Here is a 70,888-nt window from a genome sequence, read left to right as displayed (position 1 = left end):
CGATACACGGTGGCGGCCACACCACAAATATGGTTGGTGTGGTCTCGCAAGACTCTCGTCCCACTAGATACAAATACAATGGCTCATGCAAGAGCCAAGGGGTATGGATGTGTTTAATCCTCACTCACACAAGTAGGAGAAAACCTAGAGCAAGTGCCACAACGGTCTAACTAACCTAAGCACTTGTGTGATTTGGAGCAATGGAGATGTTGAGGGCCTTTGTCTTTCGACGGTCCTCAAAAACACGTTTAACCATTGGATATCAACATGTTGTCAAGTATTGCAGCAGCCTTCGTCACCAGAACACCTTCGATGCAGAACGATGGAGGGGTGACGCGGCTAGCTTCGTCATAACAACACAAGAAAATGATATAAGGAGAAGGTGTCATCCTGAATGCTGAAAGCAAAAGACAATGTTGCCCTTGTATTTTTTGTAAATCACGTGTGTAATCTTTGTGGGTATAAATGTAATTTGGTATGAAGTTGCATGATTCCTTATAAATAGATAAACAGTGCCCTGCATAAAGTACCTTTTGAAAGGTTGGATAAATATTGTGTGTAATCTTTTCTCTAGAAGCACCTTCGTTCTAACTCACTCTGTAGAGCCGAAGGTACGATTATAAATTTGTCGGTGTTTCGAGACCGGGGGGTCCCTCGGGCCGACGAGTGAGTGTCGCCGCGTGCCCCAGCCCAGATGGGTCGAGCACGAGGGCGAGCGCGAAGGGGGGAAGGAGCGAGGCGGCCGGAGACCGGCGTGAGAGAGGTGGGAATCCCGCGGCCTTCGTGTTCGTCCCGCGCCCAGGTCGGGTGCGCTTGCAGTAGGGGGTTACAAGCGTCCACGCGGGAGAGGGAAGCGAGTGGCCCCAAGAGAGCGCCTGTCTCGTCCTCGTCCCCGCGCGGCCAACCTTTCCTAAGAGGGCCCTGGTCCTTCCTTTTATAGGCGTAAGGAGAGGATCCAGGTGTACAATGGGGGGTGTAGCAGAGTGCTACGTGTCTAGCGGGGGAGTGCTAGCGCCCTAAGTACATGCCGATGTGGCAGCCGGAGAGATTTTGGCACCTAGCTGGTGTGATGTCGTGGCCGTCGGAGGAGCGATGGAGCTTGGCGGAGGGACATCTGTCGGAGCGGTTGGGTCCTTGCTGACGTCCTCTTGCTTCCGTAAGGGGGCTGAGAGCCGCCGTCGTCACAGAGCAGGCGGGGCGCCATCATTGCCTATCTGGCGAAGCTAGCCAGTTGGGACACCGGTCTTGTTCCCTGCGGCCCGAGTCAGCTCGGGGTAGGGTGATGATGGCGCCTCCTGTTGACGTGGCGAGCCTGTGCCCTAGGTTAGGCGATGTGGAGGCTCCTCCGAAGCCGAGGTCGAGTCTGTCTTCCATGGCCGAGGCCGAGTCCGAGCCCCCGGGTCGGGCGAGGCGGAGGTCGTCGGCGGAGGCCAGGGCGGAGTCCGAGCCCTGGGGTCGGGCGAAGCGGAGTTCGTCGTCTTCCGGGGCTGAGCCCGAGTCCGAGCCCTGGGTCGGGCGGAGCGGAGTTCGCCGTCTTCCGGGGCTGAGCCCGAGTCCGAGCCCTAGGTTGGGCGGAGCGGAGTTCGCCGTCTTCCGGGACTTAGCCCGAGTCCGAGCCCTGGGTCGGGCGGAGCGGAGTTCGCCGTCTTCCGGGGCTTAGCCCGAGTCCGAGCCCTGGGTCGGGCGGAGCGGAGTTCGCCGTCTTCCGGGGCTTAGCCTAAGTCCGAGCCCTAGGTCGGGCGGAGCGGAGTTCACCGTCTTCCGGGGCTTAGCCCGAGTCCGAGCCCTGGGTCGGGCGGAGCGGAGTTTCCTATGGTGCCTTTGGCAGGGCCTGACTGCCTGTCAGTCTCACTCTGTCAGGTGACACTGCAGTCGGAGTGGTGCAGGCGGCGCTGTCCTTCTGTTAGGCCGGTCAGTGGAGCGGCGAAGTGACGGCGGTCACTTCGGCTCTGCCGGAGGGCGCGCGTCAGGATAAAGGTGTCAGGCTACCTTTGCATTAAATGCTCCTGCGACTTGGTCGGTCGGTGCGGCGATTTAGTCAGGGTTGCTTCTTAGCGAAGGCAGGGCCTCGGGCGAGCCGGAGATATGTTCGCCGTCGGAAGGGGGGCCTCGGGCGAGACGGAAATTCTCCGGGGTCGGCTGCCCTTGTCCGAGGGTAGGCTCGGGCGAGGCGTGATCGAGTCACTCGAACGGACTGATCCCTGACTTAATCGCACCCATCAGGCCTTAGCAGCTTTATGCTGATGGGGGTTACCAGCTGAGAATTAGGAGTCTTGAGGGTACCCCTAATTTTGGTCCCCGGTAGTAGCCCCCGAGCCTCGAAGGGAGTGTTAGCACTCGCTTGGAGGCTTTCGTCGCACTTTTTTGCAAGGGGACCAGCCTTTCTCGGTTGCATTTTGTTCCGGTGGGTGTGCGCGAGCGCACCCGCCGCGTGTAGCCCCCGAGGCCTCGGAGGAGTGGTTTCACTCCTTCGAGGTCTTAATGCCTTGCGTAATGCTTCGACTGGTCTGGTTGTTCCCTCATGCAAGCTGGCCGTAGCCCGGGTGTACGGTCGGGTCCCAAGTTCTCGGGCTGGTATGTTGACGCTGTCAACGGTTCGGCCGGAGCCGGGTTTGCGAGAGCAGCCCCCGAGCCTCTGCACAGGGCGAGAGGGCGATCAGGGACAGACTCGGCTTTTTTACTTACGCCCCTGCGTCACCTTTCCGCAAGGAGTAGGGGGGAAAGCGCCATGTTGCCCTCGATGGGCGCCGAACATGGTGTCTCCGGTGAGCTGCAAGCGGGTAATCCGAGTGGACGTCCGTGCCCCGTTCGTTAGGGGTCGGCTAGGGGCCCAGAGGCACGCCCAAAAGTACCTGCGGGTGATCTGCCGGACCCGGTCCCCTAGCGACGGGGTCCGAGGGCTCGATGCCTCCCTCTGATGGGATTCCGTTACAAGATCGCTCCCGCTGGTCTCGGAAATGTCCTAGGGTACCTTGGGAGCGCAGCCCGAGCCTCGGTTATGTATCGAACGTACCCATCAGAGGCAGCCCGAGCCTCGGTTATGTCCTAGGGTACCTTGGGAGCGCAGCCCGAGCCTGAGGCGGCTGTGAACCCTTCGGGGGCCAGCCTTCGAACCCCTGATCAGTAATGGGCGTGGAGCCCGAGCAGCCTGAGGCGGCTGTCGAACCCTTCGGGGGGCCAGCCTTCGAACCTCTGATCAGTAGGGAGGCTCGGAGCCTGGTTCCTTCACCGGGAAGGATCCTTTTCGGGGTATCCCCCTTTCCCGGTCCCTGTTGCAAGAGAGAGAGAAAGAGGAAAAAAGGAAAAGGATACGAAATCGAACGACGCGGCGTACCTTTTTTGGCGCGGTTATTTCGGCGAAGGCGAAGCGTCGCCCGCTTCTCCTGCCAGAGGTGCCGCCTGTCCCGCCGCGGAGTTAATGCGACGGGGCGAGTGGTTGGCGGGGCGGCCGTCGCGCGTGCGCGAGCCGTTCGAGGAACGGATCACGGGCGCGTTGTCTTCACGCCGTGAGAGGGGGTTCTCTTGCTGCCCCCGGATGGGACGTGAGCTTGGCTGACGACGTGACCGCTGCTCCCGCCCGCCTGCCACCGTCACTACTGCCGGCCCACTTTTGGCCGCATTGACCGCCGCGCCAGGCTGGCGCTGCTGGGTCGTGCGCTGGGTCGCTTCGAGTCGCGGTATTGATTCCGCAATCGAGGAGGCGCGGTGGTGGCGCAAGTGGCGGTGCAGTTGCATGCATGAAGCGGTTGGCGCGCCGGTTGCGTGACGCGTGGGCCTGGGCCTCCAGGCTGGGCGCGTTGGGAGTCGGAGAAGCGCGTCCACTTGGCGCGGTTGCATGCCGCCTGCATGGCTGCCCGCCTCTTTCGCCCGTTGGTCTGGGCAAAAGTGGAGGGTCACTTGTAACCGCTGGGCGGTCGTGTGTGCCGCGCGCGGCGGTTTGGCTTCTTCTGCTCTGAGCCGGCTTGCATGACACACGGGACGCATCCCCCGCACCGCTGGGGAGGGCCTTGGAGCGTGTTGGAGAAGACTCAGCCCGTGACGGTTGGGGGAGCAAGTAGGGAGAGTTGCCTTTAAAAGGAGGGTGACCCCCTTCGGAAGGCGACCATGTCTTCGCGCTCCCTTATGCATCGTGTCTTTCCACCTTCCAAGCCCCCGGATGGGGGATACCCGCCGTCTTTTCGCCTCATCGTTGGAGGAACACAACTCCGTGGGAGTTGGTACCTTTCAGCCATCGTTCGGCTTCAAGGATTTTCATCATGCAGCCCGGCTGCACCCCTCCGCCGGCGGTCACCCAAGATGGTGACCTCCAGCTTGATGGTGGGGGAAAGCGAGCCGGGCTGCGGCCTCTATGAAAGGGAAATGTGCCCTCGGGTCATTTCTAAGTATTTTGGTGGTTTAGTGACCAACACAAGTGCCTAAGTGTAAAATGGTGGACAAAGTACAAATCAAGGATAAAGGTATGTTTCTCAGACTTAGTACATTGTTTTTGAGACTAATGTATTGTGTCTAAGTGCTGGAAACAGGAAAAGACCAATTGGAAAAGCCTTGGCTCGAGCAGCCAAGACTTTGCTCAGTCTGGGAGCACCGGACTGTCCGGTAGTGCACCGGACAGTGTCCGGTGCGCCAGGCTGGCTCGAGTGAACTGGCCGCTCTCGGGAATTCACCGGCGACGTACGGCTATAATTCACCAGACTGTCCGGTGTGCACCGGACTATCCGGTGAGCCAACTGTCGGTCGGGCCAACGGTCGGCCGCGCGATCTGCGCGGGACACGTGGCCGAGCCAACGGCTAGAAGGGGGCACCGGACTGTCCGGTGTGCACCGGACATGTCCGGTGCGCCAACGGCTCTCTGGCTGCCAACGGTCGGCTGCGCCAATTAAGGAAAGAAATCGTGCACCGGACAGTGTCCGGTGTGCACCGGACTGTCCGGTGCGCCAGTCGACAGAAGACAAGATCAGCCTTCCTAGATTGCTCTCAACGGCTCCTAGCTGCCTTGGGGCTATAAAAGGGACCCCTAGGCGCATGGAGGAGTACACCAAGCATCTCCTAAGCATTCCTAAGCACTAAGACATCGATTCCGCGCCTTTGATTCTTTGCGATAGCGATTAGAGCTCTTGTTGAGTGGTGAACTCATTGAGTTGTGTTGTGAGCTCTCGTTGCGACTTGTGTGCGTGGTGTTGCTGTGATTTCTGTCTTGAGTGCGTTGCTAATCCCTCCCTTGCTCCGTGCTTTTTGTGAATTTCAAGTGTAAGGGCGAGAGGCTCCAAGTTGTGGAGATTCCTCGCAAACGGGATTGAGAAAGAGTAAGCAAAACACCGTGGTATTCAAGTGGGTCTTTGGACCGCTTGAGAGGGGTTGATTGCAACCCTCGTCCGTTGGGACGCCACAACGTGGAGTAGGCAAGCGTTGGTCTTGGCCGAACCACGGGATAACCACCGTGCCATCTCTATGATTGATCTTGCTGGTTATTGTGTTTTGTTGAGATTCCTCTCTAGCCACTTGGCAATTATTGTGCTAACAATTAACCAAGTTTTGTGACTTAAGTTTTAAGTTTCACAGGATCACCTATTCACCCCCCCCCCCCTCTAGGTGTTCTCAATTGGTATCGGAGCCGTTCTCTTCACAAAGGGACTAACCGCCCAAAGAGATGGATCCTAAGGGGAAGGGAATCGTGATCAACGACAAAGAGAAGGAATCCTTCGTCAACGAGCCGAATGACGACAAGCCTACCGACGGAAGGAAGGGAAGAAGAAGAAGACGAGGCGCATCAAGGAGATCGTCTACTACGACGACAGCGATGAGTCTACTTCTTCCAAAAAGGACGATGAGCACAACGACCACGAGAGAAGGAAACCGGTTAATTCGAACTTTTCTTTTGACTACTCTCGTATTCCGCAAAGTTCAAATTCACATTTGCTCTCCATTCCACTCGGCAAGCCTCCACACTTTGATGGGGAGGACTATGGATTTTGGAGCCACAAAATGCGTAGTCACCTATTCTCTCTCCATCCTAGTATATGGGAGATTGTAGAGAGTGGAATGCACTTTGATAGTTCGGATAGTCCCATGTTCATTAATGAGCAAATTCATAAGAATGCACAAGCTACTACTGTTCTTCTAGCTTCATTGTGCAGGGATGAATATCACAAAGTGAGTGGCTTGGATAACGCCAAGCAGATCTGGGACACCCTCAAGATTTCTCATGAGGGGAACGACGTCACCTTGCTCACCAAAATGGAGCTGGTGGAGGGCGAGCTTGGACGGTTCACGATGATAAGGGGCGAGGAGCCAACTCAAACATATAACCGGCTCAAGACCCTTATCAACAAAATAAGGAGCTACGGAAGCACGCGATGGACGAACCACGACGTCGTCCGACTGATGCTAAGGTCTTTTACCGTTCTTGATCCTCATTTGGTGAATAATATTCGTGAGAATCCCAGGTACACCAAAATGTCGCCCGAAGAAGTCCTTGGAAAATTCGTGAGCGGGCGAATGATGATCAAGGAGGCGAGGTACGTGGACGACGCTTTGAATGGTCCGATCAACGAGCCGCAACCCCTTGCTCTCAAGGCAACAAGAAGCAAGGAGGCACTACCTAGCAAGGTGGCACAAATCGAGGCGGCTGGACTTAATGATGAAGAGATGGCCCTCATCATCAAGAGATTCAAGACGACGCTTAAAGGTCGCAAGGGACAGCCAAGCAAGACCAAAGCCAAGGGGAAGCGCTCATGCTTCAAATGCGGTAAGCTTGGTCATTTTATTGCTAACTGTCCCGACAATGATAGTGATCAGGATCAAGGGAACAAGAGGGAGAAGAAGAAAAACTATAAGAAGGCAAAAGGCGAGGCTCATCTTGGCAAGGAGTGGGATTCCGATTGCTCCTCGTCCGACTCCGACAATGAAGGACTCGCCGCCACCGCCTTCAACAAGTCATCCCTCTTCCCCAACGAACGTCACACATGCCTTATGGCAAGGGAGAAGAAGGTATGTACTCGAGACTCTACTTATGCTTCTTCAAGTGAGGATGAATCTAGTGATGAGGATGAAATAGATTATTCATGTCTATTTAAGGGCCTAGATAGAACCAAGGTAGATAAAATTAATGAATTAATTGATGCCTTGAATGATAAGAATAGGCTTCTAGAAAAACAAGAAGATTTGTTGTATGAAGAACATGACAAATTTATAGAAGCACAAAAATCTCATGCTTTAGAAGTTAAGAGAAATGAAATGCTTTCATGTGAATTATCTTCGTGCCATGAGACAATTTCTAGCTTAAGGAGCATTAATGATGATTTGAATGTTAAGTTAGAAATAGCTAGTAAATCAACAACTTGTGTAGAAAATGTTGTTATTTGCAATAGATGTAAAGATTTTGATATTGATGCATGTAGTGAACACATAGCTTCTATTGCAAAGTTAAACGATGAATTGGCTAGTCTTAATGCCCAACTTAAGGCTAGCAAAAGTGATTTTGATAAACTAAAATTTGCTAGGGATGCCTACACGATTGGTAGACACCCCTCAATTAAGGATGGGCTTGGCTTCAAGAGGGAAGCCAAGAACTTAACAAGCCATAAGGCTCCCATCTCCGCCAAGGAGAAAGGGAAGGCCCCTATGGCAAGTAGTACTAAAAAGAACCATGCTTTTATGTACAATGATAGAAGACAGTCTCATAGGAGTTGTAATGCTTTTGATTCACATGCATATGATTCTTATGCCATGTATGCTTCTAGTTCTTCCTATATGCATGATAGATATATGCCTAGGAAAAGTATTCATCATGTGCCTAGAAAGAATTTTGTTCATGCTCCTAGGAAGGTTATGAATGGTCCCTCTACAATTTATCATGCTTTGAATGCTTTCTTTGCTATTTGTAGAAAGGATAGGAAGATAGTTGCTAGGAAATTAGGGGCAAAATGCAAGGGTGATAAAACTTGCATTTGGGTCCCTAAGGAAATTGTGACTAACCTTGTAGGACCCAACAAGAGTTGGGTACCTAAGACCCAAGCCTAAATTTGCCTTGCAGGTTTATGCATCCGGGGGTTCAAGCTGGATTATCGACAGCGGATGCACAAACCATATGACGGGAGAGAAGAAGATGTTCACCTCCTACGTCAAGAATAAGGATTCCCAAGATTCAATCATATTCGGTGATGGGAACCAAGGCAAGGTAAAAGGTTTAGGCAAGATTGCAATATCAAATGAGCATTCTATCTCTAATGTGTTTTTAGTGGAGAGTCTTGGATATAATTTACTATCTGTTAGTCAATTATGTAATATGGGATATAACTGTTTATTTACAAATGTAGATGTGTCTGTCTTTAGAAGATGTGATGGTTCACTAGCTTTTAAGGGTGTACTAGATGGCAAACTTTATTTAGTTGATTTTGCAAAAGAAGAGGCCGGTCTAGATGCATGCTTAATGGCTAAGACTTGCATGGGCTGGTTGTGGCATCGCCGCTTAGCACATGTGGGGATGAAGAACCTCCACAAGCTTCTAAGGGGAGAACACGTGATAGGTCTAACCAATGTTCATTTCGAAAAAGATAGACCTTGTGCAACTTGTCAAGCAGGTAAACAGGTGGGAGGCTCTCATCACACCAAAAATGTGATGACAACATCAAGACCCCTGGAGCTGTTACATATGGACCTCTTCGGACCCGTCGCCTATCTGAGCATAGGAGGAAGTAAGTATGGTCTAGTTATTGTTGATGACTTTTCCCGCTTCACTTGGGTGTTCTTTTTGCAGGATAAGTCTGAAACCCAAGGGACCCTCAAGCGCTTCCTCAGGAGAGCTCAAAATGAGTTTGAGCTCAAGGTGAAGAAGATAAGGAGCGACAACGGGTCCGAATTCAAGAATCTTCAAGTGGAGGAGTTCCTTGAGGAGGAGGGGATCAAGCACGAGTTCTCCGCTCCCTACACACCTCAGCAAAATGGTGTGGTAGAGAGGAAGAACAGGACGCTCATAGATATGGCAAGGACTATGCTTGGAGAGTTCAAGACCCCCGAGTGCTTTTGGTCGGAAGCCGTGAACACGGCTTGCCACGCCATCAACAGGGTCTACCTTCACCGCCTCCTCAAGAAGACTTCATATGAGCTGCTGACTGGTAACAAACCCAATGTATCGTATTTTCGTGTATTTGGGAGTAAATGCTACATTCTAGTGAAGAAGGGTAGGAATTCCAAATTTACTCCCAAAGCCGTAGAAGGGTTTTTATTAGGTTATGATTCAAATACAAAGGCGTATAGGGTCTTCAACAAATCATCGGGTTTGGTTGAAGTCTCTAGCGACGTTGTATTTGATGAGACTAATGGCTCTCCAAGAGAGCAAGTTGTTGATCTTGATGATATAGATGAAGAAGACGTTCCAACAGCCGCGATACGCACCATGGCGATTGGAGATGTACGGCCTCAGGAACAATTGGAGCAAGATCAACCGTCTTCCTCAACTATGGTGCAACCCCCAACCCAAGATGACAAACAGGTACCTCAAGTGGAGGCGCATGATCAAGGGGGAGCACAGGATGTTCAAATTGAAGAGGAAGAAGCACCTCAGGCACCTCCAACCCAAGTTCGAGTGACGATTCAAAGGGATCATCCCGTCGACCAGATATTGGGTGATATTAGCAAGGGAGTAACTACTCGTTCAAGATTAGTTAATTTTTGTGAGCATTACTCTTTTGTCTCTTCTATTGAGCCTTTCAGGGTAGAAGAGGCCTTGCTAGATCCGGACTGGGTGTTGGCCATGCAGGAGGAACTCAACAATTTCAAGCGCAATGAAGTTTGGACACTGGTGCCTCGCCCCAAGCAAAATGTTGTGGGAACCAAGTGGGTGTTCCGCAACAAACAGGACGAGCACGGGGTGGTGACAAGGAACAAGGCTCGGCTTGTGGCAAAAGGTTATGCCCAAGTCGCAGGTTTGGACTTTGAGGAGACTTTTGCTCCTGTGGCTAGGCTAGAGTCAATTCGTATCTTGCTAGCATATGCCGCTCACCATTCTTTCAGGTTGTACCAAATGGATGTGAAGAGCGCTTTCCTCAACGGGCCAATCAAGGAGGAGGTGTACGTGGAGCAACCCCCTGGCTTCGAGGATGAACGGTACCCCGACCACGTGTGTAAGCTCTCTAAGGCGCTCTATGGACTTAAGCAAGCCCCAAGAGCATGGTATGAATGCCTTAGAGACTTTTTAATTGCTAATGCTTTCAAGGTCAGGAAAGCCGATCCAACTCTTTTTACTAAGACTTGCGATGGTGATCTTTTTGTATGCCAAATTTATGTCGATGACATAATATTTGGTTCTACTAATCAAAAGTCTTGTGAAGAGTTTAGCAGGGTGATGACGTAGAAATTCGAGATGTCAATGATGGGCGAGTTGAACTACTTCCTTGGGTTCCAAGTGAAGCAACTCAAGGATGGCACTTTCATCTCCCAAACGAAGTACACGCAAGACTTGCTAAAGCGGTTTGGGATGAAGGATGCCAAGCCCGCAAAGACGCCGATGGGAACTGACGGACACACCGACCTCAACAAAGGAGGTAAGTCCGTTGATCAAAAAGCATACCGGTCCATGATAGGTTCTTTGCTTTATTTATGTGCTAGTAGACCGGATATTATGCTTAGCGTATGCATGTGTGCTAGATTTCAATCCAATCCTAAGGAGTGCCACTTAGTGGCTGTAAAGCGAATTCTTCGATATTTAGTCGCTACGCCTTGTTTCGGGATCTGGTATCCAAAGGGGTCTAACTTTGACTTGATTGGGTACTCAGATTCCGACTATGCTGGATGTAAGGTGGATAGGAAGAGTACATCGGGGACGTGCCAATTCTTAGGAAGGTCCCTGGTGTCATGGAATTCTAAGAAACAAACTTCCGTTGCCCTATCCACCGCTGAGGCCGAGTACGTCGCCGCAGGACAGTGTTGCGCGCAACTACTTTGGATGAGGCAAACCCTCCGGGACTTTGGCTACAATCTGAGCAAAGTCCCACTCCTATGTGATAATGAGAGTGCTATCCGAATAGCGGAAAATCCTGTTGAGCACAGCCGCACAAAGCACATTGACATCCGGCATCACTTTTTGAGAGACCACCAGCAAAAGGGAGATATCGAAGTGTTTCATGTTAGCACCGAGAACCAGCTAGCCGATATCTTCACTAAGCCTTTAGATGAAAAGACCTTTTGCAGGCTACATAGTGAGCTAAATGTCCTAGATTCGTGGAACTTGGATTGAATTGTAGCATACATGTGTTTATGCCTTTGATCATGTTCATTCTGCATTTTGTTGCTTATTGTGGTGCTCAAGTTGTACAAACACTCCCTGGACCTCACAAGTCTTTTTTGCAAGTGATGCACATATTTAGGGGGAGCTGTGCTACAACTTGACCCTTTGAGACTAACCATGTACTTGAGTTTGGTTGATTTAGCCTCAAAGGAGGATTGAAAGGGAAAAGGTGGACTTGGACCATGCAAGACTTTCACTGCACTCCGATAAAAAGAGTAACTTTTCCAAGTTCATCTTTATACTCTTATTGCCTTTGTGTTCTCATTTGATGATTTTTGGTGAGGCAATGGGGTTAAAGGGCCAAGATTGATCCCGTTTTGGTGCTTAATGCCAAAGGGGGAGAAAATAAAGGCCAAAGCAATAGATGGATCAGCTACCACTTGAGAAATTTTGAAAATAGTAGATTAGAGCTTTTGGTTTGCCAAAACTCTTTTATTGTCTCTTATGTCAAAAGTTGGCCTCTTGTGGGGAGAAGTGTTGATTATGGGAAAAAGGGGGAGTTTTTGGAATCCTTGATCAAATTTCTTTGGAAAACCTCTCTTTATGTCTCTACAAGTGGTTTTGACTTAGAGATAGGAATTTGAGTTTGATTTGCAAAAACAAACCAAGTGGTGGCATAGAGTGATCCATATATGTCAAATTCGAATCAAAATAATTTGAGTTCTTATTTGAAGTGATTTTGTACTTGTTCTACTTGCTTTATGTTGTGTTGGCATAAATCACCAAAAAGGGGGAGATTGAAAGGGAAATGTGCCCTCGGGTCATTTCTAAGTATTTTGGTGGTTTAGTGACCAACACAAGTGCCTAAGTGTAAAATGGTGGACAAAGTACAAATCAAGGATAAAGGTATGTTTCTCAGACTTAGTACATTGTTTTTGAGACTAATGTATTGTGTCTAAGTGCTGGAAACAGGAAAAGACCAATTGGAAAAGCCTTGGCTCGAGCAGCCAAGACTTTGCTCAGTCTGGGAGCACCGGACTGTCCGGTGGTGCACCGGACAGTGTCCGGTGCGCCAGGCTGGCTCGAGTGAACTGGCCGCTCTCAGGAATTCACCGGCGACGTATGGCTATAATTCACCGGACTGTCCGGTGAGCCAACTGTCGGCCGGGCCAACGGTCGGCCGCGCGATCTACGCGGGACACGTGGCCGAGCCAACGGCTAGAAGGGGGCACCGGACTGTCCGGTGCGCCAACGGCTCTCTGGCTGCCAACGGTCGGCTGCGCCAATTAAGGAAAGAAATCGTGCACCGGACAGTGTCCGGTGCGCCAGTCGACAGAAGGCAAGATCAGCCTTCCTAGATTGCTCTCAACGGCTCCTAGCTGCCTTGGGGCTATAAAAGGGACCCCTAGGCGCATGGAGGAGTACACCAAGCATCTCCTAAGCATTCCTAAGCACCAAGACATCGATTCCGCGCCTTTGATTCTTTGTGATAGCGATTAGAGCTCTTGTTGAGTGGTGAACTCATTGAGTTGTGTTGTGAGCTCTCGTTGCGACTTGTGTGCGTGGTGTTGCTGTGATTTCTGTCTTGAGTGTGTTGCTAATCCCTCCCTTGCTCCGTGCTTTTTGTGAATTTCAAGTGTAAGGGCGAGAGGCTCCAAGTTGTGGAGATTCCTCGCAAACGGGATTGAGAAAGAGTAAGCAAAACACTGTGGTATTCAAGTGGGTCTTTGGACCGCTTGAGAGGGGTTGATTGCAACCCTCGTCCGTTGGGACGCCACAACGTGGAGTAGGCAAGCGTTGGTCTTGGCCGAACCACGGGATAACCACCGTGCCATCTCTGTGATTGATCTTGCTGGTTATTGTGTTTTGTTGAGATTCCTCTCTAGCCACTTGGCAATTATTGTGCTAACAATTAACCAAGTTTTGTGGCTTAAGTTTTAAGTTTCATAGGATCACCTATTCACCCCCCCCCCCTCTAGGTGTTCTCACTCTGCCCCTCCCTCAGCCTCAAGGATTTTCATCACCAGGGCTAGGGAGGGGAGTGTGCCGAGTTGGGGTCGGCCCCTGCGTGGGCGGTGGCCCGCTCCTTCACTCAGTGATCGGAGGGAACGGCGGTCGTCGTCCGTGGCGCCGGCAGCTGCACCGTGCCTGGCTCTCGGACGCGAGTGGCTTCGGAGCCGCTCGCGGCGTCGACGTCTGCCACGACAACTGGAAGAGGTTCTTCCGTCGGCGAGATAGCCAGGGCCGGCCACGGACCGACCTCCAACTCTACGGCCTTCTGCCCGTCCTTGCCTCACGAGTTTGGGCATGGGCGGGGGCCTCCTGGCAGCAGCATCCGCCCTGAGGTTAGTGCTGCCGCTGTTCGGCCCCCCGGAGCAGAAGTCGTCGTCGTCGCTGCTGCTGGAGCGGGTGACGGCGTGCCGTTCGTCGGTCTTCTGTTGCTCCGCAGGCCCTCCCCTATCGAGTGGGGTTGTTCGTACCTGCGGAGGGGGAACCGGAGTTCCGTTTGTAATGGCACTTTGAATGCCAGTGTTTTTTGTTCATTATGGCTGTCGAGGCCTGAACATGTATGTAATTTTGGCACGGAGCCGTGTTTTTTCCTCATTTTCGAGCACTAAGACTCGCCTGTTGATTATCTGAACCGCTTCACCAAGCATGAGTCGCCCCGTGTCAAGGTGACGAGTGAGGTATCCGTATCCCGGAGGCGTAGGAGTCCCTCGGCTCGGTCGGCCTTGTTGTCTGAGGCTCCTCTAGCTTAGTTAAAGGGACCCCTTGGCCGCTCTTCGACGAGCCGAGGCCAGGGGTAGCGATATCAGTATGAACAGAGGCGGAGTTGGCTCGAAAATGAAACCTGGTTGGCCGGAGCCTAGCCGGGTTGTCCGTTAGCGGGACCGACGCCGGAGTTGACCAGCCGAGGCCTCAGGTCGGGCTGGCGCCCTTGGGAGATGGTTGGCCGAGGCCCCAGAGGTCACCGGCCGAGCCGTCTGCTCGGGCTGGATTCCCGGAGGAGACCCTGGCGGCGATGGCCCGGGCGTGGTGATGACGTCGTCCTTCGGAGTGGAGATCTTCGGACCGTGTCGCCGTCCGAGGCTAGGTCGAACCTCGCCGAAGGTGTCGTCGATGCCGAGGGTGCTGCTGCCCCCTTCCAGCGTCAAGACCCGAGCCTGCAGGATCAGATTGTCTGGTAGCGTGTGCCTTCTGCGGCCGCCGAGGCCAGAATACACACCCTCGCTGTGTTGTAAAGCTGCGTCTCTTTTCCTCTTGTTTCGAGTATCTGGACTTTTTTGTCGGTAACAGGGTTGTTCGTGCGAGCGAGAGTTGCTTCTCGCAGAAGGTGACGAGTGAGGTATCCGTATCCCGGAGGCGTGGGAGTCCCTCGGCTCGGTCGGCCTTGCCGCTTACGCGCACTTTCACCCGTCCATGAGGCTCTGTCACCGACTCAGTCGGGAAGGCTCGAAGCATCGCTTCGGCAGAAGAGCTTCCGAACGTGAAGACTTGTTCGGTCCACGGAATCACTTTATCCGAATGCGAGTTACTTATCGCAGAAGGTGATGAGTGAGGTATCCGTATCCCGGAGGCGTAGGAGTCCCTCGGCTTGGTCAGCCTTGGCTGCTTAAGTGTACTCCGTCGTTTTCAGCATCCACTTTTCGAAGTAGTCAAAAAACACGAAAGATATTCTGGCAGAAGAGATCTTTTTTCGAGGAAAATTTCAACGCAGAGGGGGTTCCCCCCCCTTTTAGCCCCCGAGGGAGGGTCGGGCTTTGCCGAGGCGAGGCCGACCCTTCCTTGATGACTAAACTTTGCGTGGGTGCGAGGTATATGAACAACTTGAAAACATCTTAAGGGTAGAAGCGACGTAGCTGTTGGATGTTCCAAGCGTTGCCGTAGACCTCGCCTTGACTGTTGGCCAGCTTGTACGTTCCGGGCTTCAGAACTTTGGCGATGACGAATGGCCCCTCCCAGGGGGGAGTGAGCTTGTGCCTCCCTCGGGCATCTTGTCGCAGCCGAAGCACCAGGTCGCCCACCTGGAGGTCTCGGGGCCGGACCCCTCGGGCGTGGTAGCGTCGCAGGGACTGCTGGTACCGCGCCGAGTGTAGTAAGGCCTTGTCCCGAGCCTCTTCCAGGTGGTCCAGCGAGTCTTCTCGGCTAGCTTGGTTGCTTTGATCGCTGTAGGCCCTCGTCCTCGGGGAGCCATATTCCAGGTCTGTGGGCAAGACGGCCTCGGCCCCGTAGACTAGGAAGAACAGCGTGAAACCCGTGGCTCGACTCGGCGTCGTCCTCAGGCTCCAGACCACCGAGGGCAGTTCCTTCATCCATTGCTTGCCGAACTTGTTGAGGTCGTTGTAAATCCGAGGCTTGAGCCCTTGTAGAATCATGCTGTTGGCACGCTCTACTTGCCCATTCGACATGGGATGAGCCACGGCGGCCCAGTCCACCCGGATGTGGTGATCCTCGCAGAAGTCCAAGAATTTTCTGCCGGTGAACTGGGTGCCGTTGTCGATGATGATGGAGTTCGGGACCCCGAAGCGATGGATGATGTTGGTGAAGAACGCCACCGCCTGCTCGGACCTGATGCTGTTCAGAGGTCGGACCTCGATCCACTTGGATAATTTGTCGATGGCGACCAGCAGGTGCGTGTAGCCCCCGGGTGCCTTCTGCAAAGGGCCGACGAGGTCCAGACCCCACACGGAAAAAGGCCAGGTGATGGGTATCGTCTGTAGAGCCTGAGCGGGCAGGTGGGTCTGCTTCGCATAGAATTGGCACCCTTCGCAGGTGCGGACAATTCTAGTGGCGTCAGCCACCGCCGTTGGCCAGTAGAAGCCTTGTCGGAAAGCATTCCCGACAAGGGCTCAAGGCGCTGCATGATGGCCGCAAGCCCCCGAGTGTATCTCTCGCAGGAGTTCCTGACCTTCGGTGACGGAGATGCATCGCTGGAGGATGCCTGAGGGGCTGCGGTGGTAGAGCTCCTTCTCATCGCCCAGCAAGACGAACGACTTGGCGCGCCGCGCCACCCGCCGAGCCTCGGCTCGGTCGAGGGGTAGCTCTCCTTGGAGGAGATATTGCAGGTACGGGGTCTGCCAGTTTCGATCAGGCGTGGCCCCGCTTCGCTCCTCCTCGATGCGCAGTGCCTCACCCTCGGAGGCCGAGGGTACCTCGGGCTGAACCGAGGGTGCCTCGGGCCGAGCTAGGGGAGCCTCGGGCTGTGCTGAGGGTACCTCGGGCTAGACCGAGGGTACCTCGGACTGGGCCAAGGGCGCCTCAGGCTCGGGCGTGTCGTCGATCTTGACGGAGGGTTGATGCAGATCCCAGGAGAAGACGTCCGGGGGAACCGTTGTTCGCCCCGAGGCTATTTTAGCCAGCTCGTCCGCAGTCTCGTTGTAGCGCCGAGCGATGTGGTTAAGCTCGAGCCCGTAGAACTTGTCTTCCAGGCGCCGAACCTCATCACAGTAGGCTTCCATCTTCGGGTCACGGCAGTGGGAGTTCTTCATGACTTGGTCGATGACGAGCTGCGAGTCATCGCGGGCGTCAAGGCGCCGGACCCCTAGCTCGATGGCGATCCGCAACCCGTTGACCAGAGCCTCATACTCAGCCACATTGTTGGACGCCGAGAAATGGAGGCGCAGCACATAGCGTAGGTGTTTCCCGAGGGGCGAGATGAAGAGTAGGCCTGCGCCGGCTCCCGTCTTCATCAGCGACCCGTCGAAAAACATGGTCCAGAGCTCCGGTTGGATCGGAGCCGTCGGTAGCTGGGTGTCGACCCATTCGGCCACGAAGTCCGCCAAGACCTGGGACTTGATGGCCTTCCGAGGGGCGAACGAGATTGTCTCGCCCATGATCTCCACCGCCCACTTTGCAATTCTGCCCGAGGCCTCTCGGCACTGGATGATCTCCCCAGGGGGAAGGATGACACCACAGTGACCGGATGAGACTCGAAGTAGTGTCACAACTTTCGCCGTGTCAGAATCATCGCATACAGCAGCTTCTGAACTTGTGGGTAGCGGATCTTGGTTTCGGACAGTACTTCGCTGACGAAGTAAACTAGCCTCTGAACGAGCAATGCATGCCCCTCTTCTTGCCTCTCGACCACAATCGCGGCGCTAACCACCTGAGTGGTCGCGGCGACATAGACCAAGAGGGCTTCTCCGGCAGCTGGAGGCACCAAGATAGGCGCCTTGTGAGGAGCGCCTTTAGGTTCCCGAGAGCTTCCTCGGCCTCAGGGGTCCAAGTGAAGCACTCGGTCTTCCTTAAGAGGCGGTACAGAGGCAGACCTCTTTCGCCGAGGCGTGAGATGAAGCGGCTCAGAGCCACGAGACATCCCATGACCCTCTGTACGCCTTTTAAGTCCTTGATGGGCCCCATACTGGTGATGGCTGCGGTCTTCTCCGGGTTGGCTTCGATGCCCCGCTCAGAGACGATGAACCCCAAGATCATGCCTCGGGGGACCCCAAAGACACACTTCTCGGGATTGAGCTTGACGCCTTTCGCCTTGAGACATCGGAATGTCACTTCAAGATCGGAAAGGAGGTCGGAAGCTTTCCTCGTCTTGACTACGATGTCATCGACGTAGGCCTCGACCGTGCGACCGATGTGTTCGCCGAACACATGGTTCATGCACCGCTGGTACGTCGCGCCCGCATTCCTCAAGCCGAACGGCATGGTAACATGGCAGTACATGCCAAAGGGCGTGATGAAAGAAGTCGCGAGCTGGTCGGACTCTTTCATCCTGATTTGATGATACCCTGAGTAGGCATCGAGGAAAGACAGGGTTTCGCACCCAGCAGTGGAATCCACGATTTGATCGATGCGAGGCAGAGGGTAGGGAACCTTCGGACATGCTTTGTTGAGACCAATGTAGTCTACACACAGCCGCCATTTCCCCCCTTTCTTTCTCACAAGCACTGGGTTGGCAAGCCATTCGGGATGGAATACCTCTTTGATGAACCCTGCTGCCATTAGCTTGTGGATCTCCTCGCCTATCACTCTGCGCTTCTCCTCGTCGAATCGGCGCAGAGGCTGCTTGACGGGTCGGGCTCTGGCCCGAATATCCAGCGAGTGCTCGGCGACATCCCTCGGTATGTCGGGCATGTCCGAGGGACTCCACGCGAAGACGTCGGCGTTTGCGCGGAGAAAGTCGACGAGCACTGCTTCCTATTTGGGGTCGAGCCTGGAGCCGATCCGAATCTGCTTGGAGGCGTCGCCGCTGGGGTCGAGGGGGACGGCCTTGACCGTCTCCACTGGCTCGAAATTGCCGGCATGACGCTTCACGTCTGGCACCTCTTTGGAGAGGCTTTCCAGGTCGGCGATGAGGGCCTCGGACTCGGCGAGGGCCTCGGCGTACTCCACGCACTCCATGTCGCATTCGAATGCGTGCTTGTACGTGGGGCCGATGGTGATGACCCCGTTGGGGCCCGGCATCTTGAGCTTCAGGTAGGTGTAGTTGGGGACGGCCATGAACTTCGCGTAGCATGGCCTTCCCAGTACCGCGTGGTAGGTTCCTCGAAACCCGACCACCTCGAACGTCAGGGTCTCCCTTCGGAAGTTGGAGGGCGTTCCAAAGCAGACGGGAAGGTTGAGTCGTCCGAGGGGCTGGACGCGCTTCCCGGGAATGATCCCGTGGAAGGGCGCAGCGCCTGCTCGGACGGAGGACAGATCGACGCGCAGGAGCCCGAGGGTCTCGGCGTAGATGATGTTGAGGCTGCTGCCTCCGTCCATAAGGACCTTGGTGAGCCTGACGTCGCCGATGACGGGGTCGACGACGAGCGGGTATTTCCCCGGGCTCAGCACGTGGTCGGGGTGGTCAGCTTGGTCGAAGGTGATGGGCTTGTCGGACCAGTCTAGGTAGACTGGCGCCGCCACCCTCACCGAGCAGACCTCCCGGCGCTCTTGCTTGCGATGCCGAGCCGAGGCATTCGCCGCATGCCCACCGTAGATCATGAAGCAATCGCGGACCTCGGGGAACTCTCCTGCTTGGTGATCTTCCTTCTTGTCATCGTCGCGGGCCCTGCCACCCTCCGCGGGTGGCCCGGCCCTGTAGAAGTGGCGCCGAAGCATGACGCACTCCTCAAGGGTGTGCTTGACGGGCCCCTGATGATAGGGGCACGGCTCCTTAAGCATCTTGTCGAAGAGGTTGGCACCTCCGGGGGGCTTCCGAGGGTTCTTGTACTCGGCGGCGGCGACAAGGTCCGCGTCGGCGGCGTCGTGTTTTGCTTGCGACTTCTTCTTGCCTTTCTTCTTGGCGCCGCGCTGAGTAGACGCCTCGGGAGCATCTTCCAATGGGCGACCCTGGGGCTGCTTGTCCTTTCGGAAGATAGCCTCGACTGCCTCCTGGCCAGAGGCGAACTTGGTGGCGATGTCCATCAGCTCGCTCGCCCTGGTGGGGGTCTTGCGACCCAACTTGCTCACCAGGTCGCGGCAGGTGGTGCCGGCAAGGAACGCGCCGATGACATCCGAGTCGGTGATGTTGGGCAGCTCGGTGCGCTGCTTCGAGAATCGCCGGATGTAGTACCGGAGAGACTCTCTCGGCTGCTGCGGGCAGCTTCGGAGGTCCCAGGAATTCCCGGGGCGCACGTACGTGCCCTGGAAATTGCCGGCGAAGGCTTGGACCAGATCATCCCAGTTGGAGATCTGCCCCGGAGGCAGGTGCTCCAACCAGGCGCGAGCGGTGTCAGAGAGGAACAGGGGGAGGTTGCGGATGATGAGGTTGTCGTCGTCCGTTCCACCCAGCTGGCAGGCCAGGCGGTAGTCCGCGAGCCACAGTTCCGGTCTCATCTCCTCCGAGTACTTTGTGATAGTAGTCGGGGGTCGGAACCGGGTCGGGAATGGTGCCCGTCGGATGGCCCGGCTGAAGGCCTGCGAACCGGGCGGTTCGGGCGAGGGACTCCGATCCTCCCCGCTGCCGTAGCGTCCCCCACGCCTGGGGTGATAGCCTCGGCGCACCCTCTCGTCGAGGTGGGCCCGACGGTCGCGATGATGGTGCTCGTTGCCAAGGCAGCTCGGGGCCGCAGGCACGGTGTTGCGCGTGCGCCCGGTGTAGACCGAGGCTTCCCGCATGAATCGGGAAATCGCGGCATGAGGTTCCGAGGGTATCCCTGCCTTCGAGAGGCAGAGCTCTCGGCCCGTTGGACCGCGGCGCCTTCCAGGAGATTTTTGAGCTCCCCTGGATTCGCCGACCCTCGGTGGTGGATGGCTCCGGCATCGCGCGGAGGAGCATCGCTGCTGTAGCCAGGTTCTGGCCGACGCCACTAGATGCGGGCGGTGGCCTGACCCTGGCGTCGTCGGTGACGCGGTGCTGGAAACCCTGGGGCAGGTGACGTATTTCTCCGGCTGGGGGTTGGCCCGCCCATGCCTGCCCGACGTCCCGGCGGATCGGCTCAAGCGCTCCTGCTCCCTCGTCGAACCTGGCCAGCGCCCCGCGGACTTGCTCGAGCTGTGGGTCGTGACCCCCCGCCGGAACGGGGACCACAGCTAGCTCCCGTGGGATGTCAGCGCGAGGCACCGGCCCAGGGAGATCACCGTCCTCCGGCATGCCGAGATGATTGCCTTCGGAGGGACCCCCTAGATCGACGTGGAAACATTCGCGGCTTGGGCCGCAGTCCTCGTCGTCGAGGCTGCGGCTACCGTCGGAACAGTCGGAGAGGCAGAAGTCACATGCGGTCATGAAGTCCCGCATGGCACTAGGGTTGCCAAGTCCAGAGAAATCCCAACAGATGCTGGGGTCATCGTCTTCCTCGGACCCAGAGGGCCCGTAGGTCGAGACGTTCGTCAACCGGTCCCAAGGCGACCGCATGCGAAACCCCAGAGGGTTTGGACTCGCCTCTACGAGAGCGTCCGCCAAAGCGAGGTCGCTAGGCGGGTTGAGGCTGAATCCAAATGACGTAGGATGGGAATCGGTCGGTACCTTTTGGTCGACGAGCGGCGATGAAGTCACGTCGAGGACTGACTGCACCGTCGTCTCAGGTACGAGGGCGACGTCCTGCAAGCTTTTCGCAAGCGCGCTGGCGTCGTCCACTTGCTCGGGTTTGGCGTGTCGCGGGGAGTCGGCGCTCGTCTTCGTCTCAGGCGCGAAGTCTATACCCGGAGCGCCCCTCGTTGGGGCGCTGGGGCCGTCGACTCGCTCGACAGCCGACGAGGCGCGGCCTCCCGCTTGGCCTTGGTTGCCCCGCCTCCTCCTCCGTTGGCGGGGGAGAGGACGGGGTGAGCTCGAATGTTGTTCTTCCGCCACGCGGGGAAGACGTCGTCGATTTTGCCGCCTGTGGGCGGGCTGTCGGCCGCCATTGTCGTTGTCGCACGGCGGTGGAAGGAGTATCATGTCGTAGCTGCCGTCGAGGGACATGAACTCAAGACTCCCGAAACGGAGCACCGTCCCGGGTTGGAGAGGTTGCTGGAGACTGCCCATCTGGAGCTTGATGGGAAGCTGTTCGTCAACACGCAGCAGGCCCCTACCTGGCGCGCCAACTGTCGGCGTTTCGAGACCGGGGGGTCCCTCGGGCCGACGAGTGAGTGTCGCCGCGTGCCCCAGCCCAGATGGGTCGAGCGCGAGGGCGAGCGCGAAGGGGGGAAGGAGCGAGGCGGCCGGAGACCGGCGTGAGAGAGGTGGGAATCCCACGGCCTTCGTGTTCGTCCCGCGCCCAGGTCGGGTGCGCTTGCAGTAGGGGGTTACAAGCGTCCACGCGGGAGAGGGAAGCGAGTGGCCCCAAGAGAGCGCCTGTCTCGTCCTCGTCCTCGCGCGGCCAACCTTTCCTAAGAGGGCCCTGGTCCTTCCTTTTATAGGCGTAAGGAGAGGATCCAGGTGTACAATGGGGGTGTAGCAGAGTGCTACGTGTCTAGCGGGGGAGTGCTAGCGCCCTAAGTACATGCCGATGTGGCAGCCGGAGAAATTTTGGCACCCAGCTGGTGTGATGTCGTGGCCGTCGGAGGAGCGATGGAGCTTGGCGGAGGGACAACTATCGGAGCGGTTGGGTCCTTGCTGAGTCCTCTTGCTTCCGTAAGGGGGCTGAGAGCCGTCGTCGTCACAGAGCAGGCGGGGCGGCATCATTGCCTATCTGGCGGAGCTAGCCAGATGGGACACCGGTCTTGTTCCCTGCGGCCCGAGTCAGCTCGGGGTAGGGTGATGATGGCGCCTCCTGTTGACGTGGCGAGCCTGTGCCCTAGGTTAGGCGATGTGGAGGCTCCTCCGAAGCCGAGGTCGAGTCTGTCTTCCATGGCCGAGGCCGAGTCCGAGCCCCCGGGTCGGGCGAGGCGGATGTCGTCGGCGGAGGCCAGGGCGGAGTCCGAGCCCTGGGGTCGGGCGAAGCGGAGTTCGTCGTCTTCCGGGGCTGAGCCCGAGTCCGAGCCCTGGGTCGGGCGGAGCGGAGTTCGCCGTCTTCCGGGGCTGAGCCCGAGTCCGAGCCCTGGGTCGGGCGGAGCGGAGTTCGCCGTCTTCCGGGACTTAGCCCGAGTCCGAGCCCTGGGCCGGGCGGAGCGGAGTTCGCCGTCTTCCGGAGCTTAGCCCGAGTCCGAGCCCTGGGTCGGGCGGAGCGGAGTTCGCCGTCTTCCGGGGCTTAGCCCGAGTCCGAGCCCTGGGTCGGGCGGAGCGGAGTTCACCGTCTTCCGGGGCTTAGCCCGAGTCCGAGCCCTGGGTCGGGCGGAGCGGAGTTTCCTATGGTGCCTTTGGCAGGGCCTGACTGCCTGTCAGTCTCACTCTGTCAGGTGACACTGCAGTCGGAGTGGTGCAGGCGGCGCTGTCCTTCTGTCAGGCCGGCCAGTGGAGCGGCGAAGTGACGGCGGTCACTTCGGCTCTGCCGGAGGGCGCGCGTCAGGATAAAGGTGTCAGGCTACCTTTGCATTAAATGCTCCTGCGACTTGGTCGGTCGGTGCGGCTATTTAGTCAGGGTTGCTTCTTAGCGAAGGCAGGGCCTCGGGCGAGCCGGAGATATGTTCGCCGTCGGAAGGGGGCCTCGGGCGAGACAGAAATTCTCCAGGGTCGGCTGCCCTTGTCCGAGGCTAGGCTCGGGCGAGGCGTGATCGAGTCGCTCGAACGGACTGATCCCTGACTTAATCGCACCCATCAGGCCTTAGCAGCTTTATGCTGATGGGGGTTACCAGCTGAGAATTAGGAGTCTTGAGGGTACCCCTAATTATGGTTCCCGACAAAATTCATGATATGAAAGATAAGAAACATGATATTGATACATCTAAGATGAGTTATCATGTTTAAACTTCTGTACATTCTTTATATATTAATTTATTTATGCAACTAAGTCATAATTTACTCGGTTAAGTCCTAACCTTCGTCTTCGAAGGAGTTATCTCGAAGGGAGAACTGCTTGAGGACGAAGGTTGATTATCTTTTTAACATTGCGTTGCCTTGTTTTCGATTGTTTATAGTAATTGAGAACAAGTGCCCAACAGGAGATGTGTCTCAACACTATGAAAATGTATCTTGGGCTCCCACACACTCATATGTTGGTTGGGGTGAGTATATATAGGCTCCAGCCACAATATAACCGTTGGAAGTAGAATCTTCGGCCTCTACGGCACACCGGAACGTCCGATTGGCGCAACGGACCGTTCGTACAGACTAGCCGTTGAACTAGGCATTGGAGTGCTGCGACTTGGCACAACAGACCGTCCATACTTGGCACCAGATCCTCCATACTGCCACGTGTACTAGCTATTGGTGCACCGGACCGTCCGCGAGGTGCATCGGACCGTCCACGCAGAGGTGCTGAAAAACAACCTCTATGCGTAAGCGGTCCGATAAACCTCCGACAGTCCATCCGGGGAAGACAAACCGCCCACCTGTGGCTCTTTCCTTCTTTGTGTCTTAGACTTTGCTTGATACTTATAGATCTTTAAATAGGTCTTCTAATATTTTCTTTGAGATGTTGCTTCATCAGTGCCTTAGTCAAAAAACACATTTACATCATGTGAACTACAAACACAAACATTTGCAAACATATTAGTCCACACGGTTATATTAATCATCAAACACCAAAATCACTTAGATAAATGGGTCGAGGTCTATTTTTTTACAACCACAAAATAGTGGTAGCCATGGACTATCCATCTGTATACATCTAGGATATCTCCAGCGGATCGTATAAATAGTCGCGTAAAATACATAGTAGAGTGTACTGTTTACAGAGTTAAATATGAAATAGCATAGGAGATAGAAAATATAGTGCAAACATAGCCAACCTCCTCGGACTGCCATTCAAACTTCGAACAAGTGTTCTATCGCCATCAGCTAGTGGATATATATCCGGGAAGCAGCGACCATCTCCTATCGCGCCTTCAGTTTAGGAGTTCAATTAGGACTCAGACACTCGGTTAGCGACTAGTATTCTGATCCGACACTTGTTCGCCAGTTCCTTGATGTGTAAGCTAAGTGAGTCTTGGCTTTCGTTCTCAAACTGCAAAAGTCAGTTCCTTGATGTGCTCGTTCTCAAAAACGGCAAGACAACGTCGTCTACTGAGATGGCGAATAGGTGTGGCAACTTCCACGTTGTAGCATCCAAACACAAACAGCTCGCAGCGTAGATTCCTCGATCCCATCCATCTCAGTGGAGCGGCTGCTTCGCCAGCAAGGCACCCCTGCCTGCGCGCAGCTATAAAGTTGGGTCCCGCAGGCACCCCTTTGCACAGCAGCTCCGAAGCCACACCACAGTTATTTATTACTGTTTTTTCGTTGCCTCCAATCCAATAGAGTTGACCGAACCACGCGCCGCCCGCTGACATGGACGACGTAGTACCAGCGACAGCGAAGCAGACCGTCGTTCTGTACCCCGGCGGCGGCGCCGGGCACGTCGCGCCGATGACGCAGCTCGCCAAGGTCTTCGTCCGCCACGGCTACGACGTCACCATGGTGCTCCTGGAGCCGCCCATCAAGTCGAACGCCTCCGGCGCCAGCTTCGTCGAGAGCTTCGCCGCCTCCAACCCGTCCATCACCTTCCACCTCCTCCCGCCGATCCCTCCCCCCGACCTCGCCAGCTCCACCAAGCACCCTTTCCTCGTCGTGCTGGAGTTGCTGGGCCAGTACAACGACAAGCTCGAGAGCTTCCTCCGCACCATCCCGCGCGAGCGCCTGCACTCCCTTGTCATCGACATGTTCTGCACCGACGCCATCGACGTGGCCGCGAAGGTGGGCGTCCCCGTCTACACGTTCTTCGCGGCGAACGCCGGAGCCCTGGCCGTCTTAACACAGACGGTGGCGCTGCTTGACGGCCGGCAAACGGGCCTCAAGGAGCTCGGGGACACGCCCATCGAGTTCCTTGGCGTGCCGCCGATCCCGGCGTCGCACATCATCAGGGAGATGCTCGAGGACGCGGAGGACGAGGTGCGCACGGCAATGGCGAAGATCTGGAAGCGCGACACGGACACCCGGGGCGTCCTCATCAATACCTTCTACTCGCTGGAGGCCCAGGCCCTGCAGGCGTTCAGTGACCCGCTGTGCGTCCCTGGCAAAGTGTTGCCTCCTGTTTACCCCATCGGGCCGTTGGTTGGCAAGGGCGGGAGCGGGACGGACGGAGGAGAGGCGGCGGAGAGGCCGCATGAGTGCCTCGCCTGGCTCGACGCGCAGCCGGAGCGCAGCGTCGTGTTCCTCTGCTGGGGGAGCAGGGGCTTGCTGTCAGAGGAGCAGCTTAAGGAGATAGCCGCTGGCCTAGAGAAGTCCGGGCAACGGTTCCTGTGGGTGGTGCGCACGCCGGCCAGCAGCGACGACCCGAAACGATTCTGGCTGCCACGCCCGGAGCCGGACCTTGACGCCCTTCTGCCGGAGGGGTTCTTGGAGCGGACCAAGGACCGCGGCCTCGTCATCAAGTCGTGGGCGCCGCAGGTGGACGTGCTCAGCAACCCCGCTGTTGGCGCGTTTGTCACCCACTGCGGGTGGAACTCGTCGCTTGAGGCCATCACAGCGGGTGTGCCGATGCTGTGCTGGCCACAGGGCGCAGAGCAGAAGATCAACAAGGTACTTATGACCGAGGCCATGGGCATCGGGCTGGAGCTGGAGGGGTACAACACAGGTTTCATCAAGGCTGAGGAGATAGAGACGAAGGTGAGGCTTGTGCTGGAGTCCGAGGAGGGGAGGGAGATTAGGACACGGGCGGCAGAGGTGAAGAAAGAAGCACACGCGGCGTTGGAGGACGGGGGATCATCGAAGGCAGCATTTCTCCAATTCTTGTCAGATGTCAAGAATATTAATTAGGTCGGGAAGTGATCAATCTTTAACCGCCCGATACAACGTAACACAAACTATTCAATAAAATATTAGTATACATATTGCTTAGGAAAAAAAATCCCATAAACAAGTAATAAAGAAAACATGTGTGTAGCAACAATATCTATATCTATACTACTTATTAAGGTAGCAAGGATAATCTGCCTCCCCGCCGTTCTGCCTTCCAACGATCTCAACTGTCCATCCACGCCTCTGTTTTCGTCCCGTCGGATGCTGCCAACGCCCGCGCGCATCCCCTGGTCGTCAGCCCCACCCATCCGTGCGAGCGAGCAACCCATTGCAGCCACCACCGCCCTACCTACTCACCTCCTCGGCGCGAACAGCCGCCGAACCCTTATCGCTCGCCCCTCGCCCGTGCCAGCAACCCCCGCCACCGCCGCCGCCCTGCCTCTCGTCCACCCCTCCGCCGCGAGATGTCGCCGGCCCCTCACCATCCTCTATCCACAGCGCGCGGGGCGTAGCCCCCCTCTAGCGCCGCTCAAGGGTGAAGGGCCCATCCGCACCCTGATGTTGGCCACCTCCACCATGCTCTGATGCCCATCCTTCGTCATGACCCCCTCCAGTTCCATTACTGACGGACGGTCCTCTTCATAGGCAAGGTAGAGATGGAGGACAGCAAAACACTAACACCCGAGCCATGCCACCACCAATCTATTCCTCCAAACCCTTCTGTACATGTGCGCTACACATACATGAGGCTCCTCCTCCTCGTCAACCCCACATGGTTCAACTGAATCTGTCCATGCTCGTGGCTTTCTTTGTTGCCTTCCATTGATGTGGTTCTTGATTCAATGTTCTAAAAGCTGCAGATGAGGCGTACTTCAGATGCAGCGTGCTCAAGTGTAGGAGATTGTCAATATCATCTTGTTGAATCGATGTGGGGGAGGATGTCTACTTGGTGAAACATCCAAAAAAGGGACTTTGTCCTTTATTTTGAATCCTTTATCATTCTGTTATTAGTACATTGGGGATGCATTATGATTGTAATAAAATATGTTCACATTTGTTCTTAAGGTGAGCCACAAGATTCAGGAATATCATTGTAGATTGTTTTTGAATTAGGCCACCTATCCTAATTTTTCGAGTTTGCATGGGCCTGCGATGCATTACGGAGGCATTTGGAGGTAGCATTTATCTTTATACCAGGTCAGTAGTTTTTAATGGCCTCTGCTTTTGTTACTCAAACATTTATGACATGAAAATGCAGGAAAGGTTATTCGTGCACCTTCTGGAATGACGCATGAGAAAATCTCTCCAGTTCATTATGATGAGGAATTAGGAAATTCCTTATTCAATGGCTTGCCAAAGTATGATTTTTTTAAAGGAGTTTTAGTATTTACTATGGTTTAATTTCTGAATCATTGAATCATCTGGGATGCATGCATGCAAAGGTAGTTTCATGTCATCTGTTGGTTGCTGAAGTAGTGTGATGGAAATTTTGCAGATGTCGTGCGGTACTACAAGCAGAACGCCGATGAAACATGGTTCGACGTCTCGCTGAATAGCCTGCTTCCCGGCTCAGTCCTCAATTGCCAGCGCCAGGTGTCAGGATGTCTCATCCAGAAAAAGCCTAATGGCTACTCAAAGGTCTGTTGTCTGTCCATGATTGAGATCTTTAGTTTTCACACGTTCTCAGTACAGTACCTGATGGTTTAGATCATGAGATTTGTGTGACCTGGGTGGAACACGTTGAGGTGGACGATAGGTCAGTGCACAACATCTACAAGCTGTTGGGGGCAAGCAGCAGTTCTGCAGTTGTAAAGAAGTACTGACCATAGACAGTGAACTTGTTAATGCACTTACACAGGCAACTTGCTTGCTTGGAATAACGTAGAGCATCAATATAAAATCTAGAATACAAACTCAGCATTTCTAAGACCTGTAAATATTTGGCACAAATTTCAAAAAAAAAGTAGGAATGGATTATGACTACTAGAGTTTATAGCATATGTACATGTAAAGGATAAAGTACATGGGTTGCTATGCAAGGCATTTTTATAAACCTCGGACGATGGGTCGAATTCCTCCACTTCACACTCCAAAATAGTGTTTGATGAGACGTCATTGAGGTTTTTAACATTCTGATGGAAACCCAGTGCATGAAATACTGTCAGTTTCTGGAATTTGAATGAAGGAGGGGGAAATGGTGCAATGATAATAGTTCTGAGTTTTTTTAGAATAAACGAGGGATGGACATATTATGACTTAAAAGCCTCAAAAGTTGATCAGAAAGCATACAAATACTCTAGGGTCATGATGAAATGTGGTGGTTATCTCTGAAATAGCACTGAAATAAAAGTTGTTGGGTCTTAAAAAATTATAAATTAAAAATACTCTGGGCAACTTGTCGTCGACCTCCACAACCGCATCGAGGCCACCACCTAACCATGGTTATTAAAACGTCGCTTAAACAACGTTTAAGCGTCGTTTAAGCGGTAAAACATGATTAGAAACTAAAACGTCCGAACGTTCTAACAAATCTGCGTAGAACGTCTGTTTTGGACGTTTAATCGTCGTTTAAACGCCGAAACACATTTTATGTCGTTTTAGACGTTCTGAGGACGTTCTAGTTACTAGTGGGCCTTCCTGGGCTTTAGGTACTCGGCTACTCACTTTCGCTTCAAACCAGCGCTGGAGGCCGCCCAGCCGCGCTTGCGACTGCAGATTGCGCCTCCTCACTCCTTAGCCAGCGCTGGAGATCTCCCGGCCAGCCGCCCAGCCGCGCCTACGACAGTGCGACCGCCCTCCTGCCCCAGGTACGCCACCGGCCCCCCTCCTCCCTCCTCCCTCTTCCCTCCACCAGTCCACCCACAGGCTAGTGGGCCGCCATGCCACTACCCAATACCCACTTGCTGCCAATGCATCCACTTGCCCGGCCAAGTTCCACTGCTCCAGTGCCCACTTGCTGCCGTTGCTTCCAGTTGCCCGGCCAAGCTCAGTGCGCTGCCACATCCACTTGCTGTCGCTGCCCTCGACAGCCCAGATCCATCTGCTGCCCTCGCTGCCCCTCACAGTGAATCACCTTTGTGGCTCGGACTAGGAGTGAGGGGTCCCAGCCACTTCCCACTGCGTTGTAGACCATCGACCTCTACGCTACGCCTCACCTCTGCGGCCACTCCGCAAGACCAACTCAAAGATCAATCACGAAGGCTTATGTGTGAACTTATTCTATATTTGAATTTCTATGTCAAGTCTGAAAAGACGTTTCAACATTCGTTTAAACGTTTAAAAGTTAAAAAGTTGGTTCATAACGTTTTAACATTTTACCGTTTTAATAACCATGCACCTAACCAGTTGAGCTAGTGGCCTAGGGCCACTTCCTAAAAAAATCAAATTAAAAATGACAGGTATTTTATGAGTACTAATTGCTTTTGGCTTCTACATCATGCCTTGTTACAAATTCAGCAGTATTTATGAGTAGTAATTACTTTTGGCTTCTACATCATGCCTTGTTACAAATTCAGGGGCAGGGGTAGGATCCTAGCTGTAACTACTCCCTAGGGAGGCTAGCTGCATACATCGATTTCAGATGAATTTTGGAGCATGTTTCCTCCTCAAATATCACTTCTTCTTTAGGAATCCCAATTGAAAAAGATAAATATTTCTATTACCTTGTCTTTTTTTCTATAGTAGATAGTTGTATTATTTGTTTTCTCAGTGTTTAGATACAAAATTGACAGGTGTAGCATGTCTTAGATACTGTATTGCTAAATTCAGTGGCATGTTTGTCAGAGACCAACCATTTAGAAAATTAACATTGAACCGGGCGAGATGCTTAGTTACTATCAATTAGATTGGTAATTGATCTACAATTTGGCATTTTTAGAAAAATAAGTGTTTGTAAGTGGCTGCTCTAAACAGAGTTTATAGCATTTAGTTCAGAATTATTATGAGTTGTAGAATGGAATGAGCCTATAAATTTTGGTCATGCACTATATAAAATATAAGTTTGTTCATGTTATTTTCGCAGTTGTAGATCTAATTTGATTCTTCCTTTCCTCCCGTGGTGGGATCAATCAGATACGAAATGGCCAAGGACTGCTGACGATGATGACGACATGGCCACCATCGCCGCCCTCTGGTAAGCTATCCTCCAAGAGCTCAACCTCCACGCCTCTGTTCTAAAGGTCATTTCCTCAATTCCTCCCCACCTATATGTTTTCTATTGAATCCACAATGACTAGATTAGGCAAAGCTTCACCGATGAGCTTAGCATCCTACTATAACATGATGAATGTACACACAGATCAGTTTAGAATACTACTGAAACTTATTTGTTCTATTTTCAATAAAGATAAATCAACTTCCCCACATCACTCATGTTCTTCTTGCAGCTTTGCTGCTTGCTATTGTCTTAGATTAATTAAGCCATATTTGAGCAGTCCACTATGCCAAGTATTGCACTTTGAAATCCAGCAACTATACGACTATACCCAAAATGCTTAAAAGACTATATATATTGTTTATTTATTTAAAAAATGTAATTCGGTTGGGTGTATATGTATAAGATAATCCTATCAGTTCAATATTGTTTGTCCTGTATGGTGGTATGACTTATGATTAAATTAATTTCTTTCTTAGGATTTTATTTCATTTCCTTGATGATTGATTTGTTAGAGTGAGAATTTGATCATAGTCCATGCACTCCTCCCCAAACAATCAAAGCGGGGTTGTTTTCCTTTTTTAGTCTTCACTTATTTCTGCTACCTTTGCCTTTCACCATTTGATTCCATGTAGGCCTAACATGTTTACCACCTAATCTCTACTTCTTTAAAGCACCAGTTTTCATCGTTGTGCATCACACACTTTCTACCGTCACGTGTAAAGCACATCTATTTTCAGTCTATATCTATCCACTTCTATCTCTACTCACCTCCATTCACGCCTTAAAGCAGGGTTGTTTGTGCGTCCGCCTCCGTCCCGCTCACCCATTCCCTCCCCACATTTGTTTAACCGTCCACACGCACCTGTCGCCGCCCTTCGCAACGCCAACACACGCCATGGAGAGGCTTTTCTCTTCTCAGTCGCTCCCTGTTTATTTTGTTGACTCGACAGAGTCATTGGCTTAATTAATTTTTAAGGAACTTTTGGAGATATTGTGCGATAGCATATCGATATAGCCAATATTATCGGCAAAAGTTAATAGGAGTTAAATCTTGGCGCGATGATGTTTTTTCAGTACAACCTCAATATGAAGATTTTGCGAACTTTTAGCATAGTAATGGTCAAGGCTGAATAGTGGGAAAGATTATGCCCATTTAAAGACGGACACGTTGTTTTGTTTTTGTCCTAGGATCACAATATGAGCCATTTTAGCATACATTTGCATTATTGTGGATTTGCTTAATTCCTATATAATAATGAGAATTTTGCCATGCCACCCTTTATGTGGAGCGATCCCAAAAGTATCTCATGCACTTGCTTACCTAGAACCTATCCTATGCTGCTAATGTTTGGCAAGAGTGCACATTTTGTTTTAAATACTTAGGAGATGTGCTTTGCCATGTGAGATAGCCACACACTGTTACTGATTGTTCATTCCATGAGGAATACTACATGATACACTCAAAGTTAACACAAATATGCTCTCCGGTGCAATAATCTACTTGCTTAGTATCCATATTGTCCATTGCATTTTGAATTAGTTCTGAATGTGCTTCCTTCCTTTGTATTTTCAGAGCTGCTACAATCTCTACTACTTATTAAGAACCTAAGAGTAGCCTGCCTCTTCGGTTCTGCCTCTCCCTGGTTCTGCCTCTCCCTCCGCAACCGCAACACACTTCGTGCGTCGTCCACACCTCACCCGCGCCTCCCACCAAGATTGTCGTTGTGCCCCGCTCGCCCGAGACAGCTACCGCCCCCTCCAGCGTCCCCCGCCCCACTCGTGGATGATCCACAAACACCACTCCTCCATCTCTCCGTTAGACAGCTTCGCCTGAACCGAGGCTACCGGACGAGAGATTAGATCATGGTCGGCAATGGAGAGACCCGCGAAGAAGGAGGCCATCTGGGAGCTGGCGATTGAGACAGCCACATGTCACGTAGATGGACTCCGCGGGGGCTGGCTCGAAGCTGAACCCCAGATCGATGCACTCGTCGCGCGGAGGTTGTGGTGGTAGGGGCCCTAACTGCGGAGCGCGCGTCCCTCCCCTCAGTCGTCTATGTCACACGCATCACCAGGGAGTTCTCCCAGCTATCAACCTTGCCTCTGCTTTCTCGACGCAATAGCCCCCACCGTGCAGTCGCTCGTGCGTGGCCCTCGGTGTGGACTGTGGAAGGCGAGCGTGTAGGAGGGCAGTAATCTACAGCAGTGTGCAGAGCTCTTATCTTAGCACGACCCACCCCTCCTGACGGGATAGAATCAGTGGGACAAGAGGTCCGAATTTCCCTTTCCCCCTCCTTCCCTGTGAACCAAGCAGCGGGTGAGCTTTCCATCCCTCTGCTAGCCCCTCATATCCCGTTATACAAACATCACCTAATTTTGGTTGCAAATCCTTTCTGTTGCTGTTTCTGATTTATTTTATTTGATCAACAGTAGGCACAATATCCTTTGCTTGTCTGCAGTATTAAAGTACACAAGTGCATAAGCGACTAGATTTGGAGTGGTAAAGACTAGAATCAAAGAGCTGGTGGATTAGAGGTGTAGGGAGATGTATCGTGGGGGCCTTGACCGCTTCGAGAAGGCACAAGCCTTGAAGCCCTTCTCAGTGAAGTCCAAGACAGGCACCAACAAGGCACCTGCAGCTGCAGGAACAACTAAAGCACTGGCTCTATTGACGCTGCCACAAAATTCTATTTTTTTGCTGGGTTAGAATCTCCAAAGTCCGCAAAGGCACCAGCTCAAGGGTGGCTGGGCAAGATGGTGATGCTCCCAAGCATGTTGGGACACAGGTCGGTGGAGGGCAGTCGACGTGGCAACCTCTAGACTGGGCGATTGAGCCACGCCTAGGGGTCTACTATCTTGATGTGGTGAAAGATGGATAGGTCTTTGATAGGATCAATCTAGAAAACATGAGGCATCTATTCGGGAGGCGGGTTCTTGCTTATGACTTCGTGTTGGACCATCAGTCAATGTCACGTCAGCATGCTGCTGTTATTCCACTCGGGAATGGAAGGTTAGAATCCTCATGTTCGATCACTTGCAATTCTATTCTATGTTCTTATGTATTCCATGGTTAGTAAGGCACATTTATTTAGACTTTATTTATTCTATGAATGTCACGATTAACTTTTTTGTGAGTACCAACAGGCTAATAGATGTGCCTGCCTTTTATAGTTTGACGTCTTCAAAATGCTGAGTTATCTCTTACACGTGCACTCTATAATAATAACAGATCAATTTTCCTTTTTCCTTCATGTATAAACTGATTGAACCTATATATGCTTTGTTGTAGGACCTCAACAACCATCCATAAGAGAAACGCCAAGAAAGAAGATACAACTGTCTATAGAAACAATAAACAATTTTTCTTCTCGGACTGCTCAATCTGGTATGCAAGCCACTCATCTCTATAATTAGTTCTCAAACTACTTAATCCAGTAAGCACACCACTCCTATCTCTGAAAGTACATCTACTTGATTACTAAATAGTACTTTCAGGATTCTAGAATGTGGATAGTTATATTTTTTCTTGATTCTATGCTATGGACTTTAAAATTAGTGAACCTGTTTAGAGAACCATCTAGAATGCCTAGCACGTAGTTGGAGGACTTGAGAAAATAAGGCTCTCATTGCGCAATGAAACACAGGTCTGGTACGACATACAATTGGTCCATGTGTGATGACTAATGCTAGAATGTTTTTTGTGTTCCTACTTTGTACTCTTGGAGGTAATGGTCCTTCCATTAATATGTGAAATTTCATAACTCAAATCTCTCCACTTTTATATATTTGTTTTCTATCCAGGACAATTGTTGTCTAGAAGGACAACAAAGTAATGCATGTCTTTTTGATAGTCGCCTAGAGGGGGGGTGAATAGGGCGAAACTGAAATTTACAAATATAAACACAACTACAAGACGGGTTAGCGTTAGAAATATAAACGAGTCCGCGAGAGAGGGCGCAAAACAAATCGCAAGCAAATGAAGAGTGTGACACACGGATTTGTTTTACCGAGGTTCGGTTCTTGCAAACCTACTCCCCGTTGAGGAGGCCACAAAGGCCGGGTCTCTTTCAACCCTTCCCTCTCTCAAACGGTCCCTCGGACCGAGTGAGCTTCTCTTCTCAAATCAAAGCCGAGAACAAAACTTCCCCGCAAGGGCCACCACACAATTGGTGCCTCTTGCCTTGATTACAATGGAGTTTTGATCACAAGAACAAGTGAGAAAGAAAAGAAGCAATCCAAGCGCAAGAGCTCGAAAGAACACAAACAAATCACTCTCTCTAGTCACTATGGTGTTGTGTGGAATTTGGAGAGGATTTGATCTCTTTGGTGTGTCTAGAGTTGAATGCTAGAGCTCTTGTAGTAGTTGGGAAGTGGAAAACTTGGATGCAATGAATGGTGGGGTGGTTGGGATATTTATATCCCCAACCACCAAAAGTGGCCGTTGGGAGGTTGTCTGTTCGATGGCGCACCGGACAGTCCGGTGCACACCGGACATGTCCGGTGCCCCTGCCACGTCATCACTGCCGTTGGATTCTGACCGTTGGAGCTTCTGACTTGTGGGCCCGCCTAGGTGTCCGGTGCACACCGGACATCTACTGTTCCTTGTCTGGTGTGCCAGTATGGGCGACTCTGACTTCTGCGCGCGCTGCCCGTGCAATAAATGCATCGCAGGTAGCCGTTGGCGCCGGATAGCCGTTGCTCCAGAGTTGCACCGGACAGTCCGGTGAATTATAGCGGACTAGCCGTTGGAGATTCCCGAAGCTGGCGAGTTCCTGAGGCCGCTTCTCCTTGGCGCACCGGACACTGTCCGGTGTACACCGGACAGTCCGGTGAATTATAGCGCGAGTGCCTCTGGAAATTCCCGAAGGTGGCGAGTTTGAGTTGGAGTCCTCTGGTACACCGGACATGTCCGGTGGTGCACCGGACACTGTCCGGTGGCACACCGGACAGTCCGGTGCGCCAGACCAGAGGTGCCTTCGGTTGGCCCTTTGCTTTTTTTGTTGAACCCAATTTTTGGTCTTTTTATTGGCTAAGTGTGAACCTTTGGCACCTGTATAACTTATACACTAGAGCAAACTAGTTAGTCCAAAGATTTGTGTTGGGCAATTCAACCACCAAAATTATTTAGGAACTAGGTGTAAGCCTAATTCCCTTTCAATCTCCCCCTTTTTGGTGATTGATGCCAACACAAACCAAAGCAAATATAGAAGTGTATAATTGAGCTAGTTTGCATAATATAAGTGCAAAGGTTGCTTGAAATTGAGCCAATATAACTACTTACAAGATATGCATGGATTGTTTCTAACTTATAACATTTTGGACCACGCTTGCACCACATGTTTTGTTTTTGCAAATTCTTTTGTAAATCTTTTTCAAAGTTCTTTTGCAAATAGTCAAAGGTAAACGAATAAGATTTTGCAAAGCATTTTCAAGATTTGAAATTTTCTCCCCCTGTTTCAAATGCTTCTCCTTTGACTAAACAAAACTTCCCCTAAATGAGATCCTCCTCTTAGTGTTCAAGAGGGTTTTGATATACCATTTTGAAATACTACTTTCTCCCCCTTTAGAACACAATAGGATACCAATTGATAAAATTCTTTGAAAACACGAAGTTTTTGAAATTGGTGGTGGTGCGGTCCTTTTGCTTTGGGCTCTTACTCTCTCCCCCTTTGGCATGAATCGCCAAAAACGGAATCATTAGAGCCCTTGAAGTGCTATCTTCCCCTTTGGTCATAAATAAATGAGTTAGGATTATACCAAAGACGAAGTCCGGTCTTTGTGCTTTGGGCTCTTACTCTCTCTCCCAAAGACGTAGTCCTTTTCTTTGATGCTCATGCTTTTTCTCCTCCAAGAATGGAGAGTCTCTTGGAGCGATGACGAAGGATGAGTTACGGAGTGGAAGCCTTTGTCTTCGCCGAAGACTCCAATTCCCTTTCAATACTCCTATGACTTGGTTTGAAATGCACTTGAAAACACATTAGTCATAGCATATAAAACAGATATGATCAAAGGTATATAAATGAGCTATGTGTGCAATCTAGCAAAAGAAATTGCGCGAATCAAGAATATTGAGCTCATGCCTAAGTTTGTTAAAAGATTGTTCATCAAGAGGCTTGGTAAAGATATCGGCTAATTAATCTTTAGTATTAATGTATGAAATCTCGATATCTCCCTTTTGTTGGTGATCCCTAAGAAAATGATACTGAATGGCTATGTGTTTAGTGCGGCTATGCTCGACGGGATTATCCGCCATCTTGATTGCACTCTCATTGTCACATAGCAAAGGGACTTTGGTTAATTTGTAACCGTAGTCCCGCAAGGTTTGCCTCATCCAAAGCAATTGCGCGCAACAGTGGCCTGCGGCAATATACTTGGCTTCGGCGGTGGAAAGAGCGACCGAATTTTGCTTCTTTGAAGCCCAAGACACCAAAGATCTTCCCAAGAACTGGCAAGTCCCCGATGTGCTCTTCCTATTGATTTTGCACCCCGCCCAATCGGCATCCGAATAACCAATCAAATCAAATGTGGATCCCCTAGGATACCAAAGCCCAAACTTAGGAGTATAAGCCAAATATCTCAAGATTCGTTTTACGGCCGTAAGGTGAGTTTCCTTAGGGTCGGCTTGGAATCTTGCACACATGCATACGGAAAGCATAATATCCGGTCGAGATGCACATAAATAGAGTAAAGAACCTATCATCGACCGGTATACCTTTTGATCCACGGACTTACCTCCTGTGTCGAGGTCGAGATGCCCATTAGTTCCCATGGGTGTCTTGATGGGTTTGGCATCCTTCATCCCAAACTTGGTTAGAATGTCTTGAGTGTACTTCGTTTGGCTGATGAAGGTGCCCTCTTGGAGTTGTTTGACTTGGAATCCTAGAAAATACTTCAACTCCCCCATCATAGACATCTCGAATTTTTGTGTCATGATCCTACTAAACTCTTCACATGTGGACTCGTTAGTAGACCCAAATATAATATCATCAACATAAATTTGGCATACAAACAAGTCATTTTCAAGAGTTTTAGTAAAGAGTGTAGGATCGGCCTTTCCGACTTTGAAGCCATTAGCAATAAGGAAATCTCTAAGGCATTCATACCATGCTCTTGGGGCTTGCTTGAGCCCATAAAGCGCCTTAGAGAGCTTATAGACATGGTTAGGATACTCACTGTCTTCAAAGCCGGGAGGTTGCTCAACATAGACCTCTTCCTTGATTGGTCCATTGAGGAAGGCACTTTTCACGTCCATTTGATAAAGCTTAAAGCCATGGTAAGTAGCATAGGCCAATAATATGCGAATTGACTCAAGCCTAGCTACGGGTGCATAGGTTTCACCGAAATCCAAACCTTCGACTTGGGAGTATCCCTTGGCCACAAGTCGAGCTTTGTTCCTTGTCACCACACCATGCTCATCTTGCTTGTTGCGGAAGACCCATTTGGTTCCTACAACATTTTGGTTAGGACGTGGAACTAAATGCCATACCTCATTCCTAGTGAAGTTGTTGAGCTCCTCTTGCATCGCCACCACCCAATCCGAATCTTGGAGTGCTTCCTCTACCCTGTGTGGCTCAATAGAGGAAACAAAAGAGTAATGCTCACAAAAATGTGCAACACGAGATCTAGTGGTTACCCCCTTTTGAATGTCGCCGAGGATGGTGTCGACGGGGTGATCTCGTTGGATTGCTTGGTGGACTCTTGGGTGTGGCGGCCTTGGTTCTTCATCCTCCTTGTCTTGATCATTTGCATCTCCCCCTTGATCATTGCCGTCATCTTGAGGTGGCTCATCTCTTTGATCTTCTCCTTCATCAACTTGAACCACGTCCTCATCTTGAGTTGGTGGAGATGCTTGCGTGGAGGAGGACGGTTGATCTTGTGCATTTGGAGGCTCTTCGGATTCCTTAGGACACACGTCCCCAATGGACATGTTCCTTAGCGCGATGCATGGAGCCTCTTCATCACCTATCTCATCAAGATCAACTTGCTCTACTTGAGAGTCGTTAGTCTCATCAAACACAATGTCACAAGAAACTTCAACTTGTCCATTGGACTTGTTAAAGACTCTATATGCCCTTGTGTTTGAATCATATCCTAGTAAAAAGCCTTCTACAGTTTTAGGAGCAAATTTAGATTTTCTACCTCTTTTGACAAGAATAAAACATTTGCTACCAAAAACTCTAAAATATGAAATGTTGGGCTTTTTACCGGTAAGGAGTTCATATGATGTCTTTTTGAGGATTCGGTGAAGATATAACCGGTTGATGGCGTAGCAAGCGGTGTTGACTGCTTCCGCCCAAAACCGATCCGAAGTCTTGTACTCATCAAGCATGGTTCTAGCCATGTCCAATAGAGTTCTATTCTTCCTCTCCACTACACCATTTTGTTGAGGGGTGTAGGAGGAAGAGAACTCATGCTTGATGCCCTCCTCCTCAAGGAAGCCTTCGATTTGAGAGTTCTTGAACTCCGTCCCGTTGTCGCTTCTAATTTTCTTGATCCTTAAGCCGAACTCGTTTTGAGCCCGTCTCAAGAATCCCTTTAAGGTCTCTTGGGTTTGAGATTTTTCCTGCAAAAAGAATACCCAAGTGAAGCGAGAATAATCATCCACAATAACTAGACAGTACTTACTCCCGCCGATGCTTATGTAAGCAATCGGGCCGAATAGATCCATGTGGAGTAGCTCAAGCGGCCTGTCGGTCGTCATGATGTTCTTGTGTGGATGATGGGCACCAACTTGCTTTCCTGCCTAGCATGCGCTACAAATCCTGTCTTTCTCAAAATGAACATTTGTTAATCCTAAAATGTGTTCTCCCTTTAGAAGCTTGTGAAGATTTTTCATCCCAATATGGGCTAGACGGCGGTGCCAGAGCCAACCCATGTTAGTCTTAGCAATTAAGCATGTGTCGAGTTCAGCTCTTTCAAAATCTACTAAGTATAGCTGACCCTCTAACACACCCTTAAATGCTATTGAATCATCACTTCTTCTAAAGACAGTGACACCTATATCAGTGAAAAGACAGTTGTAGCCCATTTGACATAATTGTGAAACTGAAAGCAAATTGTAATCTAAAGAATCTACAAGAAAAACATTGGAAATAGAATGGTCAGGAGATATAGCTATTTTACCCAATCCTTTGACCAAACCTTGATTTCCATCCCCGAAAGTGATTGCTCGTTGGGGATCTTGGTTTTTCTCGTAGGAGGAGAACATCCTTTTCTCCCCTGTCATGTGGTTTGTGCACCCGCTGTCGAGTATCCAACTTGAGCCCCCGGATGCATAAACCTACAAAACAAGTTTAGTTCTTGACTTTAGGTACCCAAATGGTTTTGGGTCCTTTTGCATTAGACACAAGAACTTTGGGTACTCAAACACAAGTCTTTGACCCCTTGTGCTTGCCCCCAACATATTTGGCAACTACTTTGTCGGATTTGTTAGTTAAAACATAAGATGCATCAAAAGTTTTAAATGAAAGACTATGTTCATTTGATGCAATAGGAATTTTCTTAGGCAACTTAGCACGGGTTGGTTGCCTAGAACTAGATGTCTCACCCTTATACATAAAAGCATGATTGGGGCCAGAGTGAGACTTCCTAGAATGAATTTTCCTAATTTTGCTCTCAGGATAACCGGCAGGGTACAAAATGTAACCCTCGTTATCTTGAGGCATGGGAGCCTTGCCCTTAACAAAGTTAGACAATTTCTTAGGAGGGGCATTAAGTTTGACATTGTCTCCCCTTTGGAAGCCAATGCCATCCTTGATGCCAGGGCGTCTCCCACTATAGAGCATACTTCTAGCAAATTTAAATTTTTCATTCTCTAGGTTATGCTCGGCAATTTTAGCATCTAATTTAGCTATATGATCATTTTGTTGTTTAATTAAAGCCATATGATCATGAATAGCATCAATGTTAACATCTCTACATCTAGTACAAATGGAAACATGTTCAACACTAGATGTAGAGGGTTTGCATGAATTAAGTTCAACAATCTTAGCATGTAGAATATCATTTTTATCTCTAAGATCGGAAATTGTAACTTTGCAAACATCAACATCTTTAGCCTTAGCAATCAAATTTTCATTTTCTAATCTAAGACTAGCAAGAGAAATGTTCAATTCTTCAATCCTAGCAAGCAAATCATCATTATTATCTCTAGGTTTGGGAATTGAAACATTGCAAACATGAGAATCAACCTTAGCTAACAAATTAGCATTTTCATTTCTAAGGTTGTCTATTGTTTCATGGCAAGTGCTTAGCTCACTAGATAATTTTTGACATTTCTCAATTTCTAGAGCATAAGCATTTTTAACCTTAACATGCTTCTTATTTTCTTTAATAAGGAAGTCCTCTTGGGTGTCCAAGAGATCATCCTTTTCATGGATGGCACTAATCAATTCATTAAGTTTTTCCTTTTGTTGCATGTTGAGGTTGGCAAAAAGAGTACGCAAATTATCTTCCTCATCACTAGCATTATCATCACTAGAGGATTCATATTTAGTGGAGGATCTAGATTTAACCTTCTTTTTGCCGTCCTTTGCCATGAGGCACTTGTGGCCGACGTTGGGGAAGAGGAGTCCCTTGGTGACGGCGATGTTGGCGGCGTCCTCGTCGTCGGAGGAGTCGCTTGAGCTTTCGTCGGAGTCCCACTCCCGATAAACATGGGCATCGCCGCCCTTCTTTTTGTAGTACCTCTTCTTCTCCCTTCTTCTCCCCTTCTTGTCGTCGCCCCTGTCACTGTCACTTGATAATGGACATTTAGCTATAAAATGACCGGGCTTACCACACTTGTAGCTAACCTTCTTGGAGCGGGACTTGTAGTCTTTCCCTCTCCTTTGCTTGAGGATTTGGCGGAAGCTCTTGATGACGAGCGCCATTTCCTCATTGTCGAGCTTGGAGGCGTCTATTGGTTGTCGACTTGATGTAGACTCCTCCTTCTTTTCCTCCGTCGCCTTGAATGCGATGGGTTGAGCCTCGGATGTGGAGGGATCATCAAGCTCGTTGATCTTCCTTGAGCCTTCGATCATGCACTCAAAACTTACAAAATTCCCGATAACTTCCTCGGGGGTCATTAGTGTATATCTTGGGTTGCCACGAATTAATTGAACTTGAGTAGGGTTAAGGAAAATAAGAGATCTTAGAATAACCTTAACCACCTCGTGGTCATCCCACTTTTTGCTCCCGAGGTTGCGCACTTGGTTCACCAAGGTCTTGAGCCGGTTGTACATGTGTTGTGGCTCTTCACCTTTGCGAAGCCGGAACCGACCGAGCTCCCCCTCGATCGTTTCCCGCTTGGTGATCTTTGTGAGCTCATCTCCCTCGTGCGCGGTTTTGAGCACATCCCAAACCTCCTTGGCGTTTTTCAACCCTTGCACTTTGTTATACTCCTCTCTACTTAGAGAGGCAAGGAGTATTGTTGTTGCTTGAGAGTTGAAGTGCTCGATTTGGGCCACCTCATCCTCATCATAATCCTTATCCCCTACGGACGGTACCTGTGCACCAAACTCTACAACATCCCATATACTTTTGTGGAGTGAGGTTAGATGAAATCGCATTAAATCACTCCACCTAGCATAATCTTCACCATCAAAAGTTGGTGGTTTGCCTAATGGGACGGAAAGTAAAGGTGCATGTTTAGAAATGCGAGGGTAGTGTAGGGGGATCTTACTAAACTTCTTACGCTCTTGGCGTTTAGAAGTTACGGAGGGCGCATCGGAGCCGGAGGTCGATGTTGATGAAGTGTCGGTCTCGTAGTAGACCACTTTCCTCATCCTCTTTTGCTTGTCCCCACTCCGATGCGGCTTGTGGGAAGAAGATTTTTCTTTCTTCTCTTTGTGGTGAGAAGAAGATTTCTTCTTCTTCCCTTTGTTGGAGGAGCTCTTCTTCTTCTCCCTCCTCTTGGTGCGGGACTCTTCCGATGAAGTGCTCCCGTGGCTTGAAGTGGGCTTTTCGCCGGTCTCCATCTCCTTCTTGGCGTGATCTCCCGACATCACTTCGAGCGGTTAGGCTCTAATGAAGCACCGGGCTCTGATACCAATTGATAGTCGCCTAGAGGGGGGGTGAATAGGGCGAAACTGAAATTTACAAATATAAACACAACTACAAGCCGGGTTAGCGTTAGAAATATAAACGAGTCCGCGAGAGAGGGCGCAAAACAAATCGCAAGCAAATGAAGAGTGTGACACGCGGATTTGTTTTACCGAGGTTCGGTTCTTGCAAACCTACTCCCCGTTGAGGAGGCCACAAAGGCCGGGTCTCTTTCAACCCTTCCCTCTCTCAAACGGTCCCTCGGACCGAGTGAGCTTCTCTTCTCAAATCAAAGCCGGGAACAAAACTTCCCCGCAAGGGCCACCACACAATTGGTGCCTCTTGCCTTGATTACAATGGAGTTTTGATCACAAGAACAAGTGAGAAAGAAAAGAAGCAATCCAAGCGCAAGAGCTCGAAAGAACACAAACAAATCACTCTCTCTAGTCACTATGGCGTTGTGTGGAATTTGGAGAGGATTTGATCTCTTTGGTGTGTCTAGAGTTGAATGCTAGAGCTCTTGTAGTAGTTGGGAAGTGGAAAACTTAGATGCAATGAATGGTGGGGTGGTTGGGGTATTTATAGCCCCAACCACCAAAAATAGCCGTTGGGAGGCTGTCTGTTCGATGGCGCACCGGACAGTCCGGTGCACACCGGACATGTCCGGTGCCCCTGCCACGTCATCACTGCCGTTGGATTCTAACCATTGGAGCTTCTGACTTGTGGGCCTGCCTGGGTGTCCGGTGCACACCGGACATCTACTGTTCCTTGTCCGGTGTGCCAGTATGGGCGACTCTGACTTCTGCGCGCGCTGCCCGTGCAATAAATGCATCGCAGGTAGCCGTTGGCGCCGAATAGCCGTTGCTCCGGAGTTGCACCGGACAGTCCGGTGCACACCGGACATGTCCGGTGAATTATAGCGGACTAGCCGTTGGAGATTCCCGAAGCTGGCGAGTTCCTGAGGCCGCTTCTCCTTGGCGCACCGGACACTGTCCGGTGTACACCGGACAGTCCGGTGAATTATAGCGCGAGTGCCTCTGGAAATTCCCGAAGGTGGCGAGTTTGAGTTGGAGTCCTCTGGTACACCGGACATGTCCGGTGGTGCACCGGACACTGTCCGGTGGCACACCGGACAGTCCGGTGCGCCAGACCAGAGGTGCCTTCGGTTGGCCCTTTGCTTTTTTTGTTGAACCCAATTTTTGGTCTTTTTATTGGCTAAGTGTGAACCTTTGGCACCTGTATAACTTATACACTAGAGCAAACTAGTTAGTCCAAAGATTTGTGTTGGGCAATTCAACCACCAAAATTATTTAGGAACTAGGTGTAAGCCTAATTCCCTTTCACTTTTCTATGATCTTGTACTCTTTGCTTGCAAGACAATTGAATCCTAGCGTCTTCGAAGTCGCACCCATCTCGATTCGCTATGATCTGTGCACTTATTCTGCTTCTTTATGGCTGTGAGTGCATAATGTGCCTGACGCTACACAACAACGAGGGGAACTACCTGGGAAGCGGCCAGACCAACCTCGCCAAGTGCGCTGCCTGCGAGGCCAAAGACGCGCCCGCACAACCGTTGCCCAACAAGGTCAAGATCGCCCCCAAGTCTGGTGCATGAAAAAACATAATCTCTCCACTCCCCTTTTATCTGCAAAACTGATGTTCTAAACTAGAATCATCAATTACTATATGTGTCTCCTGATTTATTTCTACAGTTGTTTGGACTTTGTGTGGTCCAATCAGACAGAAGTATGCTATTATGCTTGTTCAGAGTGTTAGAGTGTTTACAATGAAGAAACGAGTTGAATATCTCTAAAATAGGTACATGTACATTTAATTTGATTGATAAGTTTGTTTATAAATATGTTCAGTTAGCTTTCCCTATAGAGAAAAGCACCAATCACACATTATTTTGTTAATAAGCAATACAAGAAAAAAGATATTTCACTGTAGTGACATAGATTATGCTCAAGCGTTGTCGAGAGTAGGCCCATTTTGTTCATGTTTACCTTGCTAAGGAGTTGTCACAACCTTGAAAACCTAAAAGTAAAGGTAATGATTGTTGCCTTTGGAATATTTCTATTTAAACTGTTTAAAGGTCATATTGTTGTTTAGAAGTCGGAGTGATGTTGATGAGACATTTGAGATAGATTGGGGATTCTTAAATGCTCAATGGACTGATGACATGTGTGCGAATCTTCAAATTGTGCAGACGATTGGTATTGCTTGGCTTCCAAATGAATTTTCATTTATGAAGCTTATCCTCTCTAAAGTAAGGCTTCTTCGCACGTTGTATGTTGATAGAAACCTAGATGATTTTGATAATCAGGCTTCTACTATACATAATTTTCTTCTTTTTCCCTTTATTGGTAATTGAACCTTATAATTACATAGAATGGATGATAAAAAGAGTGTGCATTGTTGTTGAACTGAATTAGTAGCTTTTCCATTTTTATGATGGCATATGAGAAGTGTACTAAAGTCCAATGATTTTTGGTTGCATATATATTCATATATGTTCTTATTCATGCTTTAGATGGCTCATCCCATGGTAGTGTGCTTCCATGCTGCTGTATTTTCATGTATAATATCTTGTCATGATTAGTTTTGTCAAATAGTCATCAAATGTGTATCTTGAAGATATTTGTCTGCTTATTGTTTTAGGTCATATATGACATTTTTTAAGTGATGTATGCACAAACTCAATTATGTTCTCTAATTCACTCATCCTGTGAAACTATGCTTTTTATAACTGCATAAATCCTATCCTCATATATGTAGTCTGCCTGTGGTGGCCCTGTGAATGCTGTGACAATGCTGTTGAGTATGCTGGCCATGTGACTCCTTTGACCATGTTGTTGAGCTTGATGGCCCTGTGAATCCTATGAATCTTATAGACGATGACCAGGTTTTTTGTAAACTCATTCATTTAGTGTAGTTTGCACTATGATGCATAAATCTAAGGGCCTTTCTTTGCATAGCCATTGAGTTTGTGATTTTATAACTCCACAAATTCTATCCTCATATATGCAGTCTGCTCTATGATGGCCCTGTGATGCTTGGAGATGATGAACCTGTTCTGTTAACTCACTTATTTTGTGCGATCTGTCCTGTGATGGATGGAGCTGAGGGGCCTACTTTTTTTATAGGCATTAAGTTTGTGCAGTAACACCTGTAATGCTTATACATGCTGACACTATTTGGTTCACTCACTAATTTTGTGCAGACTTCCCTGTGATGCATACAACTGAGGGTTCTGCTTTCGTACAGGCACTGAGTTTGTGCAGTAAGACTTGTTGTGCTTATACATGTTGGCCTTCTCCAATTTAGACAAATAAGTTGTATGTTAGCGTCCTTGTGATGCTGATAGACGATGCACCTATTTTGTTCAGGCTGATTTGGTAAGTATGTTCTATGATGCATTTGGGGAGTTCCTTTACCTGACACAAAGATGTATGCTGAGGGCTCTTTTCTTATGAACGTAGTGAGGTTATGTGTTTTTATTATTCTTCTATCAAAGAATGTGTTGATTGTGTTTCTATGTGTTAACAGATGAAGACAAAAGCTCCCAGTTTGAACAAAGCTCTTATGTTGTGAATCACTTGTGGGAGTTATGCGAAGAGAATGACATAGATAGTGCTACTGCACAATGTAATTGTTATTGCTCTGAAATCATGTAATTGTATAGGGAACTGATGCTCTCAACCCCTTGTCTGCTTAGGGATGTTGTAAAGTTCACCGATTTTTATGCTTCAGATTGTTAAAAATAACTTGATGTTGATCCAAATATGTAGTTCCTAGAGTTGGAAAAGTATGTAACACTTTTTGTAAAGAGCGTTACATAGAACATATTCAGAAGCTATCTGAAAAGGTGTGTAATATGCGCTTCTGGTTGCTGAATCAATTTATGGACTCTCCACATTAGAGAGAGAGTGCATCACAACTTTCATGTGAATTTGGCTACCATTGCCCGCTTATTCAGATATTAGTCCTTAAGTAGATATTATTCAGATAAAAAGAAGGCATTGCGGCATTGGGACTGATAAAACAAGGAAAAACAAAAAGACACATCACTATCAAATCCTACAACAGAACTTCTATGAAATACTCCTTAGGAATAGGAAGAGAAATCTAAGGTTCGTACTTCTCCTAAAAATTTAGGGCTATTGACCAGCCTTTGATTCATGCCTTCTGAACAAGCATTTTCTCTTGTTTGTTTGTAGATATATGAGCCCATTACATGACCATTTTTCTAGGATGGGACAACACAGGAGTGTCTTCGTTGGACACATCTTTTTAGCAGCTTTTGTTGCTCGATCTACAAGAAACATAGGTACTATCTCTATTTTTTTACTTACGCTCTATAGTTCAAGTGTATACTAACAAATGTTAAATAAAAAATTGGAGGGGTACTTTTCATGTAACCTCAAACCACGGAGAGCTAGATGTTATATTGTTTTTTCTATATATCAAATAACCTACTCCTACCGTGCTACTTGATTAATTCATCATCTTTGGCCAATTATTTATGAGTTGTCACATGCGTGTTGTTGATAATCATGTTTCTGGAAACATCTACTTATCTCACTTTTTCCTTAAGTGCTTTGGACAAATGTATGTTGGATTATGTATAGAAGATCCTATACAACAACAATTATGTATTGTTTTTGTTGAAATTCACCCCTGCAATTCTTTTCTGATTTATAAATGTTGTGTTTACTATTATTATCCATGCCATTCTGATGTTCCAATATTCTAAAAAAGGTTGACTTTTCACTTGCACTAAATGTTCTTTTTGAATTTGGATCTTTTCTAGCAAGATTCTTTTATCATATTGATTTTGTAGCAACGTACGTGCACCTTACTATATCTTTTAAGGTATATAAATATCTACTTTTACTGATGCTAACAAAAGTATAGAATAACAATTAGGTTTTTTGCATATCAATGTATTTTATCATATTGATTCTGTAGCATGCACGTGCATATACCTGCCTCTCCCTCTCGCCGCCGCAGCTCTACCGCCCGCTGCATCGTCCCTCTACCAGCTCCCACGTACACATTCTCGACCGCGCGCCTCCACTCCGTTACCATATCCTGGAGCTTGTCCCCTCCCTGAGACTGCCCCCTCCACCTCACGTGCCTCGCAGATGGGCGACCTCGCACCACGGGCTCGGCACTCGACCGTTGCCCGAGTTTCGCTTCGACTTCATCCCGGACAGCTCGAGAACGCCATCCTCCATCTCATAACAGTATAATACACATTTGTTCATAAGTTATCGTGGTATTATATCATTCCGTTGCAACGCACGGGCACTGACCTAGTTATACCATGAAAAGAACAATCCTACATTGACAACCCTTATATTCTTTTGTCACTTTATCTCTAGAAAACCATATTGATTCTAGGATCAAGTCGGTCCTTAACCGGTTCCATTTAGAGCGACAACTTTACTGGACTTCAGGTACTACTAGCACATGTTCAAAAATAATAAATTAGAAGATAACAATAACAAACTTATTTCACTGGTAACTATTAGCAGGAATTCATTTCTAGACCTAAAATCTTGTCCACGGTAACACACACAAAAAAAGAAATAAACACGCAAAAAACATATGCTATTTATACTAAGAAAATATAATTTAATTTATACCAAATCCATATCATGTGGGTAGCAATAACCCAAAGAAGAAAAAGGAAAGAGGGGAGAAGACGAAGCCACGAAAACGGAAGAATTCTCCTAGAAATCAACAAAGCCTAGAAAGCCAGTGATAACTAAATTAGCATCACAACACTCATATCCACTTCTTGGGGGGACCGCACCCGGAAGAGGGTGGAGATGTCATGCGGGCCGACAATGAACATCCACGCGGACGTGGGCGACGACGACTTCAAATTGAATTTGGTTGATCAACCTATCAACTGAATCACTGCTAACAAAACAATTACATATCATAGATTGAAACAATCACCAGTGCACAAACTTGATGTCTGATGTGAAGAAGAGATTGGCCTAGCAATTTCAAAGTAATATGTCACACTCGCATCTAAATATCTGATGCCAAAAACAAATAATTGTACAAATTACAATGGCACAACATTATGCCTACCTCCCCATAGAGGGTAGGTTTGAGTCTATGATGCTGATGGTGCCCTCCTCATGCTCTGATGTTCAGTATAGAACAACATAGTTATATATCATAAACTAAAACAATCACTGGTGCACAAACCTAATGCTTGCTGCGAAGAAGAGATTAGCCAAACAATTTCAAAGTAATATGTCACCCTTGCGTCATTTGATGCCAAAATCAAATACATCTACAAAATTACAATGGCACAACATTATGCTTACCTCCCCATAGGAGACAGGTTCCCAACTGATGTTGATGGTGCCCTCCTCATGCTCCAATGTTCAACATTTAGTGATGGATCAGGTTCTGAACTCATCATCCTCATATATGAAATTCGATCACAATTCATAGATGAGACACACAATATATGTCTTGCTAATAAGCACAGAGTGATCTAAGACTTGTATAAAGATATATAAAATCACATGGTAAAATAGGGAATAAGGAACTGCACTTGTTTGGAAATTTACAACAACACGGTTACAAATCGTAAACGGGAACGATCACCAGTGCACAAACCCGATGCCTGCTGCGATGAAGAGATTGGTCTGACAATTTAAAAGTAATCTCACACTCGCATCTAAATATCCGACGAAAACAAGTAGATGTACAAAATAACAATGGCATAGCAGTATGCTTACCTCCCCACAGGAGGCAGGTTCCGAACTGATGTTGATGGTGTCCTCCTCATGCTCTGATGTTCAACATTTAGAACAACACAGTTACATATAAACTGAAACGATCACTGGCGCACAAACCTGATGCCTGCTGTGAATAAGAGATTAGCCTGACAATTTCAAAGTAATATATCACACCCGCGTCTAACTATCTGATGTCAAAAACAAATACATGTACAAAATTACAATAGCACAGTAGTATGCTTACCTCCGTATAGGAGGCAGGTCCCCACTGATGTTGATGGTTCCCTCATCACGCCACATCCAGTTAGTAAGTGAACAGAGATAATTGTGGAAAATTTAGTTTTGTTAAAATGCAAAACATTCCGGTGTTATTCACCAGTGAGTTTTTTGGTAGGGCTCGGGAGAAGGTACACTGGTACACTATGAGGATGACATCATAGGTGATTCAGTTTGGTTCGAAAGACTCTATTATAAGTAGAGATGGCAATGGGGACCCGATCCCCGATTCCCCGCGGGGAATTCCTCCATTAGGGGATGGGGATGGGGAAGAAACTTCCCCCGCGAGGATATAAACGGGGAAAATTTATCCCCCGACGGGTAAACGGGGATGGGGACGGGGAAGCATTCCCCATCCCCGTTCCCCGCGGGGACCCGTTAAACTTGCACGTGACTATGTTTTTGTGTACTAGTTAACGACAAAAATAAATAATTACTTTATTAAGAGACCAGTAATTGTACAAATGTGTTCATTTTAATGTATGCATAATAATTTCTTATATCTGACAATGTGTATAAGTGACAATATTTAACATTGATAGCAAAGTACATATGTCTTAATTGTAACTTAAACGGGGATGGGGATCCCCGTTGGGGATTTATCCCCGCGGGGAACGGGGATGGGGAAGAAATGCTCCCCGCAAGCGTTCGTGGGGATCCCCGCGGGGAAGTTTTTTCGTCGCGGGGACGGGGATGGGGAGCTATTCCCCGGCAGGGAATTCCCCGTTGCCATCCCTAATTATAAGGCATAAATGACAGGATTATAACAGTAAAATATCTCTCTAAAACTGATAAAAAGATCTAAAACTACTGTTAAGCACTTAAACTAGAGTGCTAGAAATAAAACCCATCGCGGTTGGAGCAATCCCTTATCTTCATGGTTGTGAATTCTAATGAAGTATTTTTTTACTCAATGTAGTAATTATTTATTGTACATTTTAAAATATTTATAGATAACTTACTATAGATTTATTATATGTATGTATGGGTCAAAAGGTACTCCATATAACCAGCCCCTTGAAATCTCAAACACGGCCCTAGATGAGTGGGAGAAATATATGAAAGATCATCTTCCTCCACTTCGGAGAGACGGATAGACCATAGACGAGAGGGGAAATGACGGGAGAAAACACGGGTTACTGTTTTTTATTTTATTTTTTTCGAGCAAAACAATAATGAGAGTGACAACGTCTCTAGAGACGGCAAAATGGATCTTAATAGAATACAAGCGACCACCGAATTTTATACGTAGAAGAGACGTGTGTTGTAACTAGGATAAGATATCGACCCATGCATCTCGATTTAGTTTAACGTCTCTGCTGACTCGTTAAGATAACAAGCTGGTTCGGTTTATTAAGATAACGAGCTGACTCGGTTCATTAAGAAATCGACCTAGAGAATCTGTTCGGCTCAGCTTATTTACAAGATCGAACTGGCTCGTATAGCTTGTGAGCGACAAAAAACAATATACACATACATAAAATAATATAATCACTTACTTGTTAATTCTAACCAATTTAACACTATAAAAAGTTATAATACTCACAGTTTCATATCCATGTCAATTCACACATCAAATTAATGAGCTGACTCGGTTCATTAAAAAATCGACCTAGATAATCTGTTCGGCTCAACTTATTTACGAGATGAGCTGGCTCGTTTAGCTTGTGAGAGACAAAAACAATATACATATACATAAAATAATATAATCACTTACTTGTTAATTCTAACCAATTTAACACTATAAAAAAGTTATAATACTCACAATTTCATATCCCATGTCAATCCACGCATCAAATTAATATGAATCACTTATTAGTTCATCGAACACGGTGTAAATTTTATTTTGTTGATAAATTATTGTGTTCGAACTAACGAGCTAGCTCGAGCTCGGCTTAGGCTCAAGCTAGCTCATTAACAAACTAAGTTAAGATGCTTGCTAACTCGTGATAAAATTAAAATGAATCGAGTCGAGACGGGCTAACCACGAGTGGAATGAAATCACAAGTCCGGCTCAAGTTGCAAAATCGGACGCAAATGCTAATGCCGTAATGCGCCGAATAAAAATTTATCCCCACTTGTAATCATTAAAGTCTTTAGGTCTCAGAGTCTTGGCTTTCGTTGTCAAAACTACAAATGCCAGAACTCCGGGTGGTCTATTGATGTTATTTATAAACGCGAATGGCCAAACAGAACTGCCTGGCGCCTGCCACAGATCGAGGAAATCCCAAGGTCAAAGTAGATTCCCAAATCCTAACCAGTCGTGCGCGACTGCGCGGTGCGCCCGTGCCTCAGAGATGGATGACGTATCCGTGAAGCAGATCGCCGTTCTGTACCCCGTCGGCGGCGTCGGGCACGTCGGGCCCATGACGCAGCTCGCCAAGGTCTTCCTCCACCACGGCTACGACGTCACCATGGTGCTCATCGAGCCGCCCATCAAGTCGACCGACTCCGGCGCCGGCTTCATCGAGCGCGTGGCCGCCTCCAACCCGTCCATCACCTTCCACGTCCTGCCGCCGACCCCGGCACCTGACGTGGCCAGCTCCACCAAGCACCCTTTCCTCCTCATACTGGAGCTGATGCGCCAGTACAACGACAAGCTCGAGAGCTTCCTCCGCTCCATCCCCCGGGAGCGCCTGCACTCCCTCGTCATCGACCTGTTCTGCACCCACGCCATCGATGTGGCGACGAGGCTGGGCGTCCCCGTATTCAAGTTCTTCGCCTCAGGCGCGGGGACTCTGGCGATCTTCACCCAGCTGCCGGCGCTGCTTGCCGGTAGGCTGACGGGCCTGAAGGAACTTGGGGACAAGCCGCTTCAGTTCCTCGGGGTGCCGCCCATGCCGGCGTCCCATCTCGCCACGTCGCTGCTGGAGAGTCCGGAGGACGAGCTGTGCAGGACCTCGATGGAGATCTTGGAGCGCAACGCGGGCACCCACGGCGTACTGGTCAACACGTTCGAGTCGCTGGAGCAGCGGGCCCTCCAGGCGCTGAGGGATCCCCTGTGCGTTCCCGGACAGGCACTGCCTCCAGTCTACCCCATCGGGCCGTTGGTTGGGACTGGGACGGGCAGACAGGAAGGCGACGGCGGCCCTCAGCACGAATGCCTCGCGTGGCTGGACGCGCAGCCGGAGCGCAGCGTCGCGTTCCTCTGCTGGGGGAGCAAGGGCGCCCTACCCAAGGAGCAGCTCAAGGAGACCGCCGTTGGCCTGGAAAGATGTGGGCAACGGTTCCTGTGGGTCGTGCGCACGCCGGCAGGCAGGGACGGGCCCGGAAGATACTGGGAGCAACGTGCCGAGGCGGATCTGGACGCGCTCTTGCCGGAGGGCTTCGTGGAGCGGACCAAGGACCGTGGCCTCGTCGTCACGTCGTGGGCGCCGCAGGTGGATGTGCTCAACCACCCCGCTACAGGCGTATTCGTCACCCACTGCGGGTGGAACTCGACGCTGGAGGCGATCGCGGCGGGGGTGCCGATGCTGTGTTGGCCACTGGCGGGCGCGGAGCAGAGGATGAACAAGGTGTTTATAACCGAGGACATGGGCGTCGGGATGGAGATGGAGGGCTACATGACAGGTCTCATCAAAGCTGAAGAAATTGAGGGAAAACTGAGGCTAGCGTTGGAGTCCGAGGAGGGGACGAGGCTTAAGAAACGAGCGCTGCAACTGAAGAAAGAGACGGAGGAAGCGATGGAGGACGGTGGCTCGTCGGAGGCGGCATTTCTCCGATTCTTGTCAGATGTTGCAAATGTTAGAGGCTGATTGGTTACCCGCATCAGTCTATTATGATTGTATTGGTGAGCCAGGCTAGATAAAATTTGTTTTGTTTATAAAAATATCAAGATATGAAATCGGTTATATAATTAAATATTTAGGCATATGTTTGGTGTGCAGCCATATTTGTGGTAACATTTTTCTCATGTTGCATAGGATCCACTCATCATAAAAATATGACAAGATTTTGTTTTAACATGCTAAAGTATGGTGAAGAATTCAAACGTCTAATTTTAAACAAGTGTGACAAAATATGTAGCAATCTTTAGCATCTTAGAGCATCTCCAAGAGAGGACTTAAGTCGGGTCATATATTCAAATATAGGAGTTAAGATCTCAAAATAGCTTTCAACAAAGTTGTTATTTTATAAATTTCTATCAAATGAGTCACAGTTGCTAAATATAGCACCCCAGCCAGGGGACCTATTCATGTGTGTCTAATCTCACGGAGTTAACTACCACGTGGGTTTAGGAGTGAGTTTAGTAGTTGTTGTTGGAGTTGATAAAAAATGTTGATCCAAGTTAACTTGAATCAGGTCAAATTTAGCTTTTGAGACCCTAATTATAGGAGTTCCTCTTGGAGATGCTCTTAGATACACAACCAAATAGGGCCCAGGCTCATAGAAATCTTGCATGTCGTGGGACGGGCCTAGGCCAACTGCAAGCAACCAATCGCCCTCTTCGAGAGTATTGCTTCGGAAGCGAGATACTCGCTCTCCAGTCTCCACCACCACCAATAGAATGTCCACTGTCAGTGGCGATCGACGTCTAAAAGCAAGGCTAATGGTTTAACCTGTTGTAAACCATCAACATATCTTTTAAAGCTAACTATAGTCATTGTATATAATAGATTAGTTATTTTGATGGTTAGAAGGCTAAATAGTTATTACTTATTACTAGGCCTACCTCCATTCTCTTATTCTTTCACCACTTTAGATATATACTGTTCTTCTAAAGGTTAATTTCAGATTTGAACCATCCTAGACTTTATATACAGAGTGCTTTTACTTGTTCGTTACAAATAATGTACAACGGCCAAAATTGAATTGAAAGGCCAAACATGAATTCCCAAACCACATGTCCTCCAAAATAGTGAGAAGTGTACAGCTCATCATCTTAGGGCTTGTTCGGTTACAAGGGGATTAAAAGGAGGTTAGAGGGGATTAAATCTCTACCTAGTCAAAATTGAATAGAGAGGGATTTAATCCTCCTCAATCTCCTTTGATCCCTGTGCAACCAAACAAAGCCTTATGAATTACAAGATATGATTCCCAAATGGAACAGGGACCTTTTCTCTTCCCTAAACAGAAGAGAACGTGATCAATGCCAGGAACAAATGGCGCATTTTCTCGATAGATAAAAAATCCTTTTTAATTGATTTACATAAAGACAGGCAAAATTTAGTCCATGCTATGACAGCATAATTAGCTGCTGCTATCTCAACTCTACTTTCAATTTATCTTTCACAGCTTCCCTGACATTCAACTGCAATTTAATTGCACAGATGATCAGATTAAGAAATCAGGATATCATTAAACAATTTCTCCATGAGAATTGTTGCATGTACCTGAAGATTGTTAATCTCCTCGTCTGTGAGCGAACGTTCCATTGACCTATATGCTATTCTGTAGCAATGACTTGTCATGCCTTTCTTGTTGGTGAAATTATCAATAAGTTTTACCTGCAAACAAAAAAGTCAGTCTCAAACATACTCTGAATAGCTTTTAAATTCCATTATATGACCAAACTACAGATTTTAGATTGGATGCACAAACTAGGCTCCCCATGGCCATATTAACCAAATGGATACTGGTGTTTGAAGGTAATGAGATCAAAACTCCTTATCATGCCTCAAAAAGAGTTACCCTACACATGCATGTATGTGGGCACTGAAGGAGCCAGCTAATGATTTTAATCGAACTATAATAACCCAAGGAAAGATGAATCGATACCGGCAGAGATCTTCTTACTAATCGTAACCATAGATCTAAAATGGCTACATATAATCTTTATTGCTTATGCTAAATGGAAACAGGGAAGCTGAAAGATCTTATAAACTTGAACTGACTAAGCTAAACCAATATGCATCAAGTGCACTGTTGCCATACCTCCTCAACAAGATCCCCGGCTATTCCTCTGACAACCTCACATAAGTTGTTTTCTGTAAATGCACCATTGATCCAGAAACTCATATCTTTGTAACAAGGAGGAAACTAAACAAACAATAAACTGTCAGTCAGCATAATTGACACCAAGATGAAGATTATTTTCTCAAAAAATAGTGTAGATTAAACAAGAAACAGAAACACAGAGATTATACCTTTGAAAATGGCTTGAACTTGACACCAAGCTTGCCTTCTGAGAACTGGGTAGCATGAATGAATGTCTTAGAAACTAAAGTTGCTGAGAGTAAATACAAACCAAGACAAGCATGCATCTCTTGGTAATACTATGTTAGATAAACATATTACATAACTTTTGTGCAGTTACACAGATTAGATCCTGTGGTACATATTTAATAGAGTAACAGTTTATCAGTTGTAATTTTTTTTTAAAAAAAAAGGTTAAAAATATGAACTAAACATTTAAATAAAGTTACTAGTGTCAATAAGTGTTGCCAAAACCAAAGTTTATCAGTTGTAATATTTTTATCTACATCAGGGAACAAATTATATCTAGACATTAATCAATAACAGTTGTTACTAGCACGGAAAATGGTTGTTAAGGATGTTATATTTAACTTGACAATTTAAGCTCTTTAATTCTTAAAATTTTAAAAATTATAACCCTCAAAATATTTGAGATAAAAAAAGTGAGTTTTGCAGAAAGGTAATGATTGAGCAGATGACCAGATGCTGTAGCCTGGTAAACACGTCACACATAAGCTAACAAAATTGAAGCACCCAAGCAGTTAGATAGCCAAATTGTAGTAGCAGTACCTGGGACGTGAACCGTTTATCATTCGACCAGAATAGTCGAATATCTGGAATGTCGAAAAGGACCATCGCAAGACGCTCCAATCCCAATCCAAAGGCCCATGCCACATGATCTCTCCTGCCATTTCTTTTCAAAATTTCCTGCTCGGTAACTCCACAGCCCAAAACCTCTAACCAATCATCCTTATAGAAGACAAGAAACTTATTTAGACTCATTCATGCCAATGTGACTTGTGCAACACATTTTACTTGTGCTTGTGACTATAAAAAAAAGTTGAATACATCCAATATACCTGAAAATATATTTCGAGCTCAAAGGATGGGTTGGTAAATGGGAAGTATGTGTCAACCCATCGCATCTCTACAGCACCTGCAGATGACATTTTTCTATAGTTTATCTGAAACAAGGATCAATTTCGTCATCCCCTCAAATGATAAGGAACAAGCTACAAATGATTTACCAAATAGATGTCTTGCCAATCCTTCCAGTGTTTTCTTGAGTTCTGCAGCTGCATATGCTGTCCCATCCAAGCCAGAACCTGACCATTCATCAGGAGAGAACACACGGAACCCTTCCATCTACATGTGTTAAAGATTACCAAAACAAACCTCATTAAGAAAATTTAAGTGAGTACGGCAAAACAAAAGTACCTGATGGAAGACAGGATAGTGAGTTGAATCAATGGAATCCCTACGGTAAACATCTCCAGTTACAAGAAAGTGTGTACGTCCATCCCTTAGCAGCTCAGCTTGATGAGCACTGGTATGACACCTTAAGACTGTTTGATCATCAACATAATATGTGTCATTGTAACTCCGGCTTACATGGTCAGAAGGGACCAAGACATCATCAAAATTCTGCAGCGAAGAACATTTATAGGTCAGCCAGAGACCAAAAACTACCACATACCATTGTCCCTGAAGATGTACGAATCTGAAGAACAAACACACAGCACATCCATGTGACAATTCACTAATATCAGGGAAGAAGCGATGAGAGGGAAGTGATGAGCAATGCTATACCAAATTATACATTTTACCAGTCTTTCTTTTCATCCTTATCCACCCTAGCATTATGTACTGACTAGCTACTGGTACTTTGTTAAGGGTATACTGCTGCTGCAGTTGATCATTAGCAGAAGCAGAATAGCATATATCCACTAAATATTACTACATGCAATTTGTACCTCATACCTGCTTGACAGAAACAAGGGGGCAAAGGTCATCAAACTTGTCAAACTGTCCAGTGAAGTTCTTGTCAAAGTAATCATAAATTGTGTTCTTCAGAATCCCAAGGGGATGGTTCTCCCTCCTGTGCAGCTGCAGGCCAATCTTCGCAAAGATAGTGTCTGGCACGTTGTTTGTTGGGTCATCTTCTTTCACAACATCTACCAAGGACATCCAAAATGAACCAATTCATGACAGTGAAAATGAGAACATATTAATTGCACAAAGTGTATGGTACATTTCGAGTCAATTTTCATTAGCTCTACTGGAGTATAAACACACATGCACTGTAGCAACATTTTGGTCTCAAACTGCAGCACTAAAATGCAACGCAGTGACTGTCAGAGCTATTCCAACGCCAAGAATCTACTGAGGAACGCAATTACGCAGCCAGTGATTCAGGAATTTGAACTAACGATTCATAGCACACCAACATATTAGTCATTATGATATCGTGAATGAATGGAGCCTTCGTAAACCCTACCAGTAGTAGCCTAAGCATAGCGCATTTGAACTCTCAAATCCTAACTCGGGAAAAGTAAAAGCAAAGCAAACCCTGCTCAAAACCCCTGGCATCCTACCAAGATCCCGCCTTTACATCGTCACAGCTCGGCGGGCCCGAGAGCCCCTCACTCACCCTCGCGCGCGATCTTTACGCCGCCCACCTCAACGGCGGAGGCCGCCGCTCGGAGCCCTTTCGCCCCGACCGGCGCCGGCGCGACGGAGAAGAAGCGGGTGAGGGGGCGGTGAGAACGCGAAGAAGGGGAGGCGACGGGGCGGGTGGCGGAGGAGGGGATGGCGGCGGCGGGGGACGCCATAGGAAGCGTGGCCATGGCGCGAACACGCGCGCGGAGGAGCCAGCAGCGAGCGGTTCGGATAAGCGGGCGCATGTCTGCGGCGCCGCGGAGTCTTGTGGGCTGGAGAGGAAGAGCGAAAGCGAAAGGGGGAGAAGACGGCGACCAAGTGTGGAAACCCAAAAAAAAAACAGCAGTTAAGGAGAAATAGTGGTGCTGAAAATTGATTTGAACCAGGTGGGATTTGATCGTCCGACCGCCGCAGCGCCTCTTTTATCTGTGCAGCCGTTTTCTCTAAATTTCACTATCTATATCATTTTTTTATTATTTCTTTTTTTTCTTTCGCAGCAGTTTTGTCTAAATATTCTCTCTATATCCCATTACAATCATAAAATATCATTTATTATATCTACTTTTATCTACTATCAATTTTTAATCTACTAATAATTATTCATGGACCCACGACTACGTTAAGATGTGCAGTGACTTGTCGACCAACCAGCGGTCTTTGCAGAAAAGAGTGGAAATGCTATGTCCTCTTACGGATGAAAAAGAGATGTGCTTACGATTCGTGAAACATACAGTAGTAGCCAGCTGACCACAGTTTTAATAAGTCATGTCCTTAAGGTCAGAATTGATCACTCACTTGAATTGATTAGACGCTTTCTCACGGATCGCGAGTACAGTTCACTACTTCTGTTGACGAGAACCTCATGCCTTCTGCGACCAAATCCATTCGTCCACCAAACAGTAAACAGTCTGTCACTCGAGTTTCAAACGTGTCCATAAAAAAGCTTGGAGTCAATTTGTGTCAGCGGAAGAAAAATAAAATCTCTGCGGGCCCATTTATTGGTCCACTCCACAGGTCCAGAGCTGAAGCCACGGCAAAGTCAAGCCGACGTGTTTGTCCCGCTCCGTCGCGAAGAACACGTACGCGATGCACGGCGGCCCGCCACAGCGAGAAAACAAAAGCTCGTGCCTTGTGCGAAAATCCGACGCATATAAGACCGCGCGACCCTGCGTCAAGATTCTCACATCCAAGACCCGCCCGCATCATCGTCCTCCTCCGCGCTCCCATTCCAGTTCCAGCCTCCACCCCATGGCGACGGCGACGGCGACCGCAGTACCGTACAACGCCGCGGCGGCGGCAGCAGCGGCCGGGAAGGAGGAGACGACGAGGCCGATCGCCGTCGCGTCCCCGACCGTCCACCCGGCGGCGACGGGGGACGAGGAGGAGGCCGCGACCGCCACCAGGCGCTGGCGGCCGACGCAGTACCTCCGCAAGCGGCGGTGCTTGCTCTGGTGCTGCGGCTGCTGCGCCACCTCCGTGGTCCTCCTGGGCATCACCGTGCTGGTGCTGGCGCTGACCGTGTTCAGGGTGAAGGACCCCGTGCTGACCATGAACGGCGTGACGCTGGAGGGCGTGGACGGCGGCCCCGGCTCGACGCCGGAGCACCCGGTGTCCGTGAACGCGACGCTCAGCGCCGACATCTCCATCAAGAACCCCAACGTGGCGTCCTTCGCGTTCGGCCGCAGCGAGACGGACTTCTACTACGGCGGGGAGACGGTGGGCGTGGCGTACGCGCCCCGGGGCGAGGTGGGCGCCGACCGCACCGTGCGCATGAACGTGACGCTGGACGTGCTCGCCGACCGCGTCTCGCCCAGCGTCAACGCCACGGACCTCATCTTCGGCAAGGAGTACAACCTCACCAGCTACACGGAGATCGCCGGGAGGATCAGCGTGCTCGGCATCTACAAGAGGGACCTGGACATCAAGATGAACTGCTCCATCACGCTCGAGGTGGGGGCCTTCACCACCGTGCAAAGCAAAGCCACCGACTGCGTTGCAAATGTCAGCTGATTTTTTTTTCGGTTAGCTGGTCGTTAGTGCTCCTTCCTTCATTCTGTATGTATGCAAGATATAGATTGTTGTATGTTGCTTTTCTTTTTTTTGTCAGAGATTAGTGACTGTTGTAACTCATATACGTCTATAAATCCTGATGTTGTGAGGCTTATGTAAGTTCAGGCCACAATTAATCAGCGGAACTGCGAGTCTGACAGGACCAAACCAACTAATCCGTGTCTTTGACATCGATCGGTGCTTGCCTACTTGGTAGGCTAACTACCATGCTTTATCATACTAGTACTTCCTTTTCTGATGTCACGTGTTTCTTAATGGATTTAATAATGATCCGCTTTCCCAGAAGCAATGACCTTGGTGATCATTTCTAAGTTCAGAGAATCAGAGAGGACAAGCATAACGTCGTGCGGGACGGCGTATGGAGTTCGAAGCCAACCGATCCCTAGTTGCCATGGGCTAGCAGACGATTTCAGCTATAGTTTAAAACAAAAACGTTTTCCAGCAAATAATTCTCAATGAAACCTTGTTAAAAATACAGTGTTAGGGCTGATTTGAGAACTCAAATCATCTTCAGGGTCGGAGAGAATTAGGTTAGAAATGAATTCATTCTCTCTCACCCCTTCAATTCCGAAGAAAATTTGAGTTTCCAAAATAGCCCTTATAGAGCTGTGCATCAACGAGCAATAGTGCTCACACAAAAACTAGTGCTATCATTTGTAATGAGTAAGTCGACAATCTCCCTAAAAAAGGTGGCACACTTGGTTAGCTCACATGGCCTTGCCATTGTGTTGTCCACGTGGCACGACATCGTCGGAGTTCGACGCGAGGACGAGGCGGCGGCTATATGGCAAGGTCACGACAGCTAACCAGGTCCTATCCACAATTGATGGGACTAAAATGCCACTGGAACTATAATTATCGACCTAATCGACTATTTTTAGAGTTTAGAGACCGGATTTACACACCTGAACAATTTTAGGGACCACCAATGCACTTTACTCTATTTAGTTAGGTAGTAATTTGATATTATTTAGTTTGCATTTAGTCACCTGTATCTAAATTTGTTTAAAAGTACTCAGACCCTGTTTGGGAACAAAGTTTTTGAAAACCACAGTTTTTGAAATACTACAGTATACTTTAGTTATGACAATACCGCAGTTTACAATACCGCAGTTTTGAAAACTGAGGTCTAGAGCTAAGTTTAGAATGCCTTAAAACAACTATAGTATTTGCAATACTTCAGTTTTGAAAACAGAGATTTTAGCTAGCTTGCCAAACACCATTCTGTATATAATACTGCAGTATTTGAGAATACTGCAGTATTTTTCCAAAACTGTGAAAAAACTTCACTCCCAAACACCCCCTCAGTTGTTTTATAAAATACATGGACAATCTAGTAACCTTATACCATGAAGATAGTGCGAACACAAATGATTATAAGCTTAGAAGCAATGGTCAGTTGTGCCCATAAATGCCTCGATTGAAACATGTGGACTGGCTTAGCATTGTCAGAGACTCGAATGTAATTGTAGCTTAGAAGGGACATGTGCATCTTTGCAAAATGCCTTCAAGTATGAAATCTTCGGGACGAACCTGTTTTCGTTGTTTCTATTGTCACATGTCCTGTATCTATCAAAACACAGTGTTCTAAGAAAACAAGTCTTTTTGCCTTATACCACAATCCAAACATTCAAATTCATATAGACATATAACTTACACAAAATAACTGAAAAAACCAAATATTATAAATAACAAAATAAAACCTAAAGATAACAACCAAAATTAACCTACGTTAAACCTAAACATAATAACTAACATTGAAGCTAATCATAAAACACATGCATCGACGTATATACATATAAATCGAATGGAAAATAAACACATGTTTATAAATGCAACTTTGCTTATACACCAAAAATAAAAACCGATTCCACTCATGTCTACCTAGAGAACTAGGGTTGAAAAATATGCATAACATATACCAAAAAATGTGTATAAATTAAGGAGCGAGGGAATACCTTGCTCTCGAAGATGTAAGGGTTAAATTAAGGCTTTCAAAGTTGACCCAATAGAATAAAGATTGCTACAATGGTTGAGGAGAGGAAGACTGAGAGTCTCCTAGAGGGGGTGAATAGGAGATGCTTGCAAAACACAACTTTAAACATAAACTTAGCCCAAATAAAATGGTTAGATTGTTCTTTAAACATAAACTTAGCCCAAATAAATGGTTGAAGAGAGAACAAGAGAGAAAGTCCTCTTCACTTGATTGTTCTTTCAATATATGAAATAGACTAAGAACAATATTGCAAGTGAATTTGGAGAACTTAGATAGAGGGAAAAATCACAAAGAAATAAGTACACAAGACATGGTGATTTTTCTCGTGGTTCAGCCAAGCCTGAAATGATTGTCTACTCCACGTTGTGGTGTCCTTAATGGACAGGGTTGCTCTCAACACTTTTTCAAATGATCCTATGATTAACTTGAGTGCCACAGCCTTCCTTATATTAATATGGCCCCCTCGCACGGAATCTCCACAAGTTCGAGTCTTCTATAGCCATACATAGTTTGATGGAGTTTACAACTCAGTAACAGCACAAGAGAGAGGAGAGAATACACGCACAAGATCAAACACAACAATACAACGCAAGAGATACAACCACAAGAGCGCAACCACACAAAATCACAAAAAATAGCTCAGAAACTGTCGGGGACCATAATTAGGGGTACCCCCAAGACTCCTAATCTCAGTCGGTAACCCCCATCAGCACAAAGTTGCAAAGGCCTGATGGGTGCGATTAAGTCAAGGCTCGGTCCGCTCAAGGGACACGATCTCGCCTCGCCCGAGCCCAGCCTCGGGCAAGGGCAGCCGACCCCAGAGGATTTACGTCCCGCCCGAGGGCCCCCTCAAGCAACGGACACACCTTCGGCTCGCCCGAGGCCCAGTCTTCGCCAAGAAGCAACCTTGGCCAAATCGCCACGATGACCGACCGTATTGTAGGGGCATTTAATGCAAGGATGACCTGACACCTTATCCTGACGCGCGCCCTTCAGTCGACAGAGCCGAAGTGACCGCAGTCACTTCGCCGCTCCACTGACCGGCCTGACAAGAGGACAGCGCCGCCTGCGCCGCTCCGACTGCTGTGCCACTCGACAGAGTGAGGCTGACAGCAGCCAAGTCCGGCCTCGGGCGCCATAGGAAGCTCCGCCTCGCTCGACCCTAGGGCTCAGACCCGGAAGACGACGAACTCCGCCTCGCCCGACCCCAGGGCTCGGACTCGGGCTCAGCCCCGGAAGACGACGAACTCCGCCTCGCCCGACCCCAGGGCTCGGACTCGGGCTCAGCCCCGGAAGACGACGAACTCCGCCTCGCCCGATCCCGGGGCTCGGACTCGGGCTCGGCCCTAGAAGACGACGGACTCCGCCTCGCCCGACCCCAGGGCTCGGACTCAGGCTCGGCCCCGGAAGACGACGAACTTCGCCTCGCCCGACCCCAGGGCTCGGACTCGGGCTCGGCCCCGGAAGACGACGAACTCCGCCTCGCCCGACCCCAGGGCTCGGACTCAGCCCTGGCCTCAGCCGACGGTCCCCGCCTCGCCCGACCCAGGGGCTCAGACTCGACCTCGACCTCGGAGGAGCCTCTACCTCGCCCAACCCAGGGCTCGGACCGACGTGGGCGCGGGACAAACACGAAGGCCGCGGGTTTCCCCTTTTACGCCTGTCTCCCTCCGGCTTTTCCCCCCTTCGCGCTCCGTCTCGCGCCGACCCATCTGGGCTGGGGCACGCGGTGACAATTTACTCGTCGGTCCAGGGACCCCCCGGGTCGAAACGCCGACAGTTGGCGCGCCAGGTAGGGGCCTGCTGCGTGTTGACGAACAGCTTCCCATCAAGCTCCAGATGGGTAGTCTCCAGCAACCTTTCCAGCCAGGGACGGTGCTCCGTTTCGGGAGTCTTGAGTTCATGTCCCTCGACGGCAGCTACGACATGATACTCCTTCCCCCGCCGCGCGACAGCGACAATGGCGGCCGACAACCCGCCCGTCGGCGGCGGAATCGACGACGTATTCCCCACGTGGCGGAAGAACAACATTCGGGTTTGTCCCGTCGCCTCCCCCGCCGACGGAGGAGGAGGCAGGGCAACCAAGGCCAAGCAGGAGGCGGCACCTCGTCGGCTGTCGAGCGAGTCGACGGCGCCGGCGCCCCAACGGGGGACGCGTCGGGCATCGACTTCGCGTCTGAGACGAAGACGAGCATCGTTTCCCCGCAACACGCCAACTCCAAGCGGACGGACGATGCCAGCACGCTCGCGAAGGACTTGCTGGGCGTCACCCTCGTACCTGAGACGACGGTGCAGTCTGCCCCTGACGTGACTTCGTCACCGCCCGTCGACCAAGAGGTACCGACCCATTTCCATCTCGTGCATTTTGGATTCAACCTCGACCCAAGCGACTTCGCTTCGGTGGACACTTTCATAGAGGCGAGTCCAAACCCTCCGGGGTACGGTATGCGGTCACCCTGGGACCGGCTCACATCCGTCTCGACCTACGGGCCCTCGGGTTCCGAGGAAGATGACGAGCCCGACTTTTGTTGGGATTTCTCCAGACTTGGTAACCCCAGTGCCATGCGGGACTTCATGACCGCATGCGACTACTGCCTCTCCGATTGTTCCGACGGTAGCCGCAGCTTCGGCGACGAGGACTGCGGCCCAAGTCGTGAATGTTTCCACGTCGATCTAGGGGGTCCCAGCGAGGGCAACCATCTTGGTATACCGGAGAACGGTGATCCCCCTAGGCCTGCACCTCGCGTTGACATCCTACGGGAGCTAGCTGTGGTCCCAGTCCCTGCGGGGGGTCAGGACTCACAGCTTGAGCAAATCCGCGAGATGCAGGCCAGGCTCGACGAGGGAGCAGGAACACTTGAGCCGTTCCACCGGGACATCGGGCAGGAATGGGCAGGCCAACCTCCGGCCGGAGAAGCGCGTCATCTACCCCAGGGCATCCAGCACCGCATCGCCGACGATGTCAGGGCAAGGCCGCCACCGGCTTCCAGTGGGGTCGGCCAGAACCTGGCTGCAGCGGCAATACTTCTCCGTGCGATGCCGGAACCATCAACCACCGAGGGGCGGCGTATCCAGGGAGAGCTCAAGAATCTCCTGGAGGATGTCGCTGTCCGACGGGCGAAAGCTCTGCCTCCCGAAGGCAGGGCTACCCCTCGGAGCATCGCGCCGCGACTTCCCGATTCATGCGGGAAGCCTCGGTCCACACCGGGCGCACGCGCAACACAGCGCCTGCGGCCCCGGGTCGCCTCGGCAATGAGCACCATCACCGCAACCGTCGAGCCCACCTTGACGAGAAGGTGCACCGAGGCTACCACCCCAGGCGTGGGGGACGCTACGACAGCGGGGAGGATCGGAGTCCCTCGCTCGAACCACCCGGTCCGCAGGCTTTCAGTCGGGCCATACGACGGGCGCCATTCCCGACCCGGTTCTGAACCCCGACTACTATCACGAAGTACTCGGGGGAGACGAGGCCGGAACTGTGGCTCGCGGACTACCGGCTGGCCTGCCACCTGGGTGGAACGGATGATGACAACCTCATCATCCGCAACCTCCCCCTGTTCCTCTCCGACACCGCTCGGGCCTGGCTGGAGCATTTGCCTCCGGGGCAGATCTCCAACTGGGATGACCTGGTCCAAGCCTTCGCCGGCAACTTCCAGGGCACATACGTGCGCCCTGGGAACTCCTGGGATCTCTGAAGCTGCCGCTAGCAGCCGGGAGAGTCTCTCCGGGACTACATCCGGCGATTCTCGAAGCAGCGCACCGAGCTGCCCAACGTCACCGACTCGGATGTCATCGGCGCGTTCCTCGCCGGCACCACCTGTCGTGACCTGGTGAGCAAGCTGGGTCGCAAGACCCCCACCAGGGCGAGCGAGCTGATGGACATCGCCACCAAGTTTGCCTCTGGCCAGGAGGCGGTTGAGGCCATCTTCCGGAAGGATAAGCAGCCCCAGGGCCACCAGCCGGAAGATGTCCCCGAGGCGTCCACTCAGCGCGGCACCAAGAAGAAAGGCAAGAAGAAGTCGCACGCGAAACGCGACGCCACCGACGCGGACCTTGTCGCCGCCGCTGAGTACAAGAACCCTCGGAAACCTCCCGGAGGCGCCAACCTCTTCGATAAGATGCTCAAGGAGTCGTGCCCCTATCATCAGGGGCTCGTCAAGCACACCCTTGAGAAGTGCGCCATGCTTCGGCGCCACTTTCACAAGGCCGGGCCACCTACGGAGGGTGGCAGGGCCCACGACGATGATAAGAAGGAGGATCACAAGGCAGGAGAGTTCTCCGAGGTCCACGACTGCTTCATGATCTACGGTGGGCAAGTGGCGAACGCCTCGGCTCGGCACCGCAAGCAAGAGCGTCGGGAGTTCTGCTCGGTAAAGGTGGCGGCGCCAGTCTACCTAGACTGGTCCGACAAGCCCATCACTTTCGACCAGGGCGACCACCCCGACCGCGTGCCGAGCCCGGGGAAGTACCCGCTCGTTGTCGACCCCGTCGTCGGCAACGTCAGGCTCACCAAGGTCCTCATGGACGGAGGCAGCAGCCTCAACATCATCTACGCCGAGACCCTCGGGCTCCTGCGGATCGATCTGTCCTCGGTCCGGGCAGGCGCGGCGCCTTTCCATGGGATCATCCCCGGGAAACGCGTCCAGCCCCTCGGACAACTCGATCTACCCGTCTGCTTCGGGACTCCCTCCAACTTCCGAAGGGAAATCCTCACGTTCGAGGTGGTCGGGTTCCGAGGAACCTACCACGCGGTGTTGGGGAGGCCATGCTACGCCAAGTTCATGGCCGTCCCCAACTACACCTACCTCAAGCTCAAGATGTCGGGCCCCAACGGGGTCATCACCGTCGGCCCCACGTACCGACACGCGTACGAATGCGACGTGGAGTACGTCGAGGCCCTCGCCGAATCCGAGGCCCTCATCGCCGACCTGGAGAGCCTCTCCAAGGAGGCGCCAGACGTGAAGCGCCATGCCGACAACTTCGAGCCAGCGGAGACGGTTAAGATCATCCCTCTCGACCCCAGCAACGACACCTCCAAGCAGCTCCGGATCGACTCCGAGCTCGATCCCAAATAGAAGCAGTGCTCATCAACTTTCTCCGCGCAAACGCCAACGTTTTCGCGTGGAGTCCCTCGGACATGCCCGGCATACCGAGGGATGTCGCCGAGCACTCGCTGGATATCCGAGCTGGAGCCCGACCCGTGAAGCAGCCTCTGCGCTGATTCGACGAAGAAAAGTGCAGAGCCATAGGCGAGGAGATCCACAAGCTAATGGCGGCGGGGTTCATCAAAGAGGTATTCCATCCTGAATGGCTTGCCAACCCTGTGCTTGTGAGAAAGAAAGGAGGGAAATGGCGGATGTGTGTAGACTACACTGGTCTAAACAAAGCATGTCCAAAAGTTCCCTACCCTCTGCCTCGCATCGATCAAATCGTGGATTCCACTCCTGGGTGTGAAACCCTGTCTTTCCTCGATGCCTACTCAGGGTATCACCAAATCAAGATGAAAGAGTCCGACCAGCTCGCGACTTCTTTCATCACACCTTTCGGCATGTACTGCTACGTTACCATGCCGTTTGGTTTGAGGAATGCGGGTGCGACATACCAAAGGTGCATGAACCACGTGCTCGGCGAACACATTGGTCAAACGGTCGAGGCTTACGTCGATGACATCGTAGTCAAGACGAGGAAAGCCTCTGACCTCCTTTCCGACCTTGAAGCGACATTCCGGTGTCTCAAGGCGAAAGGCGTAAAACTCAATCCTGAGAAGTGCGTCTTCGGGGTCCCCCGAGGCATGCTCTTGGGGTTCATCATCTCCGAGCGGGGCATCAAGGCCAACCCAGAGAAAATCGTGGCCATCACCAACATGGGGCCCATCAAGGACTTGAAAGGCGTATAGAGGGTCACAGGATGCCTTGCGGCGCTGAGCCGTTTCATCTCGCGCCTCAGCGAAACAGGCCTGCCTCTGTAGCGCCTCTTAAGAAAGGCCGAGTGCTTCGCTTGGAACCCTGAGGCCGAGGAAGCCTTCGGGAACCTGAAGGCGGTCCTCACGAACGCGCCCATCTTGGTGCCCCCCGCTGCCGGAGAAGCCCTCTTGATCTACGTCGCCGCTACCACTCAGGTGGTCAGCGCCGCGATCGTGGTTGAGAGACAAGAAGAGGGGCATGTATTGCCCGTCCAGAGGCCAGTCTACTTCATCAGTGAGGTACTGTCCAAGACCAAGATCCGCTACCCACAAATTCAGAAGCTGCTGTACGCGGTGATCCTGACGCGGCAGAAGTTGCGACACTACTTTGAGTCTCATCCGGTGACTGTGGTGTCATCCTTCCCCCCTGGGGGAGATCATCCAGTGCCGAGAGGCCTCGGGTAGGATTGCAAAGTGGGCAGTGGAAATCATGGGCGAGACAATCTCGTTCGCCCCTCTGAAGGCCATCAAGTCCCAAGTCTTGGCGAACTTTGTGGCTGAATGGGTCGATACCTAGCTCCCGACAACTCCGATCCAACCGGAACTCTGGACCATGTTTTTCGATGGGTCACTGATGAAGACAGGGCCAGGCGCGGGCCTGCTCTTCATCTCGCCCCTCGGGAAGCACCTACGCTACGTGCTACGCCTCCACTTCCCGGCGTCCAACAATGTGGCTGAGTACGAGGCTCTGGTCAACGGATTGCGCATCGCCATCGAGCTAGGGGTCCGACGCCTCGACGTCGCGGTGACTCGCAGCTTGTCATCGACCAAGTCATGAAGAACTCCCACTGCCGCGACCCAAAGATGGAAGCCTACTGCGATGAGGTTCGGCGCCTGGAAGACAAGTTCTACGGGCTCGAGTTCAACCACATCGCCCAATGATACAACGAGACTGCGGACGAGCTGGCTAAGATAGTCTCGGGGCGGACAACGGTTCCCCCGGACGTCTTCTCCCGAGACCTGCATCAACCCTCCGTCAAGACCAACGACGCGCCCGAGCCCGAGAAGGCCTCGGCTCAGCCCGAGGTACCCTCGGCTCGGCCCGAGGCACCCTCGGCCCCCGAGGGTGAGGCACTGCACATCGAGGAGGAGCGGAGCGGGGTCACGCCTAATCGAAACTGGCAGACCCCGTACCTGCAATATCTCCACCGAGTAGAGCTACCCCTCGACCGAGCCGAAGCTCGGCGGTTGGCGCGGCGCGCCAAGTCGTTCGTCTTGCTGGGGGACAGGAAGGAGCTCTACCACCGCAGCCCCTCAGGCATCCTCCAGCGATGCATATCCATCGCCGAAGGCCAGGAGCTCTTACAAGAAATACACTCAGGGGCTTGCGGTCATCACGCAGCGCCTCGAGCCCTTGTTGGAAACGCCTTCCGACAAGGTTTCTACTGGCCGACCGCGGTGACCGACGCCACTAGAATTGTCCGCACCTGCCAAGGGTGTCAATTCTATGTGAGGCAGACACACTTGCCCGCTCAGGCCCTACAGACGATACCCATCACCTGGTCGTTTGCTGTGTGGGGGCTGGACCTCGTCGGCCCCTTATAGAAGGCACCCGGGGGCTACACGCATCTGCTGGTCGCCATCGACAAATTCTCCAAGTGGATCGAGGTCCAACCCCTAAACAGCATCAGATCCAAGCAGGCGGTGGCGTTCTTCACCAACATCATCCATCGCTTTGGGGTCCCGAACTCCATCATCACCGACAACGGCACCCAGTTCACCGGCAGAAAGTTCCTGGACTTCTGCGAGGATCACCACATCTGGGTGGACTGGGCCGCCGTGGCTCACCCCATGACGAATGGGCAAGTAGAGCGTGCCAACGGCATGATTCTGCAAGGACTCAAGCCGCGGATCTACAACGACCTCAACAAGTTCGGCAAGTGATGGATGAAGGAGCTCCCCTCGGTGGTCTGGAGTCTGAGGACAACGCCAAGCCGAGCCACGGGCTTCACATCGTTCTTTCTAGTCTATGGGGCCGAGGCCATCTTGCCCACAGACTTAGAATACGGTTCCCCGAGGACGAGGGCCTACGACGACCAAAGCAATCGAGCTAACCGAGAAGACTCACTGGACCAGCTGGAAGAGGCTCGGGACATGGCCTTACTACACTCGGCGCGGTACCAGCAGTCCCTGCGACGCTACCACGCCCGAGGGGTTCGGTCCCGAGACCTCCAGGTGGGCGACCTGGTGCTTCGGTTGCGACAAGACGCCCGAGGGCGGCACAAGCTAACGCCTCCCTGGGAAGGGCCGTTCGTCATCGCCAAAGTTCTGAAGCCCGGGACGTACAAGCTGGCCAACAGTCAAGGCGAGGTCTACAGCAACGCTCGGAACATCCGACAGCTACGTCGCTTCTACCCTTAAGATGCTTTCAAGTCGTTCGTACACCTCATTCACACACAAAGTCCAACCATCAAGGAAGGGTCAGCCTTGCCCCGGCAAAGCCTGACCCTCCCTCGGGGGCTAGAAGGGGGGAACCCCCTCCGCGTCAAAATTTTCCTCGGAAAAGATCTTTTCTGCCAGAAAGTCTTTCGTGCCTTTCGACTACTTCGAAAGTGGGATCCTGAAAACGACGGAGTACATGTAAGCAGCCAAGGCTGACCGAGCCGAGGGACTCCTACGCCTCTGGGATACGGATACCTCACTCATCACCTTCTGCGATAAGTAACTCACGCT

At 50.1% G+C, this 70,888-nt stretch overlaps 5 protein-coding genes across 5 annotated transcripts; 4 read left to right on the top strand and 1 right to left on the bottom strand.

The window, feature by feature from the left end:
• Window positions 1-24,884: 24,884 nt before the first annotated feature.
• LOC100274555 (uncharacterized) lies at window positions 24,885-26,590 on the top strand. Its single transcript, NM_001148910.2, has one exon. It carries the CDS (start codon window positions 24,942-24,944, stop codon window positions 26,406-26,408), a length of 1,467 nt encoding a protein of 488 aa, NP_001142382.2. The 5' UTR covers window positions 24,885-24,941; the 3' UTR covers window positions 26,409-26,590.
• A 183-nt stretch (window positions 26,591-26,773) lies between these two features.
• Window positions 26,774-46,348, top strand: LOC100192604 (uncharacterized). Its single transcript, NM_001137819.1, has 6 exons — window positions 26,774-27,165; window positions 27,251-27,748; window positions 27,886-28,028; window positions 30,462-30,522; window positions 33,836-33,931; window positions 46,117-46,348. The coding sequence occupies exons 2-6, from the start codon at window positions 27,736-27,738 to the stop codon at window positions 46,242-46,244; spliced, it is 441 nt and encodes a 146-aa protein (NP_001131291.1). The 5' UTR covers window positions 26,774-27,165; window positions 27,251-27,735; the 3' UTR covers window positions 46,245-46,348.
• Window positions 46,349-51,634: 5,286 nt separating this feature from the next.
• On the top strand, window positions 51,635-53,497 carry LOC100381705 (uncharacterized). The gene has a single exon (NM_001174514.2). It carries the CDS (start codon window positions 51,776-51,778, stop codon window positions 53,366-53,368), a length of 1,593 nt encoding a protein of 530 aa, NP_001167985.2. The 5' UTR covers window positions 51,635-51,775; the 3' UTR covers window positions 53,369-53,497.
• Window positions 53,498-54,402: 905 nt separating this feature from the next.
• LOC100280209 (uncharacterized) lies at window positions 54,403-58,429 on the bottom strand. The gene is given in 10 exon segments (NM_001153140.1): window positions 54,403-54,864; window positions 54,947-55,060; window positions 55,488-55,592; window positions 55,700-55,744; window positions 56,319-56,498; window positions 56,609-56,685; window positions 56,777-56,894; window positions 56,967-57,173; window positions 57,510-57,703; window positions 58,180-58,429. Coding segments are annotated over 10 exon segments (1,287 nt in total). The 5' UTR covers window positions 58,376-58,429; the 3' UTR covers window positions 54,403-54,813.
• A 942-nt stretch (window positions 58,430-59,371) lies between these two features.
• On the top strand, window positions 59,372-60,376 carry LOC100280903 (uncharacterized). Its single transcript, NM_001153823.2, has one exon. It carries the CDS (start codon window positions 59,436-59,438, stop codon window positions 60,195-60,197), a length of 762 nt encoding a protein of 253 aa, NP_001147295.2. The 5' UTR covers window positions 59,372-59,435; the 3' UTR covers window positions 60,198-60,376.
• The last annotated feature ends 10,512 nt before the right edge of the window (window positions 60,377-70,888 follow it).

This window comes from Zea mays, chromosome 3 (assembly GCF_902167145.1).
Source record: "Zea mays cultivar B73 chromosome 3, Zm-B73-REFERENCE-NAM-5.0, whole genome shotgun sequence".
Taxonomy (NCBI): Eukaryota; Viridiplantae; Streptophyta; class Magnoliopsida; order Poales; family Poaceae; genus Zea; species Zea mays.
This window is presented reverse-complemented; position numbering and strand designations above follow the sequence as displayed.

Excerpts from the sequence above, each read along its gene's own strand:
- LOC100274555 (NM_001148910.2), top strand. The coding sequence starts at position 24,942 with ATGGACGACGTAGTACCAGCGACAGCGAAGCAGACCGTCGTTCTGTAC.
- LOC100192604 (NM_001137819.1), top strand. Across the intron at positions 28,029-30,461 it reads AGCCTAATGGCTACTCAAAG|ATACGAAATGGCCAAGGACT; the intron begins GTCTGTTGTCTG and ends GGGATCAATCAG. Across the intron at positions 33,932-46,116 it reads TTCTCGGACTGCTCAATCTG|ATGAAGACAAAAGCTCCCAG; the intron begins GTATGCAAGCCA and ends ATGTGTTAACAG.
- LOC100381705 (NM_001174514.2), top strand. The coding sequence starts at position 51,776 with ATGTTATTTATAAACGCGAATGGCCAAACAGAACTGCCTGGCGCCTGC.
- LOC100280903 (NM_001153823.2), top strand. The coding sequence starts at position 59,436 with ATGGCGACGGCGACGGCGACCGCAGTACCGTACAACGCCGCGGCGGCG.